Source organism: Aphis gossypii, chromosome X (assembly GCF_020184175.1).
Source record: "Aphis gossypii isolate Hap1 chromosome X, ASM2018417v2, whole genome shotgun sequence".
Taxonomy (NCBI): Eukaryota; Metazoa; Arthropoda; class Insecta; order Hemiptera; family Aphididae; genus Aphis; species Aphis gossypii.
The window spans coordinates 30,386,508-30,458,596 of record NC_065533.1 but is presented as its reverse complement, the minus strand read 5'-3'; the positions used below and the strand labels follow the sequence as shown (position 1 = coordinate 30,458,596).

The following is a 72,089-nucleotide window of genomic DNA, read 5'->3' as shown; positions in this document are numbered from 1 at the left end:
CGCTGTCGTTGTGAATGAGCAGAACACGGAAAAACCGATAAACGTATTATAAGGTGCACCCCTTCAATGTATAATATATATGTATATATAAAAATATCTAAAAAATCAAAACGGATATTATGTATTATACATGATCAACGGGATTCCTCATTCGTGTACCTACACTCAATCAAATAATATCATAAAAAAGTGAAACTCAACTCGTTTTCGACTGTATTTTTTCTTTTCAAAATGAATGCTTATTATGTTTTCAAATATATTTTCACAGTTAAATATTCATAGAAAAATTAACAAATTGTACTTTTAAAATAATCATTATTTTATCATGAAAAATTTGTAATTATCATTAAATAGCATACCCAATCTTAAATTATAAAATTAATGATAAAATCTTTGGTTAAAATATAATATTTTTATGTTATTGTATTTAAATTATATAATTGAAATAAATTATACTCAATATTAATGACATATACTATATGTTTGGTATAATAATATTTATGTATTACTACGTGTACAATTTAAACACTTTAGTGATGACGATTTCTATAAGGTTCGGGATCATTAATACAATTAACGTTATTAAGTTGTTTGGACGTCATAAATTTGAGAAATTAATAATGTGTGAACGATTGTAAGTCGAATTTAAACATGCCTATTAAGTATTAATAATAATTCACTTGATTAATATTATTTAACAAAAACAACAGGGATGACACTTTACGCAATTTGTAGACTTGTACGTATAGTATGCTTTTTGTGGTTATTTTATAACTAGAATGCTTTCCGACAGCGGATCGATAATGTAATACCACTATAAAATTAATAAAAACACTTAATTGGAAATTTCAACGCTACTGGTATACATCAAAGATCATAGACTAATAATTAATATTACTTTAAGAGGAAGTCACGGCCGTATTTCGTTGTATTCATCTTACAAGAACATAACAAAGCAAATGTAAGTTTAGCAATTCACATTTAACTTTGTTCAATAAAATCAAATTAGCTATTGGATATTATATAAATTAAACTTTAAAGATAACAAAACTGTATGTGTTTTGTCGGAAGTGTTTTTTTAATATTTTAATTTTGAAGTGAGGTATAAGTATTACTTATTTATCACTTATGTATTATGTTAGTATTATTATTACGGTTTCAACAATAAAGTCATAAGCCGGTACAAGTATTTATATTCAATATTTTACATTATGATAAATACTTACATTAACCATTATAATGGCTACATTACAAAGGTAATTTAGTGACAATATAAATATAAATAGTATAACATTTATGATTGTTTAGATTTGATTGTACATGTTAGTTTTTTGAGGAAATTAAAGTTTTTTAATTACAAGATATCCTCTAGATTTGTTTGCTGAAGGAAGATGTATTATGTCGTATATACATATATTATGAATACAACGTATATGATAATTTTTAGTTATAATATTTTACATTCGATTAACTCTTAGGTATACGAGTTTTTAATTGTAATATTGTAACACTTATAAATTACTTATTGAAATTAAAGTATTTAAAAAAACACACAATGTTGTACTTATAGTAGTTTAGCAGTAAGTAAATACTCAATATTATTATTGTAATAGTGTAATACTAACATATAACTAAATGTAAATTGCTGATTGTATACTTTTTTTCCATATTACACACTTGTAAGACGGAGACAAAAAATACGGTTATATCCGCTTAGGATAATAATATTGTATTTTTAGTATGCAAATTATGAAATTTCTAGTAATAAGTGAATGTGAATTTAATTTTGTTCAAATACTCTTCATAATAATATTCTAGTTCGATTTGAAACCGGAATAATTTAAAACCTTTATTAAACACTTCTTTATATTTGACTAAACAAGGTCTAGTATTTCAAGGGGAAAAAATGAAACTATAATACAACTAAAAATAAGAATAATTTTATAGAATTCCTATACATTTAATAACTACCCTGCTTCATTCTATAGATAATCGAAATGATGTAATATTAATGATCGACTTAACTATAACCACCAATGAGCAAGGTGAAAGGAAACATCAAACTCTGCAAAGAGTCAGCCAAAATAATATAGGTACTCCATACAGTTCGGTAAACTCTAGCGAAAAAAACGGCACGGAACAGAGATCGCGCACTGCGCAAGTCTGTCGGAGATGGCAATGATCACATTGTTCCAACTCCTCTATGAGCGACTATCACAGGAGATCAAGAACAATATACCTAACTGGCTAGTATACTAAATCGAGCTGGGAAAAAGATAGGATAACGGAAGAAGACACCAAGTTTCAAACAACCACTATATTTTTTTAATAACAATATTGTCCTGACGGTCCCTCCTAAGTGACATTTCAATTGTAAAACACTATAACTGCCCCGGTCGTTTGAAGAGGGTCAATGTATGTATGTTCGTTAGTATAATCTAATAAACGATGGCGTCGTGGAAGTATTGTAGGAAACTAGTTCCCACGGCATCATCGGTTTAGATAGGAACGATTTTTTTTTATATATATGCAATTTTTAAAATAGTCTTAATTACTTATAAAAATAAAATAATTTACTAATAAGTTTGTAAGTTTTATTGGAGTTAAGTAGTGGTAATAGGCTTGTAATAGTATATAGAATATCTTAAGGTTAGTGGTTACAATTGCAAGTATCATAATATAATAAATTCATAAAATAAAGCCAGTTTATAAAATTTATAACACGTAATAATAATGATTTTTACTTTTATCTTATTATTAGGATGCATTTTACAAAAAACTGAAATATATTTAGTAGATATATAATAGTTTAATATTTTTATATTTTAACAATTGTACAATTCAAGTGCGTATACTGAATACTGCATGCATATTATTCTTAGTTATTTCTTAGAATTTCGAAGAGTTTATTTTTAAAATATGATTTCTACAATTTCTAGTCTATATGATGCAATTGTCTATTATATAAAATATTTGGAGCGTTTCTTATTATGGTCGCAAAATAAATAAATATGGAACAGTTGTAATACGTATAACAATACTTACTTCGTATAAAAACGTTGATTATTTTTAAGTCAAAAATTATAATTGTAATTTTGATTGAAATACCTACCTATAATATTTTTAGTTATAGGTACCAACACTAATATTTTCTATACCTAATATACGTTTTTTTAGAACCATTTTGTAAGCCTATGTGTGTGTTTAGTCTTCCAAAGTTCACAATATACGAGTACATTTTAACGAAATTAGAAACATAATATTTGGTGATTTTTCGATTTCTATTTTGTAGGTGCTCAATGAACATTTTATTTTAAATTTCGTTCGAGAATGTTCACCCACGATGTTTTTTTAATCTAGAAACCGTGAATCAAAAAATATATTATTAATAATAAAAAATAGAGAAAAAGAATAGCAGTCGAGGAAAAAATATATAATACAATACATATATACCTAGCGGTGGCTTTCAGCTGGTGCATCAAATTGGTTGTTACGAATTGTTACGTGGACCGGATCCGTTCTGGTTAGGTATATATTATATTGTATCGTGTTCCTATTTTATAGGTATAAAATATATATATATATATGTATACGTTTAAACTCGTGTACTGCGATAGTTCCCTCTCACTACAGTATATTGACATCGCTGCAGCAGGAAAACCCCCTTACTTAAGATTAATGGTTCGGCTACCACGGAGGGCCAGGTACGATGTGTTATTTTTTTTTCGTTCCGTTCGTTTTTGAAGCAACCGTATACACGATTACCCAAATGTACGATACGGACAAAAAATAAATAAATAAAAAAACCATTCTCTTGGTGTGTCGGGGACCAAGTACGCCGGTCCCATTTAAGTTTTTGACGGCTATTGTCGAATCAGTCGACAAAAACTTCGATTAACCTGACATATGACGTTGGCATATACGTGTATATGCACGAGTGTGTTGAAACATATTGTGTATAGAATATAGATACCTACCGGCAATTTCAAAAAGACGTGCTACAAAAAGACGCGTTTTATAGGCCTGAAATGAGTGATTGATTCGAGACGCGTGTATGCATTTTCATGATAATTAATCACGATAAACAATGTGATATTATTAGGTAGGTATATTGCTTTTAGCCATATACTTTTGGAAAATTATACTTGCATATTAAATACCGGCTAAATGTATTATTATAATTTTTAAATATATGTAGCACCGAGTTATTGATATCGATCCTATATGACTGTGTATATACACAGTGTATTTATATCTATACCAATAGGTATAATAGTACTAAAAAATTATTTTTTATAGAAAGGCACGATTAAATTATTCAGCAGTTTAATTTCTATCATGAATAAATAGAAACTTATCAATTAGAAATAAATTAAATAAGTTATAAAATTTAAAATTTGAAACTAGAAAGACTGTACTATGTTTTAATATGTTTTTAATTATATTGTTAGTTTTTTAATTGGTTTTTTCGATTTTACGGAACTGGAAGCAAAATAATATCCAAAGAAATGTATAGAATTATTTTATCCATTCTTCGATAATTATTTGTCAATAATCTGAAAATTTAATAGAACTTTTTGAAAACGTATATTCAAATTGAATTATCTGATACATCATACATATAATAATTTGAGTTCTATGAAATCGTATATGAACCTATAAAATCTTTCAGCATTTGGTCACAGGTTTCTAACAAACATGATCACGTAATACGATTTATCACGGTTCACATTTTATCACGTAGGAAATTATGTTATTATAAGCGAAGACTAAAAATATTATTTATTAATGAATTATAACAGCTGTAGATTCTTGATATGTCAAATTTCAAAAAGAACAAAAAATAATTGATGGGCTGTACAGTTTTATTAATAAATTTTACTTTTAAGCTTAGCTTTTTTTTTTAGTGTTATCACCTTTTAAAGCAGTAAATATACTTCGATTTACTCTATACATAATTATCGATACGTGGTATAATTTTCAAAACATTTTAACTCTTTTGATCTATTTTTTATATATGAGAAAAATATTCAATGTAAGATAAAAAGCTTTTTTTTTAATTGTAAATAAAATAATATTTGTTGGTAAAAAATTTTGAAAATGTAATATAAGATCATATATTATAAGTTATTCTTATATCTATTTAAAGATATTAAAAATTCAACATTTTCTTTTGTATGTATTTGAATCAATTTTTATAGCTAAGGCTTGAAAGAGTATAAAACTATATTACACATAAATATTTTATACTGAAACTAAACAATATGAAAAAAATATAAACAAAATTATTTTTTAAAAACATTTTTAAAGTTTAAATTTGGACAAATTTACATATTATATTATTATACATTTTACTTTACATAGTGGCATTTTCACTATGAATACTTATATTAAAACATTTTTACGGTAAAATGGTATTGACTTAAAAGTTAATAACTATAATTTAATATGGTATAAATTAAACTTGTTATTATTATAATAATTAATTATTAATATAATATAATAATTAATGCAATATTTTCGCTAAAAATTAAATCAACCGTATAATAGTAAAATAAATTTTTTTAATGGCAATATCAAAAAACGTATCATGAATAGTGTATTTAGTGAAATATAGCGTATTAGCTAACAGATTGTCTCCACTAAATATTTTTTGATATATTTACCATTGAATTAATATTTAATACATCCAAGATCTATTATAGTGATCTTCTCGATATCTACTGCAGTACAGCCGAGCGGTATCCACTTGCTAACTTTTTTTTCTTTAAGCTACAGCAATTAATTTTATGTTGACCGAAAAATATCTCTTAACAACGTGAATTTGATTTAAAAAAAAAATAATTATATCTGAAATTGCTATCATTTTAATGTGTTAACATAATATACTGGTCCTTCTCAGAAAATGTATTGTTATAGTAATTTTATATATTAATGAACGAAAACATATTATTACGAATGCAACTTGCTAACGGTTAAGTATACTAAAAATAATGCAATGTTAAAATTTAATTCTCTTAAAAATAGTTAACTTGACTATTAAAACTATTATAGTCTAATTTATTAAACCAAAATGTATTAATTAAGTTATAAATAAATATTATCGTGCACCTAAAAATAATAATATTAACGATCATCAAGAATTTAAGAATCTTAATTTTGAATGAATAGAATTTGGACGGACCCAGAGGTGATTATTTCACCGATCACTTTATATTTAGACTTCTTTTAACAATAATAAAATGATGGTAAAAAATGTATTGTTATTTATCCATGGTTCTCACAGGCTTGGGATTTACATGACGTGCATGACGAACGTATAGAGTGTATTATGTATATATATATATTATATATACTCACAGAAGACGTATAAGTATAAACTGAGTCACTGAGATTTATGATTGGTGAATCATATGTAGACATGCAATATTAATATTTTAATAACAAATAAACTCTCTAGTCTCTACTTAAGTTGCGTAGTTTTATTCTTTCTTGTTGTACACTAATACTGTAATAGTATTGATATATGTAGTTAAATTTTTATATAAAAAAATAAGTCACTAAAGCGATGAATGTATTGACTTTACAATCGATGTGTATGCGTGTACAGTGTACACGATAAGTAGTTGAAATACTGCTTCAATTATCAATTTTGAGTATGGTTTTTAATAGTAAGATGGAAGATATAAGTAAATTTATACATCAATTGTGTTACAAATCATTTATATTGTAAAATAATACATTCATTATTTATAAGTTATGACTTACAACATTAAAGGTGTACCTACCTATCTTTATAAATTGTACTTAATTGGAAATATATCTATAGGGCTGACAAACAATCTTTGCTCTGAATTGTTTTTCGTATACAACAATTTATAGTATTGAAAGTGGTTACCTATACTATTCCTTCCTTTTAGATTCTGAACGAAGTGATGAATGTATTAATTTTATAATGATATGTGTTTTTATTGTCTGTGTACACTGTACAGTATAACTATTCAAAATAATGCTTCAATTTCAAACTTTGGGGCTGGTTTCCGATGGCAAAGTGAATATCTTTGGTGCATTATAAAGGTAAAAAGTAAACATTTTCCAACAGTTTTCAAAAAAATCGAGAAAAACAAAAATAAAAATGACAGAAAAACGGGAATTTTTACGCAAAACCAGTTTTCGATCGAATCGATTTTTTTATATGGTTGTAATTCAAAAACTAATCACTGTAAATACTTGAAATTTTCACCGCATGTTTATATTGTCGTTATTAATAAATTTTAAAAATATTTTGATTTCTTTTTTTAGCTGTTTATATACCACTGAAATTTTCGATTTTTCTGAAAATTTTTTTTTAAGTGTCGATAAACAAATTTTGGATGGCCAAAAAAACTTTGAAATTTAATACAAGTTTCCTCATGAGTTTTTCTTATTGTAGTTAAAAAAAAATCGAAAATCGTTAGTCACAATTTTTTTATGAGCGTTTATAGTTAAAATTTTTACGAAATATGTCGAAAACGCAAAAATTTGCAAGTAATTTTGAAGTTGAAAAATCATGAAATTTTTTGTGTTTATAACTAAGGATTAAAAATACAACACTAAGTTTTCCATAAGTTTTCCTTCAGGCTTCAAGTAACTATAAAGAAAACTCAACGCATCATTATAGGAAAAATTTAAAGTGCGTTAGAATTTTAAATTTTTACTAAATAGCGTAACGACTACGATTTATCCTCAAACGATTTTAAATATTTGTTATTATTCAAAAAGTATAAGTCGTAGATGCGTGAAAATTTCTCCAATTATATAGATTGGCATTTTCCTTACATTATTTGATTTTCAAAATATTTTGTTTTTTTTTTGAGCTATTTATAGACAACTGAAATTTTCAAGTGTCGATAAAATTTTTTTGGCGGAGTCAAAATACTTGAAAAATTAATACAAAGTTCCTCATAAGTTATTCTTATGGTGATCAAAAAAATTATAAGAATACATATACACAATTTTTTTTATTAGCATTTGAACAAGTTCAAATAATGAAAAAAATTCGTCAAAATCATGAATATTTGCAAATTATGTTGTAACCTGTAGGTATAATTCATAAAAATGTTTGTATAAGTAGCTAAGAGTTGAAAATTTAATACAAGATTTTCCATAAGCTTAGGTTACAATAATTATAAAAGAACTTAAATTTTGGTGTATTCAAGCCATTAAAACATAAATCCCCTTTTTTACCAACCACTGGAAATTGTATCCTAGGCTAACAAATCATCTTCGTTCAGAATCGTTTTTCGTATACAATGATACCTACTATTGGATTCAAATTTAACACTCCAATAATACATAATAGTGATCCACGCGGTACCTAATGTACAGCAGAGCGGTACCCACTTACCCGGTTTTTTTTAAACTTAAATGTTTATACAAAAAAAATGTTGCTCTTGCTAAATATTCGTTTTTACTGTGTCGCTTGGAATATTTCATCTTTTCACATTCATAATGATATTTATTTTCATGGTTTTTGTTTTTATCATAACAACATATATATTGTTAATTAATAATTTGGTTCATATGCTTTAAATTAACCATAATAATATTATAAATACTATATATTATTATACAATGTATAAAATAGACACGCGTGCAACACGAATTTGTAATTACACAACGTATCAATTAACTACTGAAAGCTTATCTTAAAATATATGTTATCTACAGGTTGTATTATAATTATGTATGTAGGCTGTACAATAAAAAAATTGAACTTAAAACTTTACTCCTCTATCATAAAATCTCTCTACCTATAGATAGAATTGGCCAATGTGTGTACCTACTATTGAACTATTCTAACCATTTTACTCATATATTACCTGCATCTATATAAATGATTTTTTTATCTGATTACTTTATAATTTCTATTTCTATTATAAATTATAAAAACTAATGATTAGAAATTATAATTTCATTGCTACATCAACTTTTAGATGAGTTTCTTTATGATGAAAATACTTTGAATAAATACACTGAAAATATAAGAATAGTATTCTAATAAGTATAATATATTAGTATAGTACTTATAGACGTATAGTATATAATATATCAAATATATGATTATTGAAAAAATAAAACCTTAAATCAAATATTTATTATTAATATAACTTCAATAACATATTATACTAGCTTGCATTAATTTTTTATATACATTAGGTTGAACTATACATGAAATGTTTTATTATATAAATAATCAAATTATATAAAAATTATCACCGTGTATAGCCCGTAACATTTTGTAAAAATGAGTATAGCTTCATGTAATTTATGTACTATTATTAACTATTAAGTAGTAAGGACCCTAGGGCAATGCATAAAAAAGAAAATTGTCCTGAGCCAATTAGGTATAATATCAAAAATAGTACCGAATTGAAAATTTATAATAAGTGTCAGCTTTTTTTTTTTTTTACTTGTCTATCGGCTAAATCGCTAAATCATTTTCGGTCATTTGTATTATACAGCCTATTGTCCATTAACTATTTGTATTCTGCTGAATTTCCGAATTCTACATGACTATTGGCCACTGTAATTATGTTATATTTAGCTAGCTATTATTGCTATAGATTTAAGATAAATCGATCTTAAGACATTCATCAGTAGCTATCAAAACACAGTAAAAATTATTGTTATTTATTAATTTCTACTAATCAAACCTCAATACGTTTTTCTCATTAAATAAATATAAATATATATATTTATTTATTTATAAATCCATAAATTTATGTACTGAAAACAATAATGTATATTTATTATAAATAAAATAAAGAAATACGAAAGGTATATATTATACAAATATATTATTTATGCACATTCAGTGAAATGTCGATACTTAACGTCAAAGTAAAAGTAGAATATACCTTTAAATAGAATATTAGATTCTGAACGGAGTGATGAATGTATTTTATATATTTAAAATTTGCTTTCTGATGAACAAAATAATATTGATATACGAAAGTGCTAACATTATGGGCAAACGTGGAGGTTCTGTGCCTCCCTTATTGTAGATAGTCTGAGAAGAAGTGACGGACAAGTTTACACAATATTTATATCGCCAATGGCCAATGTCATTCATACATATTAAGTATGTTATTATTTATTGTGTGTATTGCTTAAAAACTACTATAGTATTAACCTTAGCTAAACATTAATATAATATTATTTTATAATTTTATTTAGTTAACGCCATAAATTTAATTTTGAATGAGGAGAATAGGAGATCAAAAATAAAAATAAAATATAGTCAGTATGAATGTGTACTACAATGCATATGATATTTAACCATTGAAGTAACGCGAATGTGTACTACTTATTTTTTGTAACAAAACAAAAAAATCTGAAAATAACACGAATCGCCGTTTCCGTTGTTGCTGTCACTGAATGGCAAGTGTTTACGTACTATATAGGTTTATGCATAATTCAGTAGAACCTCGATTAACCGTGTCTTGATTATCTGTGCTCGCGATTAAACTTATCCCTCCTTCTTCCTAAAATTAGTATACGTACCAAAAAAAAAAAGAAATAGGCGCGTAGGCAAATTTTGACTTCCGTTATGTCATGCATTTAAAAAAGAAAATAGAGTATGGAAAATAGTTTTAAACAATATAAACAAGGGTTTATTTTAAGTCTTGATATAACTTTTTTGTATGATAATGTACACACTATAGGTACACATATAATAGTTAAATAAATAAATAAAAAATTTCGAATAACTGTGGTTTTCATTTATCCACGTGACTCCTTCCCTTCACCATTACTCGGATTAATCGAGGTTCTACTGTATTTGATTTCTAAATATACCATTTAAACAGTTACACAATTTTATCCAATGATGTTAAAATAAAAGATTTCTAACTTTAATTGTTATGATCTGTATGGAAAATACACTGTCTGATGAAACTTATTAATTTATTATGGTATGAAAGTTCAAATGTAAAATATTATTACCTAACAGTTAAAAGAAGTGCGCATAATTAATAATGTGTAGGTACTTAAAAAGTATTAATTGAATTGCATAAAAAAAATTAATATTTATAAATTAATTCGGAGCTCTTAATATAAATTAACCTTAAATTTTTTTATAAACATCAGTTAAACTACAATTTATAACAATGTCATTATCATTACTTCTTTGATATTCAAAGTTTGAATAGAACAAATATAATAAAATTAAAAAATAAAACTGTAGATTAATTTAATTAAAGCTAAGTATGTAGTGGGAGTTGTATTATTTAACACATGCTTTACTTAATGTATATTATATTTTGTATCATAATACAAATTACCTATTATAATTATTATTATAATTTATAATCCATAATAATGACTAGGAATATCTTATATTGTATTATTACTTATTCAGCTTGTTAGGTTTAGGGATAGGTACTAAAAGGATAATTTTAAATTTATAATAATTTATCACTATTTTTGTGGGCGTAGACCGTTTGGGCGAATCTGCCCAAAATATAGTCTGTTTGGGCGAATAACTATATATCGTTTGGGCGAGGGTTAAGTCAACTAAAACTACCGTTTGGGCGAATAGATACATATTGTTTGGGCGAGAATCATTCAATTAAAAATACCACGGTTTAAGCGGTATGAAAATGCTTATAATATACACTCAACAATTAATTAAACAAAATCATATAAAACATAAATAATTAATTAAAAATCATATAAAATATAAATAATTAGTCAAAAATCGTTTAAAATATAAATAATTAATAATTAAATCTAAAATAATGTAAAATATAAGTAATCTGCAGTCAAAAATCATATAAAACACAAATAATTAGTCAAAAATCATATAAAATATAAATAATTAATAATAAGTCAACAATTATAAATAAAATTACATATAATAAAATTATAGTACAGTTTAAAGTAATTTATTAGCCTGATATTTTAAACCTTAACATTTTATGTATTCTAATTGGCTAATGTTCCCTTTTTCATATTTATTCCACATTTCTTGCACAAACTCTTTTTTTTTTTATAGTTTCTTTTCGTTGAGCGTTAGGGATATTTTTTGAAATGGAATTGATTTTAATCATATTTTCAGTTTGGATTTCTAATAATACTGCAATGACTTGATGTACATGAATCGTAATCTTATTTTCGATAATAGTGATTAATAACGATTAGCAATATTGCAATAATATCATCAGAGTATCTGTCACCCGGTTTTTACCTCGCACAGGTAAAAATAATTTCACTCGCCCAAACGGTACAAATGATAGTCGCCTAAACGGACTATTATTTTTTTGGTAGAAATTATAACCTTCGCCCAAACGACCACCGCCCATTTTTGTTGATGTATTAAAAAAAAAATCATACGTATTTTTGTTATTTTAAGTTGCTGTAAGAAAATCATTTTTGAGGAATATTGTATTATATTTTAAAGCTTAATTTTTTAATTCAAAATCAAATGAATTTTCCAAATTTTCAACCATTATTACATGGCCCAAACTTTTTTTTTGACTCTTAAAAAGACAAGTTGTTTAAATTTAGTCTAAATATTTTGACGATGCGTTGTGTATGAAAATAAACAATTTATAAATAAAAATAGAACCTATGTTTTAAGTTTGAATTTTTTGAATTACGACAAAATATCATAAATTGTTTCATAAGAAATTGTTATTTTACACAATATTCGATTTCGTAAAAAATTAAGCTTCAGGCACCCATAAAAAAATGAAAGAAATTATGCTCAACTTGTTTTTTTTTTATTCCTTCTATAACAACTATTTCAAAAGGTGATAATAGATACAAAAAAATAAAATCTATTAAAATAAAACCCATCATTGTCAAACCAATAATAGATACATTCGAAGCTTCCCACTCAGAGTCTAAACAATAGGTAGTATATATATTATTCAATTATTGCTAGTATTATAATACAGTTATTTTTAGTTGTATTGTCACTATATTGGCATATTGTCATTGAATTTGTTATTTTATATTAAAAACCAAGAAAGACACCAAATAAAATAAATAAATAAACCAAATTTAATAATTGCATTGACCTAGGGGTCCAACACATTAATAAGATTGATAATTAATGTTTTGAAAAATCACACAAATATATTCATAATTATGTTTAAGAATAAACTTTTTCTTTACACCTGGATAAGTTATACGTTTTGTTGCGTATGTGTAAAACATGGCATTATTATAGTTATAGGATACATTAACGTTTAAACATATAATATGAACCTAACTATATTTTTAATTGTTATCAAATAGCGCGTTATGAGCGGAATAGGCCTTATCATAAGTGTGAATATGCTTACGATTCTAAAAGCCTCAGTCTGCAGTCTGCAGACTGTACAATATGATGATAATAGTAGATAGTATAATATGAGTACTCACAAACCAGCATGTTATTTTTGTATAAACTAATAAATAATAATTGAACACTAAACGTGATACGAGTCGATTGAACAACATCCATGCGGCAACAACGGAAATTAGATGTATAGGTACCCAATTTAAATTAGTCATGGTATCATGACGGAGTGTCATGGTTAATGTACCTATATTGTATACTATAGTACCTATATAAAGGTACCGGGTCTGCGCGTGGGTATTCCAGAACAACGTGAACGTGAACGTCGATATTTCGTTCGGCATTCCTCATCAGCTACCGCTATAGAGTTTCTCTTTTTTTCCTTATTCTTTTTAAATTTATTCTATTCTTGACGACGTTTCAATGGATGAATTATAATAGTTTTCATTTATATGTAGTACCCAAATAACAAGGCTACAACGAATAGCCATCCGACCTTAAATAACCCATCTTATTATATTATATTCCTGTGTTAAATATAATATATGATACAAAGTGATTCTTTAATCATCAAATAGTCATAATATTCTGGGAAAATTTTTGTTTTTGGAAATATTTATTTTTTTATATTATTGATAAACATTACAGCACACGCGAGATCTTAAGCAGTGCGATGGTTCAACAAATATTATTTTATTTTATCTGACGACACTTTTAATAGTAAAAAGTAAGTCAGCGCATTTCGGTGGTATAGTTGTTTGTCCATGGTCCTTTCGGTCCTCGGACAGGATAGTGTAATTTTACTGTAAGTATTCGATTTGAATGCAATATAATTGCATTCGATAAAAAAAGATTCTGAGCGGATGAGTGGATCTTTTTTATTTAATTGTATTCGTTTCTATGGTGGTAAACAAAGCCGTAATTATTTTACACCACATAATCATGAAGTTATACATTTTTTTTCTTTTAATCGCTTTTATTATGAGTATCATTTCGAAAATCAAAAAATGACCTTTCTAAAGTACCAGCTTAAGAACATTACCTTTCAGTAAAATGCAACACTTATACTTTTGAGCAAGTTTAGAGGAAGAAAATGTATTTACAGAATAAAAAAAGAAATAAACATCGTTGTAAAACCAATACATTCCTCGCTCCGCTCAAAATCTAAAATTCCTATACAATTTTAAATTTATGTCAAAAGAAAACCAATACTTTTCAAAAATATAATAAAGAAAAACAACAACAAAAAATATAGAAAAATATTTACGTAACACCAATTTTTGACTATAGATCAGTTTTCTTTTTTATTATTATTGTAATTCAATAATAAATAATCGCTATTACTTGATATGTTTACACAAAACGCTTAAAAATGTCTAAAAATATTATCTAAGGTTCATTTTAAGTTAATCTTATATTAATTTAAAAATACCAAAAAAAAAAATGTAATACCTAAATGTATGCACAATTTGTTTTTATAGAAATTTAAATTTTGGAGTAATTTAATATTTTAAGAATTTAGATTTTAGACAGTTATCTATTATTTGATGTTTTGATTGTTAAGTATTGTTACTATTAAAACATATGCAATGCATATTATGTATGGTTTAATTATTATTTATAATTCTTTTTAATTTTTATAATTAAAAGAATTAACACATATTTTTTAACAGATATAAAAGAAAAACATACTATAGTAATAGCATTGATCAAAAATTTAGTGAAAACTATATGAAAGCAGCCATAATAATTACCCGAAGTACAGCTAATGCCAAATAATACATTCAATTGTAATGAATTAAATATAAATTAAAAAATAAGTAAAAGTATAAGTCCTTATCTAATAGCTGTATAAAATTATACCTATTATCGTATTTAAATTGATATTCTCAACTCATTACTTTATGTGTATTATTAATTAATATGAAATCTTAGTACGGAGAGCGAGTAAGAAAGTTTTTCCTTATTAATGTATACATAAGATTATGAGTGAATGCATGATATATATCGAAGATCGATATAAGTTATAAGTAATAACACTATATATTATTACAGAAAATATGTATGTATAATATATTTTTTAATGACTATCTATATCATATTTTATATTTAGATATTTTAAAGTTCATAATCAGAAGCAGAAAACACTTAATTTTTTAAAACTTTTGATGTGTAAAAATATCGAGTACCGAATACAATATAAAAAAACTGTTTATTAAAAATTAAAAAAAAAGTATGTATTCTACTTATATTTTTCATTGTTACTATAATCATATTTAGGTCTATTACGAAATAATATATAATTTTTTATGTACAATAATCGCAAGGATTATCAACGTAAAATGATTTTTTCTTTATATCCACCACAGTATTTTTATTATTTGTGCTTTATATATATACTTAATTTCGATTAGTTTAACCCTATAACCGTGGTTTACACTGATAACGTAAACTGTAGTGATTTACGGTTGGGCTGTCCAACTCAAAAGTCTGACGGCTGCAGATGATTTTTGCTCGAACACAACATACTTCATGATTCTGTTAGGTAAGTATATATTGTGTACCTATCATATTCTCGAGACTGTCATTATTGTTATAATAGCTATAAGTACGGGTACAAAACAAAGTACATCGTCGTTGAAGTTGTAATTGTGTCTTATACGTACGAAAAAATGCGTTGTTCAGATAACTGAACAATAATTCCAAATTTATATATAGTAATAATAATATTAAAAATAAATCCTTGATTAAATCACGTGTATAATTCTTACATTCGCTACTGGCTATATTTCTTCGATTGTTCGTGCAGTTTCCACTTTCGATAATGTCCGTCGCTATATGATTATTGGTCTAAATATGATGCATTTTATTTAAAAACGACGTTTTGTCTGCGAATCTTTGAAATAATTTGATTTTCGATTCATATTGAGCATATTATTTCCTATATTGTTTTTACTTTGACGTCTATTTTTTTTTTAATCCCGAGAACGCGTGGTTTAACAGATGCCTCTAAAAATATGTTTGCCAAACTATAACAGAAAAGGTTATAGCAATATTGGTCATTATTATTATTTGAATAATGGCATTTATCTCGCATCAATAATTATTATTTGACTCATATCTATAGAAAAAAAATCAAGAATTTTAATCATAAAAATATATAATAATATATAATCATTATATTATATTTTATCGGAGACCAAAATTTCAATATTTGATTTAAAAACAGTATTTTTTTTTAAATTTTAAGTTATTATATCTGAAAATGATATGATTTAATTGTATAAGTTATATATAAAGTTACTTTAATAAAAAGAAAAAAATAGTTGTGTCTAATTTTAATTCAATGATAATAAATCATTGTTTACGAAAAATAGATCTGCTAAAGAGACAAATGGATAACTATTTTCTGAGGTTAATTTTCTTAATTCAGTCGCTAGGCAGAATTAATTTTTACCTATAAAAATTGCATACATATATACACTAATTTTTCACAGAATATTACTAGCTATTATAAAAATTAATATATATCATTCTAAAATCAATATGATTACCGTAATAATTCCTAATGTAGGTAATTTTATACTATACATGGATACAAAAATAGTTGTAATTATATACTGCGTCTTAAATATTCTAACGTACCTATGTATATGTTTATATATACTGTGTATTTATATTTTATACCAACTCAGTAAGTCTATAAACTACTTGTTATAGTCTTATATAGATAAATAATACAATTAAATATTTAATGAATTCATGTTAAATATTAATGTATGAATTCTAAATAGATATTTGCAACTATATCTGACAAAAAATTTAATTTTTTTAAATGTCCTTAAATCGAAAAAAGTATGAATTATATGAGTCATCTTAGTCGATAATAGATTAGTTACTCATCCCACAGCAACCATATTTGTTGAAACTATTATATTAAGTTAAAAATACAAAATATTATAATATTGAATATTAATGTAGGCGGAACAGAGCGGGGGAGGAGGGTTAATATAATATGGTCACTGCAGCATATACTCCAAATAGATATATTTTATATTATTATATATACAATAATCAGTCGACAGTCTCCCTAAATAGTGAGAGGGAAAAAAGAGGGCAGAACGACATCGTGTATGAGTGTACCGGTTACACGGCGATAGGCTGGTCAGACCGCCATTTCGCCGGCCAGTTTCAAATCAGCTTGCCCATTGTCCATATTACTTTTATACATATATATTTTTTTTTGTTATATCAACATAAATGTGTTTCCAGAAAACTGGACGACAAATATCATTTTGGCACTTTTATTTTATTATCGTTATTTTTTTCAATACAATTTCATAGTACGCCAAAAGCGCGAACTTATTTTAATATTATCAAAATATAGCTTATTAGTACTTACCTATAGTTAAAACAGTTGAGTGCGTTTAATTTTTTCAAATCGAATTTGTTATTTTCAAAAACATTTTTGCATATTTTGGATTTTTTAATGCATAAATGCATGCATATTTAACACTTTTTTAGTGCATTAAATTCATAACCCTGATTATAATATAATAAAATACTAAATATAGATAATAATTATATGAGTATATGAAATAAGCATAAAACGTTTTATTTCTAAATAATATTATTATTATTTATATATTGTTTAAGTTAATTATTATCTAAATTCTAAATGTATCAATTTTTGTAAAATATATTGATTACAAACTCATTGTATAGTGTAGTAAGTAGTACTATTAACAAATATATTTAGTTTGTTTATTGTAATCCATAGAATAGATAAACTGTTAATTTTTACCAAATAATTTCATGAGCATATAAATATGATATAAATAGTAATATTTAAAATATTTTGCTACATTTTAAGCTATTGCTATTTAATAAGACATTTGAAGTGGTCAGTATTTCTTAGATTAATGTCAGTTAACTGTTAATTCTTTATAAAATATATAGATATTTTAATACAAAATTCCTCTCGTAAATTTTTTTAAAGTAAGTTAGCAACTTAAGAATTTTGAAAATAGATATTTACAATTTTTTTTATAAAAAGTTAAACTATAAAAATATATTTTGAACACAAATATTTTTAAATTGTTTTGTAGTTAAAAATACATGCAATTTTAATTTGAAAATTTAACAAAAGATACCTCAATTTTCAAAAGTTTTTCTGACAATGCGGAATCCAGAAATTATTTTAGTGTAAAGCTACATTTATTTTTTATTAGCGTTTGAAATTCAGATTTTGATGAAATTGGATATATTTACACGTAAAATAGTGTAATAGTTTTTTTGTAATTGAAATTTTTGTCATTATGTATATTATTGTATTTTTCTATACACAAGGAAATTATAAAATATGTTATTTATGGACTTATTTATACCATGATATTATTCTTACTGTTCCAATAAGGTATAATATGTCGGTATTAATATTTATAAGTTAAAAAAATTAAATAATACAATTATATTAACCATGTTAAATTCAAATGTAATATATTTATTGCAGATGTCTATTATTTCTATAATAACTACGGCAGTATTGTAATAAACTATATCTATATAGCTACATAAATTAGTTATTGGCTAACAAGTTTAACAACTGTCTAAAAGGCATTTCCTTGGAAATGTAATTATTTCCTGTATTTCCATCAGTATAACATAATAATATATAAATAACTAGATACCGAAATTATTATTTAATATTATTGATTAACCACATTTTATTATTAAAATTACATTTTTATCATAAATAATGAATTCTTCATAATTTAACAAAATTATTAATTCAATTATTTACTAAGATGTATAAAAGAGAACAAAAAATGTAAACTAATAACAAAATATTTCTATTTTTTTTTTTTGCATAATTTTAAAGCGTTCAGACACAATTACTCTAATTATCTGGACATGATCAGGATCTAGACCAGTGGGTCATGAGCCATTTTTTTAAAAAAATTCAAGGGGACCAGGGAATGTGCTCAAATGGGGATTTTGAGATTTACGGTGAATAGTGTTGTTTATAAATGGTTATAACATGGGTTTTAAAGCTATTTATATTAATAATTATTGATTGCCATTTGAACCATTGAGCGGTTTACTATTATCGGCACGGATCCAGATTCTAACCTGTTCGTGAAGGAAATTCGTACATTCGATTCATGTTTCCAAATGACATCTTAAAAACCCTTTCACAGAAAATAATTGTCTAATTTATTAATCATTATAATTTTATTTAAAAATTATTTACAAGTATAATGGCATATTAATCAGTGCAAGTCAACAAAACTTAGTTTGTAATTTATTTAAATAATAAATCACCTTAAGGCTTAAGATGAATTGACTCATATTGAAACATTATTTGCCCACAAACTTAGGTAGGTCAGAATTAAGTCATTACACGCTATGTACCTACCCACCTACTAGCTACTACACCCTGCAGGAGTGTATTTAGAATTTTTAAGCATTTGTAAATACTTATATACTTGTATTAATGTATTACCTATGGTGTTAGGAAAAACAAACTCGATTTATGTAAAAAAAAATATATATACTAACTAAATTGTAATAAACGAATAATAATCAAAATTATACAATAACTAGAAAACGAAATCAAATAATCATCAACTAATTAATGCCCAGTTATAGAAAAAACAATTAAAAAATAGATGCTCATTATTATGATGATGGTTGGTTAAATAACAATTATAATCGAGAATATATTATGCATGTAAAAGAGTCCTGCCCGGGGCGATCACCTATTACCCCTTGGCCACTCCCCCAAAACACGTCTCTGATTGTATACATACTGTAATATATTTATTATGCATTATGATATATATTACATTGCATCGCAGAATTTCAAATTGTATTTAAATGTGTTTAAATGTGTGTTATGCGAAGAGAAATTTTCCGGTATCTTAAGCATAATACATATTTATAATATTATGTTTACACTGTATTCAATCCAAGAGAACAGCGTCTGACAAGCGTTAAGTGTTATGAAATCGACGGAATAAGGAAATAATAAAAATAAAAAATAAGCTTAAAAAAAAATCGGGAAAAAAATAGCATAGTTCGCGGATTTTGCGACACTTCCGCGTCCTGCAGCAGTATATGAAATCGTCGATCGGCATCCAGGTGCTCCAGAATACTATTATATTATTACCTACACGTGGACTCCCTTCTTTTAACAATTTACACTCTAATAATGATTCCGATCGTACATATAATGGGCTACAACCTAACGCCTTTTCCCTCTCTTGGTATATTTTTTTGTAAACAACAAAAAGCGTAATACATATATACCTATTATATACATTATTACCGAATTGTTTCCCTTCGGCTTTCTCTTTCGCCAAGGTTCTAATTTTTTTTTTCATATTTATATATATATAGTATTTTTTATACACATAATCTCCTGCCCCCTTTTTTTTATTATTATTATTCTTTTTTGTTCGTTAACGTCTCACCTGCTGCTGACCGTTATTTCGGAGGCTTTATACAAACCGTCGTACGCGAGTGAGTGTGTATGTGTGTGTGTATGCGCAGGGGTTGTTTTTCGGAACCCCTTTTAACCCTATTGTCGTCACCGGGCTCCGCATCCCATTGTGGCACAATTGAGATTCGACAGATTCGCCTAGCCGTTTCCGCGTTCCGGTTTTGCCGGTGAATTGAGATTTTTTTTTATAATTTTGGTTTATTTTTTATGGGAAAGTATTAAATTTTCAGTTTACCCCACACTATATAATACTTCTGTGTCAATGCTCTTGTCACCCGGAACACTATTTCCGCAACAATGAAATATACTACTACGGCGGTTGCCTGCTATTTATTAATGCTGTTTTCTGGCGCAGTTAGCTCATATTATATATATAGCGAAAATTCGAAGCGGATGTGTTCTAGCTACTGCAGGGGTAAAAAAATGAATCACTAGTCGTAGAAAATATTTCATTTTTTGAATTTAATTTGTACCATTGAACGACCATTTTAATTTTGAACGGTTGTATGTAATCGCATGTTTTTATGTTTAATCGATGACAGCATAAAACGATTACAGCGATTACATTGAGTTTCGAGCCGTACACCGTGGACTTCTATTATATAATATACGGTTTTTTTGTCTACACTACAATAACATGTGCCATTTATAACACGCGTAAATACACTGTGATGGATATTTCAGTAATAGATTATTTTACCATAAATGATTTCGTGTAAAGATGATTAAGTATCTATTATAAAAATCAAGAAAATTATATTCTATAGACATTACCATTTTGGAACTTGTCCAAAAATTATTTCCTGAATCGACCAATCGAAAGAGAGGTAAAATACTAGAATAAGCAACTGAGTATTAACATTAAAAAAAAACCTAATCTAATTAATATTAGGTACTATAACATTTTTAAAATACAATTTAATACAATTATTTTCATGTCATATTGTTTAGGTTTTTACGATTGTCACTATCATCATCATTATTATTTATTGCATAAAAAATTGCATCAATGTAAGTTGATGCTTTGTATCAAAAAGCATAAAAAATATCAGTAAATAAACCTTAAACCTAAAAGCGTTAATTTAATAATATTATTATTAAATTTTAATATTTTAGCAAATATTCGAGTTTGAAAAAAAATCTATAAAACTAATAAAACTCTTAAAATTAAGCAAAAAAGCATTTTAATACCTAAAAAAAGAAAAACACAAAAACTATTTTAAGACTATCTAACATCGTGCATTAATTGAATTTTATAAATGTCTATGATTTTTAATTAGTACAGATTAAAATTAGTTAAAAATTCAAAATGTATAAAAAGTGTGAAACAATAAATAGATTTTGTAGACAACTGCAGGTGTTTCATAAATTATTTCCGTTATCCCAATCTGTAAATTTGTTTACTTTGAATTAGGTATGTGTTTGAATAATTTTGACATCCCCCTCTACCCTTTTCAAAAGTGAAATGACAACTAAACTACAAAAAAGCTACATCCGTGTTGAAGACTAAAGCAAATTGTCAACGCCAAAACTTGATGACGAGGACACAAAAAAACATAATAAGCCCAATACATTTCTCGCTCCACGTAGAATTTATAATAATAATTATAATTATCTATAATAATTTTACAAATATATATTATATTCATATATTTCATATAGTTATTTTCGAACGACTTAAACAATGCTATTATAGGTATTATAATACACTCGTCACTCGATAATTCGAAATTCAAGGGATCGAGCTAAAAATTCGATTTACGAGTGTTCGAATAATCGAGGGGGGGAAATAAATACGTAATTGAAATTAAAGAGAGGTGAACAATTTTATTACATACATACATTATTGTTGTGCTTATTACTTATTATTATAGTAAGGTGTCAATGTAGTAAGATGGTCCTTTTGTTTGAGTTTACTTACTTCAAAACGTAGAAACTGGAATATAAAAACATAGGGCAACATCTTTTTTCACCAGCTTCAACTGCCGCATCACTTTTTTTATTGGCAAGCGACAAACACTTGTATTTTACTTGACTGACTACATCTTATTCGATTTCAATAACTATGTATACCTACTGCGGGGGGTTATTTCGGTAAAATGTTACGATAAAGTTAAAAAATGTAATTAAATTTACGATAATAGGTTCATTTTATATCGACGTCGTTTTTAGTTTGATTACGCGTCAATTACGTCAATTAAATAATTTATACATAATCGTTGTATAATTGCTATGGTTAATTAATTTGAACTTGAGCATAATAAAGAAATTCGAATAATAGAGGTTCTGGTAAAAAAAAAAAAAAAAAACGATTTTTTGTAAAGTATCTCACACGTGTAAATATGTTTTAGTTAACTTACTATAGCCTTGATATAAATATAATAATGTATTAACGTATTATGTAGTGTACCTATACCTATTATACTTATACTTTGATATTTTGTACAATAAAATTGTAGTGTTTTGGAATTTACGAATAAGAAATGTCTTTTGTGCAGTACTATTATACGACGTAAGTATATAAATAATTGTGTATCCATATAAATAATAAATTATAGTGTATATATAATAATGTAACAAGTATACCTACGTAGGCTATAACCAAAAGTTATGCTGTAGTATATAAAACAGCCGGACACCAGCTATGTATAAGTTTTACGCACAGAACTGATATAACAAAATTTCACGCTGCATGTCAACCATTTCTTTATTTTTTAGTACGATTTTTCACTTTGTGTCTCCCTATTGTATTTTTATATTTTTTATTTTTATTATTGTTATGTCATTATTATCATATAGCTCCGGAGGAACATACGCCGTAGTGTGATGGTTCTATATGTATATATTTTATTATATCAATTCTCAGCACACTTACATTATATGTAATACAAGGTAATAATACTCGTATAGCTAGCAGAGATAAACACCACATATTATATTATATTAAATAGATATATTGTACAGCAGTTCCTAAGTAAATAATAAAATGGTGCCTTAACGGGGACGGTGTAATGTATATTTACTGTGTTTTAGATTTAAATATGAATATATATTATATGATACATACTGTATAATATTAGTTACTATATAATATATACTATATACATAATATAAACCTGTAAATACGTCCTCGTATGAAATTATATACGCATATAATCCGCATTCAGCTATAGTATTAAAGTAAATTTAAAAAAGAATGATTAAATCAAAACCATTGTTAACATAATAACGCCTACAGATTGGTTTATTAATTTTAAAATGTACATAAAATTAATTTTTAGATTAGCAAACAATAATACCTATTATTAATTTACTGAAATTACCGTTTAGTACAACAACGTGATATATCAATTTTTAAAATTCAAATCTATTGCATTTTGACTTCATCAAATTAACAATAAGTTTTGTTAAGTTTGTTTAGTTCACGTTTAGTTTTGATTTTGACAACTCTTCATATATACAATTTTGTATTATTAACAATAGTTTTGTTAAATTTTTGAAAATCTTTATTTAAAACAATAGGAATAGGTACCTACATTGTTGGTACAACTAGGTCACATTGTTAAATTTTGATTCTGAGCGGAGCGAATTATTTAGTTGTTTTACTATTTTTTTGGTGCATAGAAAGAGTATTGTAAGAGTGGCTCTAATTGATACGTACTAGTTATGATTCAGATAAATAATTTTGTTAGGATGGTCAATGAACTCCAAAATAAAAAGTTATACGAAAAAAATAGAATAAATATTTTGCAATATTAAAAACTGAAATATCTGTCGTTTTTTATACTATAATTTGAATAGTACCTATAGCAGTAGATATATAATAAATGTGTAAAGTATATTATTATGTACATTGTACAATGGTTCTTAAAATATTTTATTTTACGTGTACCACTCATGCGTAAAACTACCAATAATTCATCTAAAGTATTTACATATTTTGAACATTTCATTGCGTGTATCAAAAATTATAATATACTTAAAAGTTATAAGTCTCCATGAATAATGATTTTAAATTATAATAATATAATTAACATCGCTATTCGTCGTTTAAATATATAATTAAATTTAAATTTAAACTTCAAATAGTTCAAATGTTTATCAAAAATAATTATGTTTGTATAGTTCTTTAGAATTGTTTGTTCCAGTGTATGAACTACTCATGAGAAATCTTTTACTAAATTTTCAAATAGTAGTTATAAAAATAAAAATTATACTAAATTTCCAATTACAAAAATAGACTGTATATTACTGCGATTTTGAATTTTTTTTTTTTTGAAATTCTTATTTATCACAAATCACCCTTAAGTTGAAAATCGAAAGTATAGTACAAATCATTATTGTTTATGTACCCACTACCCATAACAAATAATGAAATTTTTAATAATATTATACCAATGATGTATTAATTACTTATGATTAATCGAGTTATTTTTATAACTATTATGTCTGAGCATTTAAAAATAAAAATAGTGTTACTGCAAAATAACTGAAATGTGTGAAGATAAGTTGAGTTTTGAGGTTTTTTTTTTTTTGAGTTCGGTCCTACTTATTTATTTATCTGTTTATTTTTAGCAAAAATTTGGATAGATATTACAAGTTTATTCCGAAATGTATAACTTGCATTATCTCTATATTAAATTAATAAGACGGAAAAATTTAGGTGCATATAGGTGATAAGTAAATGAGATTATAAATGATGATCATCAATACGTTTCTATAGAACAACGAAATATTACACTGTCTCGGCTGAGGTAACCTTTTTTCTCACGGGTACATCACTTCCGAGGAAACTAATGGAATGAAAGAGAGTTCGGAGCAAGCTTAATGATTCGAATAGGACCGATTCAAAAGCCAAAGGTCCAGAAAGTAGAGAGCTGCAGATATTCTGTTCGCTGCTTGGTCTAACAAATGGAGTCGCGACAACAAAACGGTTAGGATCCTTCCGGACCTACAGAGATGGACGAGAAGACGTCTTAAAGACCTCCCGTTTGATGTAACTTAAGTTCTTACAGAAAACATTCGTTTCAGATACTACTGAATCCTCCACAGACAAACAGGATCCAATAGAACGAGGACATAGAACATCGATCGCTTGAGAGCCTGAAATAAACTGGCGGACTGTTCTTGTATTATTCATTGTTTTATAACGTGATGCAGCGCAACCTATAATCTACCTATGTGTTAAGTATTAGTTTTTTGTATACTGACATACTGTATCTATTGCACTATTTTTGTAGACTTTGTAAACATCAATAAACTATGGTATAACAGAGGAGTGGTAAGTATTGTTCGCACAAAACTTCCTCTGCTGTCGGTTAAACGGGGGGGGGGGGGGAAGGACAACGATGATGTTCGTTCACTTTTATAATTTTATCCGAAATTCACCCGATAAAAATTTGGTGAGTTCAATTTTTAAACTACCATAATCTACACTATACTGTAATTATTATACAATATAAATGAAATTATGGTGCACCTGTATATTCGTCTAAATTGTATAATAATGTCGATCGTCATAACATACAATATGTATATATTATGCTTAAGTATCACTTCAAGAAGCTCTACGCCCTAGGTATACGCATATACCACCCCGGTGATGGTACACGATTACCACAGTTTGAGAACTACTAGTATATACTTATTACATACATATATATATATATATATATATATGTTTGTGGCTTGTATATAATGTATACCTATATATAAATATCTACACACTACGGGCGTGAGACAATCGACTGCGTTCGGTGTGTATCGAATTGCCGAAATCAACGTGGCTACGGTCGGCTCTTATAATATATATATATGTGTATATTGCATAGTATATAGTGCATATATATATATACACACACACATACACATACACACCTTTCCTATATATAATTTTAGACACTTATAATGCATAGGTTCAACGATCTACGACGCGTTTTTTTATTCTTTTGTCGAACGGCGTTACTACCGTACAACAACAACAACAACAACAATAATACAACATAATATATATATATGTGGTAATACCTGTCCGCTACTGTAGTAGCTACCGTATGCTTCGGATAGACAGTTTCAGTTTTCATGGATACCCACGGGTTTCTAATGAGATTCTTTTTTTTTTTATTATTCTTTTATTCTTTTTTATATATATATAATATTCTTACGTTATTATATTATCGTCGTCTCGCTGTCATCGTTTATATTGCTCCCGTCTCTCACTCTTTCTCTCTCCGTTTTATTTTTTTTTTAATTTTTTTTTTTCTGTGAATTATATTTCGTTATTATAGGCTATCGTATCAAATGAGATTGGCGTAGGTACCTATGTATACGCGCGTCCAGGAATTTATAGTCATTCACGCCTGCGTGGCCGCGGTCCAGCTAGCGACGGCATAATACCAACAGGCTATAACAATGACCACTACACTGTGATACGCGGGTAGTGGGTTTCGTTTCCACTGCATATTATTAAACCTATGAGTGTATATTTCATAACATATTGTAACTCGAGAGTCGATGAATTTATTGAAATATTAAAAACAGAATTAAGCTCGTAGTAAGAACAAGACTTCAGGAGATGCAAATCCAGTTTTAGAAAGGAGAAAATATTAAAAAAAAATACAAGTTTTTAACATTTGAACTACTATTTTAGTAGGTTCATATATTTTTTCGAATACATTGCATTCATTAATTCATTATACCTATTATAAGTATTTAATTATTATAATAATAAGTATATGTACCATATTATATATTGTTATTTTATACATTATACTTAATATTATATCATATCATATAAGCTTTTAGCTTATATAACTCAAAATATAATAACGTCTTTCTACATAAATATTTTAAGAGAGTAAAAATAGGTGTATAGTTCGTATAGGTAGATACTATAGATAGATAATATCTTAAAATAAATCAAAAAAGTAAGTGAGTAAATTATAAACATAAATAAATATAAATCATAAATTCAAAATAATAATATAATATATGTAAAAGTTTTAAATTCCCGCGAATAATGTTTTTGATTTCTAACAAAATAATTAATATAGTTATTCATTATTGAAGTACATACGAGTAATATTATTCAAAATTCAACTTTCTTCAAATGTCTATAAAAATAAGAAATCAATTTAACATTATTTTTTTTCGCCGATAGTAAAAAAAGAATAGGCATTGTGATTACAGACTGAAAAACACACACATCATTATAGTAGTAAGACCAATATATTCATCGCTCCGCTCAGAATCTAAAATAAAAAGTAGTGCAAATAGATTTTTATCATTTATGGGTAATACCTGATTGCTGTACTTTTGTATGAAGACACGAGTCCTTTAAAACACTACAACACAATAGATAAAATAATAAACAAAGTTCTTATTATTTTATTCTTATTTATATTGAACTCGTCATCAAAAAAAAAATATTAAGAAAATCAAAAACTTTGACAGCAAGACGTATTCATTTTATATACAATTATTATTTATTACAGTTTCAGAGATATGGATAATTTTCTAATTTTAAATGTATACAAATAATATATTTATCACTTATACTTATATGCTATACTCCAATAGTATAACTTAAGCAAAATTTTTAGGGAATAAAAAATGTCGATTTTAATTGTTGTTGGACGTTGTTATAGATCAAAAAACACGAAGCGTGTCTGTGATGCATGTTTGAAACGATATTGGGTTATAAATTTATAATATTACATTTATAGATCATAAAAATAGGGATTGTGCTTTCGAATAAGATTTTCAATAATAAAGTAAAATTAATATATAAATTATTAATTTTGATTTCCAGCGACGGATGTTAATAAATTGGCCACGGCCGACGCCAAGATAAAAAAAAATTAAACACATTCCCATACATAAAACATAATTATATCCATAATATATATTATTATACCTGACATGGTAAGTATTTCGGTAAAGCCTTATAACTATGCACAACCGGCACTACGGATTCACTTGATTAAACACAGCGCATGTGTCTGTAGGATGTTTTATTATTTTCTAGCAGCTATATTGAACCGTCCTTGGGAAGTCATTGGTGCAGGTACAACGTTGTAAGTATACAAATGTACCTACATAGTACATGCGTATACCTATCTCTATTATCTTGTTACCAACGCCTTTAGGTTATAGGTACAAACCATACAACAAAATATCAAATCGTTATAAATTTAGTTCAGTTTTTAATTTCTAGGAGGTGTTATAGAAATTGATAGGCTGCAGACAGTGCGGCTTAGGCACGGTATAAAACTCGATCATACATTTTTCTCGTTTTAATTAATATCAAACAATTGATTCATTTAAAAAAAGATTAATTTTATACTTACATGACTATTCCAGGTGTAATCAATATATATACTCGTATATATATTTTTTTTTTTTGCTGCCCAGCACTACTTTGTGCTCCATACCGACCGTACTTAGGTACCAATAGTGAGTTATTTTTCAATAGTACTTAATTCGTTGATCAGTGATCGTGGCAAAAAAAATTATTACCATTCTTATTTAATCATTTTATATTAAACCATAATATATAGGTAAGTATAGTCCACTTCACAAGTCACAGCCGAATAACCAAAACGTTTGGTCCGTTCAAACCTAGGATATTATTCAAAGTGATTATCACTTACCGTAAAAATGTGTAAAAAAAATACATATACCTAATAATATCGGCGTTTGTGTTATATAATCCGATAACTAATTACCTATTAATCTATGTGAACCGATTAGTGGATGGACTTTTGACCGATAATAATGATTAAAAATATTATATGGATACATTTTTGTCTATTATAATCAATGATCACAATTAAAATACGATTAAGTTCATACATGATATTATTAACGTAAGTAGGTCAATTAGTGTAATAATATATTTGGTAGCGTATATACACTATACATCGTGATACAAAAAAAAAATGATTTTTTTATTATCTAATACTGTAGGTAACTAAATTGAACTAAGTAATTACCGTGGTTATTTATGAATAATCGAAGATTCGTATCCATGATATTCAAAACAGGATAAATATAAGGTACATGTAGACGGACTTGCATAGGATAATGGACCGTCCAATAAAACTTCATTGACAAAGTTTTGAATGATGTAGGTAATAGGTATCATATATATTATAATTCCAATTTTTCAAGAGGAGTTCAAGATACCAATTTCAATAAGTATAAAGCAACTCAGAAAACCTGAAAAAGATATAATCGGGTGGTATTGTAAACGCACTCGATAACATTCGTGAAAAATTCAAAGTTGTATTTTAATATTATGGTCGTGGTGGATGAACACGCATATATCTGCAAAGCATTTTCAAGGAAACAATGCATATTATGAGACTTTTATTGGATTTAATAGCGCTCAAAAAAATACAACTAACCTTTCTAGTATCTTTAGAAAAATTGCCCATACGAATTGCCCTAAATAATATATCTATGGGTTTGTTGAATCTAATTAATAACTTAATACTTGGTGACGACAAATACGTTTAGTAGGTATTGAAAATACTGAATAGGTACCTAACAGTTATTCAAATCGTCGTATATAATTGTCTTAATTAACTCTGGGAGATGAAAAAGGCGGTATTCAACGATTAAAAGCGTATTAAGTAATTTTTGAACCACATATCAGTCAGCTGGTGCATAAAAAACTTACATCATGGGCCTATCCTGACCCGATATTACTGCATTAGTTTCAACAAACGTACGTTACACGATTTTGAACACGGTTGACTCCAGTGGGTATCCAAGTGTTCCAGAATTCGTAACTTTCTTAACTTAATTCTTTAATGCAGCGTCAACAGAAAGTCAAGGTGATGTAAGACAAAAACATTCTAAGAATATGTATAAAACTATGCCAGCGGATATTTTGCTTGGCGCCAATGTCGTTCCCTATAATATGTAACTCAAAGTGGTCGCAGAGAAGGTACAATGACCGAACCTGTTCTTCTTTGGAGAATATTAATTCAACACTGCATCGCTTTTGGAACCTAGAAGAACTACTACATACTTAAAATCCGACCCTAGAGACTACGAAATGCGAAGAACTATACACCGTCACAACTACAAGGGACGAGATGGACGATATGTAATGCATCTGCCATTCACACAAAATCAATCACAGCTGGGACAGTTCCGAACGATTGTCATACAACAGTTACACAAGCTCGTAATTCGACTGGAGAAGTCTAAAGAACTCCGTTAACAGTATACAATATAGCTATGCGAGACTACCTCATTGCTGGTTATTTGAAATGCGTTGACTAAACCAAGACTATGACATCATACTCTTACTAAATTCCACACCATGTGGACTCTCAATTCTGGAAGATTAACCATAAAATTGCGAGTAGTGTATTGTATGATGCTTCCGCAGCTACTTTCAGTGGAAAATCATTGAATGATTGTGAATTATCTGGATATATACTTCTGTAAGATTTGTCGAAGATTTTGATATTTTATTATTGTATTTATTGGATAAATCAAACCTGGTTATTCGACATTCGTACATTACAGCTTAGTACTATTGATTCTGATTGTACGTTACTTACATATCATGATTCATAATGGTGAGTCGAAGATTCATAGTTAATATGAAACAACATTTTTCTTAATAGTTCTTAGAATTAGTAGTTATTATGTAGCCCATTATACTATTAAGGATATCAAGGACCATTTATTAATTATCCATGATAATAAGTTTATAATGACTATAAAATTATTGTAAATAATATTAATTTTCTGAAATGTTTTAATTTGTAAAAATTATGCAAATTTAATAAGTAATAGGATAACTTTTATAATTATTTTATATTTCAGTACTATTATAATTAGCACTAATAGTTAAAATTTGATTTAGACGAAAGAAATTATTTTAAAAAAAAACTCATAATATAGCATGAAAAAGCATATCATTTCAACAATTTTTAAATAATAAAAAAAAAACAAATATTTTAAAGTTAAGTGTTTTACTTTTGGATATTTTTTAGAAAAATTTCAAACATTAGAATTTAATTATTAAAGAAAAACAGGGTATGAATGTATTATTCTATGCATAATTTTTTTTAAATTCTACCCACCTCTTCTATTAAAGCAAGCCAAATGCTTGAATCTAGTTAAAGCAAGCTAAATTTGCTACTATACTTTATAATTATAAACAAAATTTTACATTAGCCAAAGTAAATAGCTATTATTAACACAATCTGGCTTATATTAATGTTATCCTGTGGTTGCTTAATATTGCAGACATTCAACATACCATACAAATACATAATAAAATATATATCAATCAGTAATACTACTATAGTCTTTAAGTTAATGCAGACTCCAATTTCAGGGGCAGCAAGAGATTAATTCAGCCCATTCTTCAAATTCACCTTTAAAACTGGCTCATAGTTTTACTTTTTTTAATATTGGATATCAAAATTAAAATTGTATTGGTTATTTATATTTTTGATAAAAAGTTATACTAAACTGTACTTTTTCACAAGTTTATGGTTAGCATTTACTATGTATAATATAACAAAATAAACTAGCATTAATAACAATATAAAATATATATTAAAAAATAATTATACTCTGAATTAACTGAATTTGTAGATATAAAACTAAATATATTTATTTAAAAAAAAAAATCAAAAATCAAATGGGTACATAATTAAAGTTGTAAATAAAACATTATTCAATAATTGCCAGTAGCGGTAACCCTAAAGAAAATCCAGGGGCAGAATATGCTGCCTTTGCTGCTCCAAGTACACACTTATGAATACTATAGTATATATCAATCAATAATATATTTTAAATTGCATTATTTTTACATGAATAATAAGTTATATAGTTCAAATTTTTTATCATCACCTAGATTAAGTATATTATACTTATGATGCCAATGTAAAAAATTTTGAATTAAAAGTAATGTTGAAAAATATATAAAATATTATACTAAAATAAGTAAAAAACTTTAAAAGAATATGTTTTATTTATTTTACTGTAAAAACATTTGTTTAACTATGTTAAAAATAAATGTATTTAAAAAATAATTTGAATATAATTTGTGTTTTAAATTATAATAACAATTTAGACACCATATTGAAAGAAGTATAATAATATATTTTATTGATTTAACATCATAATTAACCAAATAGCAGCTCACGTTCCAATTGTTTGGGATCTACAGATCCTTGAATAGGTGTACATTGAGGATTAAACACAGAGTATGCACTTAAAGCATTAGGTTTTTTTTTTGAGTTTGAAGTATTATAATAAATAGCAACAAGAGCAGAGACAGCAAAAAATACTGCTCCAAAACCTACTACAGCAATCATCCAGTACTGAACAGCAGCCCAACATAAAAATATAATGATATACCAGTACAGTTTTGTATTGCTTGTTGGTGATTTCTTGACAGACACATTGTTTACTGTAGAATCTTCAAAATCCGAATCATCAGAATCTGATAAATCTTTGTTGATTGTGCATGTTAATAAGACTTTATTGCGTTGTACTGTAGGTACTATATCAGGAAGAATAGTGTCTTTAAACAAAATTTTTTTTTTGTCATTTTTTGGAGAAATGAGTGTAGCAGGTGGTTGACTCTAAATAAACAGATAAAAAAAAAACAAAAATATAATATTATCATATATAACTATAAAACAATATTTAACAATACATTTATGTGTGAGCTAGGACAAACTATACTTAGAGAAATCTCTAAAAAGGAAGTCAAACCTACACTGATCTCAGTATTATAAGTATGTAACATGGCAAATTTATACTAGGGAGTTCATGTTTATCTTTGTTGGCTTTAGTATTAAAGTGAACAGTGGCGGATACGAGGTGGGGGCGATCGCCCCCTCCTTGGACTGTATTTTTTAATATTTATATAACAAATTATAATATTAGGCTGAAACTCACTGAAAGCCGATATTTCATTTGTGAAAATCCCCCCCCCCCCTTGGGTGACTTCTGGATCCGCTACTGAAAGTGATTTTGTTAGCACAATATTTGTTATTTAAAACTTCAAAAAAATATTATTAATTTAAAACCTTTTGTTTTAAAATGATTATTGAGTATTTTAAGAGTTAAATCATTTATTACAAAAATGATAAAGAATAATACTTTGAGGGTGTGCTATATTTTACGGTTTTATAGGTTATTTTTATTCTACATAACAATTTGTAAATATAAATTTTTTGAGACAATATTTAGACAAATAAATATATCATAACATCATAAATATTAATCTCAATAATTTTTGTAATGACTGTTATTAATCTATCATTACTAAAAACATAAAAAACAATTTTCATGAACATGTTTTGTTAGTTTTAACAAACATTGTACCTATATCTTTTAAAGTAATTTTAAATAGCTTATATATATATGTTTAATAGTTTCTAAAAATAATTCATATTCTTGATTTAATATTGCTAATCTCTTTAAAAACGAGGGTCAAGCACATAATCTGATAAAATATTATTTTATAGTACATAATTTAATTCACTTTTAAAGTATTAAATATTTAAAAATTACTTATAAGCCATAATTAAATAATATAATAGTATCCGAGATATTATCAGTATAATACGTATAATAATAAATGTTCACTTTTGGCTTATTAAATAATATTATTTACTAGCTTGATAATTCTAATTAGTAAGTTTTATTTATAAACAAAACATTATTATGGTAATAACTAATAAGTAAAGTGTTGTCTATCACGAGTAAGTCACAGATCAATACAGTATGAAGAAATATAAGATTTTTTATGTTAATAAATAATAATATTAGACAAGACACTTAACATATAGAGTACAATTTAACGTACATTGTACTAAAATGATAGTATAGGTAATATTTATTACACTCAATCAATAATTTGTAACAATACATGTAACAAGTAATAAAACGAGACCAATTCAGTACATGAATAATGAACAAGCAGCGAGGCCAAAGGATTATTATAATAAATTATGATAAGTAATCAAAAATAGTTTTGCCAATAATATGGTTGTACTCCATGATAATACAGAATGAAAGTAAGATGATACAAACGTTCATGACTTATGCATTTATGAATACATATGAATATGTTTTATAATAATAATAATAATAATAAAATATAAATACATACTATAAAACATATTATACATTTTTATTACAATGACTACTTAGTATTTTATTCTACTGGATATCTTATGTTTTATTTACTATTTATATAGTAAACAATAAAGAAAAACATGTAATTAAATTAATAAAAATTACCTAATTAAAAATGTTATTTTTCTTTCAAACAACATAAAATAAAAAAATTAATTTTAGTTTAATATTTTGTATTATACCTTTCAATATCAAGTCTAGTAATTCAAATTCAAATATTTTATGTATACAATAAACTTACTGGAACATGTTCATTTGTATCATTGGATGATAATTTCTGTTCTTTACATTGTAAAGTTGCTCCTGGAGAAAGTGGTTTGAGCACCATTCGTCTTCTACTATTCATAACTATTGTTTCAGTTTCCATCACATCAACATACTATTTAGGTATTGATTGTTTTTGTGTGATAGTTGTATAATGTTTTTATTATCAACCCTCCTCATCTATAATAAACAATTTTAAAAAATAATTCTCTCAAATAGGTAAGTAATTTAATATGCTAAAATTAAAGCGATTAAACAACTATACTCTGTCCAGCCAAAGAACACCATACTGGTTCTATACAAGTAGATGCAGAGTGCTTTACGAGGTCTTATTTCCCCTATTAAAATAACCGGGTTGCTGAACTAACCAGGGTTTAGTAAATCCCAACTTATTACTACCTTTGTTAATAGAACAATTTCAGGTGAATGGTATGGTTAAGTGACAAGTGAAAATGATCTGAGTGAATCGATATTTGTGAGCAGCAGCTTTTTCTATAGCTTGACAAAGTATAGTACTATAAAGTAATGGCTTGCTAAACATCACAATCAAAACTGTGGTACATTTTAAAACAGTAAGTAAAATCTCTTGGGCACTTCTTTAGAGTTCAAATTAAAAATCATGTAAATTATACGCTATGTATAATATAATAAAACAATTTTTAAATATGTTTTAGTTAAAAAACATATTTTGTTTTATCATAAGCTTTAATGGAATATGGAATAGTGGTCTAGAGAAGAGCTACAAAAAAAATATATTATTATATTAACTGTTTACAGATAGTTTAGAATTCAAATTTAAAAATTATAAATCATAAACCTAGCCTTTGCCTTTTTCCAAATAAAAAACTGTATTCATAAACAAAATTATTAACTGTAAAACTACATTATGAAAAAATATACATTACATATCACAAAATAACTTAATACAGGCAGTTATCTATAATCAGAACACGAGACCTTAAAATTAAATATTTCTCAAAATAAACACCACACAATTGTCGACAATTTGAAATTTTTAAGTTGTTAATAAACAGATGGTTAATGATTAATGAACTACACTTGTAAACTAATTTTATCTAAATTATTTAATAAATTGTGTATATTTTTATTTATTATTATTATCAGTTTTATTATTATTATTATTACCAAAAGCCTTAAGACAACAACTCAACATTTTATTCAGATTGATTATTACCTATGCATACCTATCTAAATACTAACTACAAAGATATATTTTTTTTTTAAAGAAACACAGTTCAACTAAAATCAACCATGTGGCTATTTACTGATCTGTCACTATGAGAATATTTAAAATCTATTTAGTACAAAGTAGAGTAATTAAAATGTTATCAGGTATAATAAATGATACTCAAATTTCTCTTATATGACCTAAAAAATTAGAACAATTTGACAAAAAACTAAAAAAAAATTGTCAAACTCAACATAACAAGCTAAATCAAAACATTCAAATGTCGCTCCGATTTAATACAGGCAATAATGGTTGAAATACACTATTGGATCAAAACTAAGCACTAGTATGTTGAATAATTACAGTTGGCAAAAAATTCCAAGTGAATCAGAATGATTAAGCTTTGAACGTTACAAGCCCTCTATTTTGACTATAATATTTAATATTGTAGTCGATAGGTAGTAGTATTCATTTAGTTAAACACTAAGCTTACCAGTGTGTGCGGTACAACGCCTGACAAGCCATCAACGAGTAAAAACACCAAGAAAAAAAAACAATAGGTAGCAGAGCACCGAGTTATGATTACGAAATGTTCACGGTCTTGAGCGTCGAAAACGCGATGTTCAGGAACTGTACGGAAACAATTTTTGTTAATTACGGCCGTCGATGGCTATAAAAAATGTACGGGCAAAAGTTTATAATTATTATTCTGTTATTATTGAGCACTAAGTATTAACTAAATAGTAACAGCTAACAAAACGATAATTTATTTAATTAACTCATGAGAACAGGTGTTTGCCGGTTACAAATCATTAACACGATTACGAGTAACAGAGTACAGATTACAACGCACGAATACTTTTTTATCAATAACTTCGATTATTGTGATAACTAGTAGGTAATTAGTAGGTGTTTGTGATTTTAATTATTTGAATCGGATTGTCATTTTGAATGTTTTGATATTATGTCGTTACAATATGAACATTTTTAGATGTTCTTATTACTTATTAGTTATTACTAATTTTTATCATTGAGTATTTATATTTATAAATTTAATACAATACCTATATTAATATAGTCAATACTATTACTTACGTCATGACGAAATACCCAACTTCCAATAATATTATGTTTTTCAAACACAAATATTGTTTTCGAATATTTTTATTACTTTTGTCTTTTAGATACGTTTAGGACACTATAGAGTCTACAACTGTTGTTTCCTTTTATGTCCGTTGACTTCTTCTCGGCCTGTCTAAACGACTAACATGGAGGAGAAGCTGCGTTCGCAGTTTCCCTCCAATTGGCTTAAAATAATATTATGTTAATGTTCCATGGTTTGTACGTAAATCATGAACTAAGATCTTAGTTCGTGATGTAAATGTAACAGTACTGCAGTACTATATTCTGATCAATTTTTTTTTTTTTGATATTGGTAGTTGGTTAGGTTACCTAAATTTATGTCATACAATTTTCCGGCTATGACTATTTGATACGTATGTGTATTTATAAATGTATTGACTGATTGTTAATAATTAATGAAGGAAATAAGTACCTACCTATCCAAATAAAAAAAAAAAAACTATTAATCATGAATGATTATTATCTGCATTAATCCCATGACATTATAAGTCACTCAAAATCCAATGTTATGAGTACCTACTGAACTCTTTATCAAATTGTTTTTGTTCAATATGTACAGAAATTTTTATAAAAATGTATCCTTAAGTTAGAATTGTCTGAAATCGTTCTAAATGTTACAATTTTCTAAGTAGGTATACGTCTGCTATATAGGTAGATACTAAAGATAACTAACTATTAGTAGATATTTAATATTTAAAAAATATTTTTTACAATAAATCCCGTAAAAAATTACCAAAGTAAATAAGAAGAATTTTTAAAAATTTTTAATATAATGATAATAAAAATGTAAAAACTATCACTTACTACCTACGCACACATATACATATTTTATACAACCGCATAAGCTATGTAGAAATTGCCTACATTAAACTCCTTAAAAGCCGTCGGTACAATAATATTAAATATACATATAGTATTAATAAATATAGTATTTTTTAATACTTCTTTTGAAAAATGTTGTGTTTTTATTGCATAATATTGTGTGAGAAAATTTAAAAAAATATATCTTTCATTCTTCATCTTTATATAGATACCTAGTATATTTTTATACATTAATTACAATACAACTCAGTATAATATTGAGTAAGATGCATTTTTATTACAGTAAATTCCCTATTTATAGATCATAGTGCCCTTATAGGTGCGAATATAATACAAATTGTCCTGGAATACTAAGGAAACTAATATCTAGGAAAGTATCTTGAAAACTGACCCTTCGTATAAATGTATACAAATAATTATTTTTTATTTTCATAATCAATTAATATATTAATTCGTTTTTATATATTAAAATTTTTAAAATTTATTCTATTTTTCCAAGTTCTTTTTTTACCAGTTACCATAAAATACAATAATTCAAATTCTTCAAAATCCACCAAAAAAAAAAATCATATCTTTCTATTATTATATTTTAATTTGTACTTAAATTATTATACTGACTATTGACTATTTTATTTAGGAATCTACAATAATAAATGAAAAATAAGCATTATATTATGATATATACATATTAATTTAAAATTAAATTTATACATTTTATTTAAAATGTTTTTTTTTTAGATACATTTTTTACTATTTATTGCATTAAGCGATTAAGTATAAACAAATATTTCATGAATTTTAATGTATACAAATTTGATCCGAGAGAGATGTCTCAAACATAATAAGCAGAGGAGAGATTAATAAATTATCTTTAAACACATCATAATCATTTCTTAATTTAGATTAAAGAATTTCATATTAAAATTGTCCATACTGCTCAAAATCCAAATTCTATACAAATAATGTATTCATTTTTCTACTACCTGTCATTCATTTAAAGTTTATTCAACATGGTTTGATGTAAGTATATGATTAATTAAAACCACTAATGAGTAATAATTAATACAAATAATTGTTTAAACAAACTTAACTTATAAATGCACATTGTCAGTCTTTAAAAGTTAACATGTGCAGGAAAGGATTTCATAAAAAATAAATTATCATTTTGATATATTTTTTTTTTCAAAAAAAGTTAATATTTAATAATACAATGAAAACAATTTTTAAAACAAGTAAAGTAAAAATTTTAATCAATTATTATTTTATTAATGTAGAAATAAAAAATATTAAGCTACACATTTAAAAAAAATATTTTCTTCACAAATATGATTTTAAAAAATATACTTGATAACAAAACAAACATAAATCTTATTAAAACGAGTCTATACCCATTTTAAGTTAAGAAACATACTCAGAAGAGAACTTGTACAAATCATTGTGTATTCACTACCTACAATGTTTTTAACACATAAATGATTGACTCGGTGGGGTGACATGAAAACGGGTTGGCCACCAAGTATGTTTCTTAGCTCGAATATTATAAATACTCTAAACAAATAGTTTAACAGTTATTTGCATCAAAAAAAAAATCTGATCAAGTTTAATAAAAAAAACCTATAATAATATACATATAATTTAAATAGGTATAGTAGAATATAAGCTTTAAAACTTATAAATTAAATATCACGCCAGGAGTAATTAATTTATATATTCTTATACAAATAATAATAAAAACCATTTTTTTCTTTTTTTCAAAAAATTTTAGAATCTTTAGATTGAAAGAAACATGTGTTATACCTTACTTTTCAATAATATAAGTATATTATATTATTATAGATACCAACACACTTTAAAATAATACTATTAATACATATAATTTAGCTTTTTTTTAAGAAAATTGATATTATGAATGGTTTTTTTATCAATTAATTTTTTTGAACTTATTTCTTCAGACTTTTTCGTTTCAATTAATTATTCCTTTACTATGCGTTTACTACTATAATATAATAATATTAATTTTTTCGTGAAGATTTCTTAAGTTAAATACACCAATAAGAAAAATTTAGTTCATCTCAAATAAAATAAATGTATTAATCTTGCGTTATATTTGATACAAAAATTATTAACATTTAATATCTATATTAATTTAAGTGACATTATAACACTACCATTAAAATATTCTAATATTTGTTATTCTTAATAAAGCCAGACTTCAATTTAAGATAACAAGATATCTAATATTTCAATAATTATAAAAATATTCGGTACAATTGCTTATTAAAATCATAAGTCTGTATCTATCATAAATAATTGGAAAGGAAATAATAATAAAAAAAAAAAAATGGTTCCTATACCTCACAAGGATCAAATGGTACAACAAATTGAACATGTACTTATATGGATACCAAAATCATTAGAAGTTGCATACTCGATTAGTTAAACAAAGTATATTTCTAATAAACACATAAATGATATTTTTCTATAAATTAGATCAATGAGAGCAATTTTTTCTATTGATACTTTGAAACAAATTCACACATACAAAACAACTATATTTATGAGTGTAATGAAAAATTTGGTCTAATATTTTATATTATTAATTATTCTCTATTATTGTTTTATAGTGAAATAAAAAATATAGATAATATTATTGATTTATTTATACTAAATGTATAAAATATATATATATATCATTTGAGTAAAATTAAATATTTTTCTGACTAATAGGATAATGAAATTTTAAAGTTTTTATTACTTCCAAACTAATCTCAGGATACCTTGTTAAAATGCAAGTGAATAAAACTATTAATAATATATTATCCATAAAGGAGAATGAGAAATTATATTTGTTCTAAACCAGCGTTGTTGAAGTATAGATCAATATCGATAGTGATTTGGTTTAAACGGACCATTTTTTGGTAATCCCATGTATTTTGCTTGTTCATCACTAAGTTCTGTAAGATGAGCATCAAATGTAGCCAGATGAAGACTTGCTACATACTCATCTAAAACCAAATGATAATTTAAAATTTTTTTAATAAAATAATAATAGTAATAATTAAATGATAATATACCCATTTTTTTTGGCAATAAATAAACATCACTCTTGTAACGACCAATTGGAGCATTAAATAATTCCATTAAGGCTAGTATCTTAAAATAAAAACATGAAACTTAAAATACATTATGAGCAATAAAAATAATTTAAATTTAATATTTACCTGGGTTGTACCAGTAATGGAAGTGACAAATGATGGAATGCTTGAACATGTATAATTTACATGATGACCACCAGCAAGTAAGATCATGGTTTTACCATCAGGCCAGCGAATGTGATCTACTTGTGAACGAACTTTTTCCCATTTAAGCTCTGGTGTACGTAATGCGGCCTTTATTGGAAATAAAATAAGTTAATACAATTATTATTCAAATTTAGAATTCAGAAACTAATATTAAATAGATTATATTAATTGGTAAATATTTAATAATAATATAGGTTATATTACAATCACTACAGTTATTTATTATGAAGTACAATTAATTAATTTTAAAACTATAAATTCCTGATAAAGTGATAAACAAAAACATTTTTTGAGAACATTAAAATAGCAAAAAAACAAATATTAAATTATAAATAAATAATAAATATAATACTTTTATTTTTTAATTTAAAATTTGTACAATCTGTTAGTATATATTCTTTTAATAAACATAAATGATGTTTAAAAGATTTATAAAATAAGATAAAATCAATTAGCTAGATTTTAAAAAGATAGAGGGCTTAAGAGAAAGAGCCATCTGATGACTGAAGATGAAGATTGGAGTGAGTATAGAAATTTGTAAATAATCTTGGCAAAATTTTTTACAGTTGAGATCTTAATAGAGAATATGATTTGTAATGTCGGATCTAGGACATTTTACACCTAGGGTTAATAAAAATGTAGCGCCTTTACATAGTATTAGTGTATGGGTTGTCAACACTTAAGAGCGCCCTTATACCAATAACGCTTAGGGCAAGGATATCTACAAATTTATCTTAATTTTTGGACTGCACCAAAAAATGTTTGATGATTTCAGATTTGAGATTAAATGTTAATGAATCAATTACTAGTATAACACATTTTTATGTATAAATAAAATTTTCTCTAAATTTGTTGAGTGTAACCATGTACCCATGTAAGTATATAATGTAATAAATAAACTTACCTACAATTTAATCCCACATTATATTTTTTTTATAACTATCTATATATTTATATAGCAACATATCGAAATTACATCAAAATATTTCTACATGTATATATCATCCAATATTATTAAACGTTTAATGGAATTTATTTCGACCCCCGTTAACACCAGACAAACCACGAAGGACATCTATCACTAACGCCAAAGCCAAAAATTATGGTCCAAATTTAATGCATTTATCAAAATGTATTTCAGACAGTAGTAATAAAGAATAAAAAAGAAAAAAAAAAATACTCAATTAAATGATTAGGTTTTTGTTAACCAGTGATCTGAAATGTAGATCTCCCAGGAATGTTTACTGAACATCACTACATCACTCGATTTACCCATATCACAATATTGTAAGCCAGATGATATTATAGTAATGTCGTTTTTTAATAATATGGCATGCACAGAATAAAAAATGTGCGTTTTTTTATTATTGAAACATAAGTAGTAGAACTTATTAATAATTACTTATAATTACATAGTTCAAAGATCAGATTTTCCTCTATCGAATGGGTATATTTCCAATTATTGGCTTAAAAGATAAGAGGTATTATTTTTTTTAAATACTTTTTAATTTTATATAATATAGTTTCTTCTAATAACATAAAATCAATGCATTCGTATTTTCACACGTTACTGGTTACTAGGTTAAATATTAACAATAATCACGATTTAAAAAAATTAATTGTTGATTTAGGAAGTCGGAAGTTCAAGTACCTATGTATAAAACGTTATAATAACTCAAATACTCAATTTAAATTTTAAGACAAACAGCTGTAGAATAACCACAGATTCTTTTTTGTCAGTCTTCATGTCACCTTATCAGAAATTGTTTGGTAACCAGTTTATCTTTATTCGTGTTAATTACCAACACTGTTACACAATATGTGTGTCATGATAACACGTAAGAATTGATATTATTAAATAGGTATAACAATAATTTGAATAATTAAAAAGTAGTTAAAATAAAAATATGTTTCTTATTCCATAAGTTTTATATTATTGGAAATACATTAATTCGATGGAAAAAAATCTGATCTTAAAATTATTTTCTATAGTAGTTATTTAAAAGTTTCACCATTTAAATTAAAATAATAAAAAACTAATAAATATTTTATGCTGCAAATATGAAAACGACATCACTTCTGCCTGAGGTGTATTTTGGCGCATCCGCTAACTTTGTACTGCTTTTATAGTTTCATCTGCACAGTTTGATGACGTAATTTCTCTATATAATATTATGTTCATAATCATGCCATTTAAAATATTTATTTCTTTTCTATTACAAAAAAATTTATTTTTAAAAAAAAAACAAAATCTGTAAATATTGACAATACTAATTAGAGGTTACATATATTTCTTGCTTAATCGTATAATATATTTATAGCAAATCATATATCTATAAAGTAGACAATGTCATTTTGACACTTTCGCAGTACGCATAAATAAAATTTTTATTTAATTATAGTAGATATGTTCTTTTTTTCAGGACACTGTGAATTAGAACAATCAGATAAACTCTGGATAAACATGTTCTCTAATATCTTACGTCAAGTATCAAGAGAGTTGAAAACTTTTTGCTTCAAGTATAGGTAATATCATAACAAAAAAAATATAATTAAGCATTTGAATACTAGTTAAATAAATATTATTTATATGGATTCTTCAAAAAAGTGATTTTAAGAAGTTTTTTTTAATATTGAAGTATATTATGATTCATAACCTAAAACCACAGATTAAATAATTAATTTTTATTTAATCTGTGCTAAAACAAAAGTGATTGTTTTTTAATAGATATCTTATCAAGACTTTTGAAATAAAATTATGAAGTTATAAACATATATTTTTCAGGGATATTTTAATACTTAAAATGTTAGACTAATGATGATATTATATTTATTTTTTGTACATGTTAGTTCTTAAAAATAACAAAATCTTTTAAAATATTTTTATTTGCTATTAATAAAGGAGTATTTACAAAATAGATTAGAATATAGATTTTTTTTAGTGTTCAGTTTAAGCAATATTACTTACCACATCAATTTCATTATGACAATAACTCATGCAACATACAATACAACCAGACTTCATTTTATCCATGTGTTCTCGAATAACTACATTTTTATTACCAGTAGCTGTAATTACAATATCCACTTGTCGAATAACTTCATTAAGTTTTACAACTTTAAATCCATCCATACTGAAACAATGAAAATAAATTATACATTTTTTTATACAGCAGAATCTCAGTCTCTAATTTTTTATTAGCATTTTTATTTTTTATTATTTTACATTATAAAATTATAACATTATTGTTTAAAATCTATACAAGATTCATTTTTCTCAATAACTATTATCTATAGATAATATACCAAATATGTATATTTGGTTGTTAGTTTTTTAAAATATGAACTTTAATAGTAAATAGCACTATACTAAGTCTTTATATATTTTAATTACATTGAATTAATTTGATTCTTTAGTAATTTGGTTTGTATATGATACCTTTTAAATTATAAGTATGTATTTATTTAGTAATAATTAATATTCAAACATAAAAAACCATCAATACATACCATGCTTGCAAAGCACATATTGGATCAATTTCTGTGACATAAACTATACAACCAAGTCCCTTTAAAGATTGACAGCATCCTTTACCCACTTCTCCATAACCACATAATACAATTTGTTTTGCACCAAACATCAAATCGGTACATTTTTTTAAGCTATTATAAAATATAAACTTATAATAATATTATAAGATACATTAATTAATTAATAACAAAAACCAATTAATCATACCTTACAATTACAGATTCCCTACAACTATAACGATTATCAAATTTAGTTTTTGTTACACAATTATTGATATTAATAGCTGGCATTAAAAGTTTTTCCGCTTTCAGCAATTTGTATAAGCGATGAATACCGGTTGTACTCTCTTCAACTATCCCTAATAAAAATTAAATGCAATTTAAAATTTGTTATTAAATTTCTTTATACCGATTTATTTTTTCATTACTAGTTATATAAGTTAGTTTGTAAAAGTTTGAATCTAAAATTATATTTATTTAAATATAATGGGACATCTTAAGTCATCAGACATAGATTTGTTATACACTATTAATAATCAGAAGAATATACTTAAACAATTTGAAATGCTTTAAGTCTTGAAAACGTTGTGAAAAAATTTTAAGTTATCCATAAAAATTAATTTTTTTTCATTGATGATAATATAAATATTATATACACATTTCCTAGTTATCACTTAGGATGAAATATATTATTTTGAATGTTGATAAATGTTAACCTAGGTACTATTCGAGTACTATTATAGTTTTATAACTTCATTTTATTGGCAGCAAACTAACAAAATGTTTTTAAGAAATCTAAGTAATTTTACTATTTTATCATTTTTTTGTCAGCTTACATATTTAAAAAAATATTTTATCAGCATTATTATAATCTAGCACTAGTAGCACTTCTTTATTCCTTTCTAAATACAATAATATATTGTTGCTTTTAAATAAACATCATATTTGCTTAGCATGGACTGAATGAATCAAAATTGACGAACATTCTTAGTTATCTTATAACTTTTTTCAGAATGAATAAGGATACATTTATCATTTAATTTGGTATTTGTATTTATGTATATTAAATAAATGTTAGACATTTATAATAACTAACACATAGCATGTATATTTTTTTCTACATTTTCCACAACACTGGTTTTTAAACTACAACTATATAAATTAATTTAAATTAAGTACACTTAATCAATGACTGACCATATCCTTTGGTATTTCAATTTTAATTCAAGGTATGCAAATTAAAATATACAAAAATTATGATATTATTATACTTAAATCTATTAAAATAATAAAAATATTCTACTTTTTGTTTGATTTAAAAAAACATTTTCAAATTTAATTCTAAAATCTACTACAAACAAGAAGTAAGGAGTTTTTTTTATATTGATTGTTGTGAGACAGAGAAACCAGTTGGTGAAATATCTTGCATACTATTGACTAAATGTGATAAGAAATAATATTCTAATAACTAAAACAAACTAAACTAAATATTAGTTCTAGTCAAAAGTTCAAAACACACAACTTCTAATTTTTTTTAAATGAATTATTAACTATGATCTGCGAATAGATATTTACCAATTAAATTTTTAAAAACACTAGGATATTTTGCTTGACAAAAATTAGTTGCATCTCCACCATCATCTAAAATCATGTTAGGTTTCCAATTCTTGCCTTCAAAACATTTTTCAATACACCACCAAAAATCATCAACAGATTCACCTCGCCATGCAAATATTGGAAATCCTAGAATTTAGTAACTGCATTAATAAAAAAAATCATGGTTCTTCGTGGCAATTTTGTAGGTGTTGAGTCCACTATGCATAAAAGAAAAAGTATAACATTTTTTGTTTTATTTGTTTGATTGTTGTTATTTCCTATTTCAGTTGTAAAAAACACATGGTGATGTTGTACAATGTTGAGTGTTTAGTAGTTTTATGATTATATTCATAATAATATATTAGATAAGCTATGTCACAGGTCTACATATCATTATCATAATATATTTGTACCTTATATATTTCATAATGATAACATAATTGTTATTACCAAACAAAAATGTTTAATTCGGTTAATGTTATCACCCAATATCTAGTTCCTAATGTGTATTATACAGTTTGTGTGATGTAAAAGTAACAAGTATCAAAGTAAAATTGTATATTGTAATGAATCTTTTTGAAATTTGTTTAACATTTCAAAATTCAATTTCTTTATTAATTAAAAAAGCATGCAGACAACATTTATTATTTTGAAACTGTTAAAATATAATTGAAAAGAAATGAAGATTTTAAGGGAAGCAGTTACCTTCAACAGTATTTTTGGTTCATAAGGTTTTACTAGATACCACTTTAAAATCAATAGATTATACTTGCTATGCATATATAAGAGTATGTAGTATAAAATGTCACACAAATCTATTAAGGAATCATAAAGATGGTGTAAAAATTTAAAAAAGTATTTAAATTATTATTTGACTCGTATAAAATAAGCATAATTATTGCATTCTGCTATTAAGAGAATTTACACTGATTACAAGTATTGTTGTAGTTGTTTATGTTAATCTCTGACTATCAAACAATTGAAAAGTTATTGTTACTTTTAACATTAGCTAAGTATCATCTTCTTGGATAATATAAATATATATGTATTAGTTGAAAATATTGATGTGAGTTTAACAACCCCACCACCAAATATATTGGAAAACATAAGCTATAAAATTATGATAAAGGATTATGTAATTTTTTACTGCATTAGCCGGTTACAAAAGATATCAAATACACAAAAGCTATTTTGGATTAAAAATTAATAATAACAATAATAAAAATGTGTAAGAAATAAAACAGTTCAATAACATTACAGAATTAAAGATATTTGAAAAATACATAAAAAAAATAATGGAACATTTTGTAATAAGAAAATAACAATAAAGTAAATTAATTTTAAAATTATTATGATAAATAACTTTTTAAGCTTTGAATAATAGTACTATGTATATAGCAATTCAATAATAAATCAATATGAATGAAATCAACAAAATATAATTAATAATAAATTTAACAATTTATCTTTTTAATTTCTAACAAATAAATGTGTTACAAAATAATAGTTGTAAACGTTTGTATTAAATACTGAAACTTACAAAACAATATATGTTTTTATACTCAATTATAAATGAGAAGGAACCACAAATATCCATTACTAGAAGTGTAGCAATATTTATAAATATAATTTTTAATGAACATATATAACATGTTTTTTAATCATAAAAAAATTATAGTTATCGAACAGATAAGTTTATTGAGACAACAGTAATTTTTTAATTAACACACTATTCAATTATACCTAAATCACTAAATAATACAATTTAAAAACAATGATAGTTGGTTATTTTTAGTAATTATAAGTTATACTTAGTAGTGGTCTATTCACTTAAACCTTAAAAGCATACTGCACACACAAATTTCTCTTCTCCATCAACCTGCTATTTTAAATGATATTAGGTGGTGTTCTTGGTAACTGCCACGATTCCTTCTCATTTGTTTAAGAGTATAGATACATAGAACAATTAGTACATACATATTAAATTGATTGAAAAATAAGCTATTCAATACATAATTTGTAATTGAAGCTGTTAAATAAAGGATGCTTCTATTTTGCATAAGTCAACAGTCCAAATGAATACAAAGCCAAATTTTCTTAATACATACCCATGGCAAAACTGGTGCCAAAAGGTTGTAAAGAGTGAAATAATTGTAGAACATGGACTGTTAGAAATTTGCGAATGCAGAACAATTTAGGAGATCGTTTTAGGAATAAAGTTATGTTGAGAAAATTATACTGGTGATTGAAAGTCGTTTTAATGCTTTGATTCACAGAAATACCAAATCTTTAGGTAATAGAGCTTTTGAAAAATATGCAACACTATTCCATCCAAAAATCCATACATTCACCAAACAGATACAAGATTGTACAGAGTTCACACTTCAGCATAGTATCTCATTTTTCTCATATCAGTTATATAACTTGTGATGCCCATTATTACCTGCTTCTGCTAAAGCAGCACCAACTTCATTCTAAAAATAAATAAATGTTTAAAATATTCTTCAAATATGATCACTTATAATATAATAAACACTTAATTAAAACAACATTTTTATTAGTACCTGGGTTGAATAAATATTGCAAGCACACCATCTTAATTCAGCGCCTAGAGCACTTAACGTTTCTATTAATACCTATACAAAATAACAAAAATAATGTTCAATAATTGATAATTGTACAAAAAATGTTTTATTTAACTAACAGCAGTTGGTGCAGTGATAGGTGTACATCCAATAATTTTGGCTCCTCGTAATGGCTTATTTTCCATCACCTGTTTCCTTAGAGACATTAAACCAGGCATTTCTAAACGAATGTTTTAAGTATTAGTATATGACTAACAAAGAGTATATTTCAGTAATATGTTTTAATTATCAATTAAATAATCTGCTGAATTGCATACTATATTGTTTGTACAATTTAACAATAAATAAGTAAAAATTACTTTAAAATAAAGTATGATAAAATTTGTAAAGATGGATATTATTTTAAGTTAATATTATGCAAAATAAGATTTTTAATAAAAATAATGTATGATATTCTGACAGATTAGGTATTTTAAAATATAACATAATGAATTATATTGTCATCAGGATTCAGAATTATGATTATATGTTTAATGTTACTTCATTAGGTGTTTTGAATTCAAGACTAATATACCTATATTTCAGCCTATCAATTAAGAATAACAGACTTTAATGTTCATGATACTAATAAAACTAAAAATGAGATATGAAATCTGAAATCATACTTAAATTTGATAAATTGAGATTAAGTTTACATTCCATAACAAATTTAAACATGTTTTTAGGTTTCTAATATCATTACTAATTTTGTTTGTATGGCATTATGCACATATTCATACAACACACATGATCTGAAAAATACATACGATGAAATCCTATAAATATAAAAATGAAATGTTGCTTGATTGTAAAATAATAAATAATAAAAGTGTTCTGTTATTTTCAATAATATATTATTAGTTATTAATATGAGTAAAGGTATTCTCAATTAATATTCTTGTAATATAATATATATTATATAAATTCTATATACTTTAAAATATTAATTTATTTTGATATACAAGAGATATTCTTTAATTATCCAAACTATGAAATATTAATAACTTTATAAAGGAAAATGAAACGATTGATAAACCCTAAAGTTCAGGTTTGTGCATTATTAAAAAAAAAATAATAAAAATTTAACAATACAATTACTAATGTCAGGTCATAAAAATAACAAAATTTATGTTTTGAAAGTAATCAGGACTATCACAGTTAATACAGAAATTTGTGATATGGATAGGTTTATTCTATGGTAAAATTAGTTGCTGTTGTCATACGTTGTATATTACATATATATATAAAACTGCCTTACATATTGTAAGTCATGAATACATAGTATTCGAAATTGCTCGAACAGATATGAAAATAAAAAAATATAAGTACATATTTATAAATACTATTGTGTATTCAATATAAATGAGATTTATGACTTATGAAAAATACGAAATAAAGTATGATATTGTTTATATAAAAAAAAAAAATAGCAAAATAAAGTTTCATATTTAGATTTCTTAGTGCATAAAACAAATTTATTCACTCTGGTATTTTTACCTGTATCCTATAATAATTAGCAAATGCTTTAAAATCCAAACCCAAGTTAATACTAACTACTTTGATGAAACTAATCAATAATGATTTTTAATATGCCGTTTGTTGTTTACCATAATTGAAAAATTAATAAAAATTTGTTATTATAATAAAATATAGGTGTAATGAGTATTATATTTTATTTATATTCATATAAAATATGATATGTTTAATTATGTTAGTAAAAATACAAGAAGTATAGGTGTCATTAGTTATTATTTAAAATATTTGAAACTAAACATTTTTAATCTATTAGTTTTTGAGTTAAAAAGTGATTTTTATTAAAATTTTAACTAATAATACAAAATGTTATTGATTTAATTTGGTAGGTATTCATTTAGTAAACAAGGCAATTGGTAATTTTATCTACTCATAATTTGTATGGTAATATACTATATAGGTAAAAATAATTAACCTACCATGCTATATAATTATTATTAACCTTTTTTATTTTATATACATTTTTGTATTATCACAACACTAAAAACATAATTTATTATTAAATACAATTTTTTTTCATTAATAACACTCTTTGGTTATAATGATTTAAATATGCCACCATTTAATTGGGTTTATGTTAGGGTATTCTAGCAGAAAAAAATGTTGAGAATCACTGCAATACACAGTCAATAATAGTACAAAAACATTTATTTGTCCAATGTCCATGTTTAGCGACATTTGTGCATAATCTGTACAGTGAAATAATAGAGGGACTATAGCATTTAAGATAGTGAAAAAAGATCTAGTTCTTTTATTAAAATAAATGCAAAATATAAATGGTTTATTAATATTACACAACATAAAAAAATATGTTATTAAAAAAATATAAGACAGATACTAAACTATATTGTTCACCAGTAGTAACAATGATAAATTCACAAGTATAAGAAGATAAAGAACAACTAAAAAAAAAAATGAGAATTTGTTCCAATGCGTGATCTACTGATAAATGGCTATCTACATTAAGTGTTTTAGGTAGAATGTGTGATTTATCAATAACAGATAACTATATTTTACGCTACATAAGTATAGTGATACACCCATATAATAATCAATATGATATGGATTTTACGATTGCATTGTATTTTTAAAATAACATTTTTTTTAGAAATTTAATTACCATTTAGCGTTTATTCATGTTATTTTATTTTTGGTGAGTTTTTTCTTTTTCATAAAGTATGTTTAGAATTAATTTTATACATGTTTTGTACTGATTTACAATGAAATTTTTTACAATAATAAGATATTTATACAGAAATATAGTAATTGATGAAGTAAAATGCGTTAAAAAAATAAAAATGAGATTTTTAAATAATTGTGATAATGAGGTATACTAAGGGTAGATCCAAGGGAAGTTGAAGGTAGCCCTCCTCCCAAAATGAAATAAAAAATAAGACATTATTACATAATACAAATTTACTATATATCTAGGTATATTATTTTTATTATATGCCCCCTCTTGAAAAATTTCTAGAGCCAACCCTGGGTGTACTAAAGGATACTAAACATAACAATCAATTAGCACAGGAAATCCGTTTTTTACTTACACAGTCCTCGATGGTAAATGTCATAGTAATTTACCTCTAACATAAATAATATAACTAGTGTGGTATTGAAATGATATGATACCAGTATATAATGCAGTTCTATGGACAAATTAGAAGTAAATTTTAAGTACATGCTATTTTAAATAGCATACATAAAAGTTTAATCTGTAAATCACACATTGAACCAACCATTTATCGATAGACCACACATTAGACCGGTCACAAGAATTGAAATTATTAACTAAGCTAATATAATTATTATAAGTATAATATTACCTTGTTCAGCAAATTCAATTTCACGCCTTCCAAAGTCTTTGAGTCTAATATCTTTAATGCAAAAATCACTAAATCCAGAACTATTTTCTTGCTTTTTAGACCTAACTGGAGTATCATCTTCGGATAAGCTTGCTGTGAAAATATATCATGTACTTAATTAAATAATAAAAGAAATATGGTTTAATAACAATATATTTTTTAATAGTTATGCTTCATAAAAATAGATTTGATAGCTATGCAAAAATATTAGAAATAGCACTGGAGAATATAAGCATTAACAAACAGAATAGAAAATACAAAATAAAAGTTTAGGAACAAAATGTTATTTTATTTAAAAGAAAAGATCAGTGCATCACTTATTTTTCTCTGATCCATAAACATAGTATTACACAGAAAATTAGGGTTAAGCAGGTTTAATCTTGTTTAGTTAGCTTTAATGATATAGTAAATCGATTTATCATTAAGCTTGAAGTTAAAAACATTACCAGAATTTGTATATTACTAATTTTGTAATATTTTAATTTTTCTGAGTTTTTAGGACATTTAATAGCAATGTTATCCATATTCAAATATTGCAAAAAAACACTAAATATCTTAAAAAACAACCACTGTCTAAAGTATCTTATCAACATCAACGTTTTGTGCGTTTTTTTTTTTTGTGTATACTGTACTACTTTTATTAATAATAGAATAATTTTTTAATATACAGCTAAGATTGTTTATTATTTTGATATTAGGGCCATGCAGTGTTTGATTATAGTGGTTAAAGGTGACATGAATAAAAAAGGTTGAGAACTAATGGTCTAAACATATATAATATTTTCAATTTGAGTTTGATAATAGGTTCATGTACTCTAATCACTTAAATACTCAAAACACAAAAATTAGCATAAAATTAATTCTTCAGATTTAAAAATTTATTTTACTAGTTATTGTAAATAAATTATAATTAATTTTTAATTTAAGTATTTTAACACAATTTTCATAAAGATAATTTTAAATAAGTAAGTAGTAAATAGGTAATATAATCATAAACATTATATTTTTACAACACACATAAAATAATAAATTTGAATTAAAGTAGATACACATCCAATAGTTTTTTTTTTTAATCAATAAGTTCTTACTTAGGTACCTATTTAGAACATTTATGTTAACTGCTACCTAATTAACTACTATCACATATATTCAACAAGGAATTAAGTTGTATTTTATATTAATAATCGTGATAAATATTTTAAAGAATTGCAAACTAATAAAAGTTAGAGTTTTATGTTTTTTATTTGAATGTATAAAATCTATTTAATTTCTATTAATAAATGGAAAACAAAATATTAAGTAATAAAATTCTTACCAGAACTACATGAATCTGTTGAACATGTAGACACAGACCTAGGTCTGTAACTCTTATAGGGCATTTTTGCAGCAGTGATTTTCTAAAAATAAAATAAGATTTAAATACTGTACCTTAAACTATAGAATAATCCCAAAAAAAAGTTTAATTCTTACCTCATTACTAGCATCCGATGATGTGAATGAAACTTCTTTGCCGTTTATAGACATATCCATGAATTTGACTAAGTTGTTTAAGGAAAATTTTAATATTAAAATCCTAATCACCAGTAAACTGCTGTCATTAATATTGGTGAAAATAGGATATTATTTTCTTACAAAACATTTAAAAAACCTAATTAGAATAATAGGGTAAAAAAACCTTGACAGAGCGTAGAAAATTGACAAATAATTATTTAAATTTATGTATTGTGCTAATTGATCGGGCGGAAGATAATAATTGCTCTATTGTTAAGATTTTTTTGTTTTCCTTCGACTATACGAGGCAACACGATAATAAAACAATATTTTTATAACTAAACCATCGACAACGCGTATTTCCCCCTCTGTACACCAAACCGTTTGCCTAAATAAACCGAATTGTAGTTGAAATATTTTGCAAAGTAGGTAGATAGTAAGCACTCGTTTTGTGTATCGTGTAAATTACTATATTAATATTAAATTACTCTACTCAATCACTGACAATTTCCCCCACTACAACCGCAAAACATAACACATTAACAATTATACATTTTTTATAATCGCATAAAACACATACACACACATACAATTGTACAACGAACAGACACGATTCCAATTCGTACGTAATTGACGATCGAGAGGTGTTAAAAAAATAATAAAATAATTAAGAAGACACGCACGATTCGGTGGCTCTACTAAGGTAAAACCATATCAGATTTGAATGATACGATAAACTATGAATGTTGTGTTAAAATGTGTTGACGAATACAAAAAAATGTAAGCTCTTCAAATCGGTGTTTGGTCACCACTGAAAGTCGGGACATAGTCGAGTGATAATGAACGTGTTTACAAATTATCGTCATGGACTTTATCATGACAAAACAGATTTTTTGTTTTTGATTTTATATTGTTCTAACATTCCTAACCACGGGAAACTACCTATTATCTATCGAATACTGAAAATACTCAATAGGTGCTGTGGTTTTATGAAAAATCGTGACAAATTAATGCGAAAAATTAAACTTATTAAACAATTACCTATCGATAACATAAGTAAAATGAAAGTCGAATGGGTTTGATGTTGTTGGAATGCTATTAACGAACAGTCCAAAGTTTAATCTATCTAAATATAATAAATTGATATTAAATATAATTGTAATTAATTAGTGGTAACGGAATAGCGAAATGAGTAAAACCACAATTATAGGAATACCTAGTTTTGGTTTAATCAATCGATATTTAAAAATTATCACTTATCAATCACACAAATCGATAGTATAATATGATAGTACCCCACTCCCAACCAATCAATATTTATGCGGTTTATTATTTACGATTACTCTATGCCCTATGGTTTTACATATTTCTCTCCTCGTTTGCTTACGCTTTTCACCTGCGTCCTGCACGTTATCAGTACCGGTCTGGTTGGGCCACGTAAATATTCGTGTGCCGTCGAGTCGGAATAATAGATGGGGTTTTGTGCGGAAACAAAAATCGCTATCGCTATGCAACTTACATGTTCCGATCGAGTGTTTTAAATAATATTATTATTCTATAGGCATCACACGCCCAACTACTTACTTTTTTATCCATTCTGTCCCGGAACTTTCAGGATTTCTACTGTCAATAGTTGGTAAGTTTTACACACTCCTTACATATTTTTTTTTTTTTTTTGTACAAGTTTATTGTACATGAGTGATGAGTATTGACACTTACTGATGCATCATGCTAAGCAGCTAAGCTGTAATTTATAAATTCACTTACTGAAGACTTGTAGAATTTTTTTAAAATATAATTATGTAGTTTTTTTTTAATTTAATATTATATACTATAACCAGTGGTGCAACCATAGGGAACATTTCAGAAATTACAACCCTCCTTTTGTTTGATTTTTTTTTAAACATCAGTTCAGAAAATAGTTTACCTTGATAGTTTAGAATAAAAAAAAAAAGTCTCAACAGTTTATGGAAGTTAATAATGCAAAATATAGGCTACAATAGTGTGATGTTAACATGTGTTCTAGTTTGCTCACCTAGAAACAATTTGCCATTACGCAAATACAAATAATATATCAACAACCAACTTAGAGGCTAATTACAAAATTCTATTTTTATTCTATACTCTTCAGTTTCTAGAACAATTAAAATCTTAATAAGTATTTTCTTGAATATAAGGGAAAACAAAAATGTTTTAATTGTTAAAAAGATTATCAAAACAGAAATAATAACCCTAGTAACAATATCTGAAGAAACTTTGAAGACTTAAAGTTATTTACAGTTTTATTATAACTTATTTATTAATTATTATCAAATAACAGTACTTAAAATTTTTATTCCTAGTTTATAAAATTAACTTATGCTATTAAATAAATATTTATTAGTTAGTGTATTCAAATCGCCTGTAACAACTAAAACCAATTTTTTTTTACTGTAAACCAGACTTTTATTTAGTGGTTTTCTAATTTGTTACAAATAGGTTCTCAATACCACAAATCAGGACTTGTAGTAAACTTCATGAAAATATGTATGCAAAAGTTCATTACATTTTCTGAAAATATATGCATAACATTAAAAATAGGTTAAATGCATGTAATTATGCAACTAAAATTATATAATTTATATGCACAAAAAGTTATGTTAAACTGTATTAATATGCAAATATTCAATTAAAATTCCTACATAAAAAATATAAAATAATAAATCAAGTACCTAAATAAATGTTCACATTTTAAACAAACAATTAAATGAGCTCATTAATTCATAAAAGAAATAGAGTTCTTTTTCCAGTATCTTATTTTTGTAAAATGAATAATGATTATCAATTATAATTGAACTCGTGTTTGTACACATAAATTAAATTGATTATTGGCCATACAATTATTCTATATTATATAAATCAAATGTTTCTTAAAAAAAAAATGTTTTCCTTAAAATATATGTTATAAAACTATTAGTAAAAAACCTAAGTAAAAATATTTAATTTTTTTTTGTTTTGTATCTTTAAATTTGTAACTACTAAAACATATTATTTTTATCTTATTTGGCAATTATATGGTCTATTAAATTAAAATATACTGATTTATTAAGTCCAGAGCCTACTTATTACACTATCAGTGATTGCTAATAGTTACAACTAAAGAGATATTATTTTCATATTATGTCAATTTAAATTGAAGGTACTTTTTAATATTATGACAAAATAATTTAAAAATTTAATACAAAGTTCTTTATAATTTAGTCTTTTGGTGATTCAAAAATTATAAGGCATTCGTGTAGCAGGTGATCTACCGCAGAGGGGTGATCTGCGAATTCAGGACGAGTGATCTACGTTTTAATAGTATAAAAACACATTATATTTTTTTATTACGAGTACGTCATATTATACAAATATTCGTTAAATATAAAAATAAAAAATAATTAGCTAAATATAATAATAATTTCAATTACAGTAAACGTTTTTAATATCATTTAAAAATTTTAAAAAAGTATTTTCAACATTAATTGATCTCCACCATGCTTCAATCAGATGTCGAGGTAAAAGTTCCGGTGTAGTGCCATGCATTTTTCGAAGTATTTTCATTTTCAGATGTGACCAAACGCATTCTATTGTCTGGGTGTTGGCTGCTGTTAGTGGGTCGACAAAGTTTTTAGAATGGTTTACAGTCAAGTGATTATAACCTGTATTTTGTAAAATTGTATATGGTTTCCATTCATCTGACATTATTGTTGTTCCTGGGAGTATTTCTTTTTCAATAATTGGAATAAGTGTAGCTCTATCTCGATGTTCAACAACAAAAAGTTTTTCAAGAAAACCATCATGCCGCCAACACATTCCAAAAACCCAAGGTCCTTCTACTCGTTTGCCATAATTTCTATTCCTGTTATTAGGAGGAATATTTTCAGAATCAGAATCAGAACTATCGTTGTCCGTCAAATTTGCACCTCTATGATCACCCAGTAGAATCCTGCCTCTATTATATTTTCTTTTCCCTTGTAGTTATGACTCGTCAATTTGAACACATTCATTAGGTCCACCCATAGGTTTCCGATTTTCATAAATAGTACAACACACATCGCGGCATAAATTGTACCAGTCTACCACTGTTTTATTAGAACGTCCTGTAAGCCGACAAACGTTTACAATACTCATGTCTTCTGACCAGTAAAAAACTAACTCTAAAATTTGTCCCAGCGACAATTTAGAATTACATTTATTATTCAAATCCGTATAAGTAAAAAATTTATTGTCTTGACGCAGAGACTGGAATGTTTGGCATCCTTTTTTAACGCATCTTAAACTTTGGTACTCACGTTGTTCACCAGAAGCCAGTCGTTTTTTTCTGATCACAATTTTTGTTTTGGAATCACATTTTTTACAATTTGGCGTTTCACTGTCATTCGGAAGTAAATTGTGAAGTTGTAAAAAATTTACAGTTGATTTTTCATCAGCAATTATTTTATAAAATTCAAACGCACGCATTATAGACAATCTCCGACCAACGAACAATTTGAAACTAACCTATCCAGCAACATTGCTAATGACTCGTAGTCATATTGTAAATGTCATTAATCGTTATCGCAATACTGTCCCACTGCGGTCTGCGATAATGTGCGAATAATAATAGTATAATATAATATAATATAATATAATATAATAATTGTAGATCACCAATTACACCTTGTATACTACGGTAGATCACCTGATACACCTAAAAAGAGGTAGTAGATCACCTGCTACACGAATGCCAATTATAAGAATACTTGGCACAATTTTTTTTTATTAGCATTTGAAGTACAAATATTGACGAAAATTTGTCAAAATCATAAATATTTGCAAATTATTTTGTAGTTAATCGTAAAATTTATAAAAAAAAATTGTATAAATAGCTAAGAGTTCAAAATTTAAAAAACTTAAATAACTAATTTAATAATTAAAATAAAAGGTAACAATGTTATTGAAAAAAACATAAAACTAAAAATATTTGAAATGAAGACTACTAACATTTAACAAATTGAACAATTTTCTTATTTAAATTAATTCTCAATCAAGATAAATAAATTTCAAGATTTAATAATACTTTTTGGTAAACTAGAACTCTCTAATATAAAACAAAATATTTAAAAAGATTATGAAAACATATTGCAACTGTTGAAATTTATTTTTATTATAATTTACTTTTAATTTAATAATTTTTCACAAAGATTTTAATTAATAAAAATAATGCATGCATATATTTTATCTATTAGTGCATACAAAGTCAATCTTTAATTACCACATTCATCCAGGGTAAAAATCAATAAATAAATAAGTAATTTATTGTTTATGAAATAACATTTATTAATTATAAGAATTAGTTTGTACCTAACCTAGGTATACTTATAAAAGATACATACATTATTATTATTATACATTCATTTATATAAACTATAGGTACATTTTTTTTTTTAATTGTTTATTATTACTCTGAAAAAATATAATTGGTGATTGGATTTATAACCATTATTACATCTACCTATTAGTTATATTTTAGTATCAAACATAATGGGTAAGCCATAATAAATATAAATGCATTTTTATAGTTGCATCCATTGAAAATCCCAGCCCTATTTATAATTCAATATTATTTGTTAAGGAATTCATATAAGCTTTGCTACATTTTGGTGACATACACATTTAAAAACAACAGTGATATGAGTACTGCAGTCTGTATATAGTGTACAATTTTAGCTTTATGATTGTGGAATTATTTATAATATATAGAACATGCATAAAAAAGAGTACAATACTACGTGTCTACATTATATGTACCATTTTCATAAATCATAATATAATAATCTTTTAGTATCAATGTATAGTGTAGACTGTTTGATAGGTAAAACTTATGCTCTAGCAGTCTACCTTATTAAACACTTATTTAATAAAAACATCCATTTATTTTGGTATCTAATTTTTACATTTATCAGTAGGTATAAACTTTGAATTGTACAATTCTAACTTATTTCAAATGTGTACTAGAAAGTAATAGTTGTTAATTGTTAATTACTAGAGCAAAGGTATCTTTTTTTTTGTTTTGGGTGTTTTAAAGCGATGACCCGTGAGTATAAAATGTGTTTTGGGTAATACTGATTATTTTAAAGTATTTTTTTTTTTAACAACATTAATCTAAAATGCATTTTTAGGACATTCTTGACGATTTTAGTGCATTTTCTTAGTTTTTAGAGAATTTATCATAAAATGAACGAAAATTGTTGTGATTAACAAGAGATTTTTGGCAAACTGCCGACAGTTTGAATAATAAATAATATAGCATGACAAGTTATCGTCAATAATATTTTTATCATATAACTAGACCTTGATAAGTATTACTGATTTAATAACCAATTAGTACGTCCAGAACTAAACAAGTAACAAATACTATAGCAACAATACCCTAAAAATATAAAAAAAATGTTCCAATTTTTAAACTATAATAAATATATTTTAAATGTATTTTTATTGTGCATTTTGAGTTTTTTAAGTCATTTTTTTATTTTTTAAGGGCATTTTTGAGATTTTTAAGGTATTTAAATCCCAGCCCTATTAATTACTAATTACACAAATATTATGTGATTCATTTCCAATTACAAATTACTTAAGAAATTGAATTTGTATACCTAAATAAAAAGTGCCCAACCCAGACAATACTTCATATTAATCTGGTAAAATAACATTTTTGCATTGATTTTATAATACTTGGATTTATATAGATACATATATCCTAGTATACTTTAATTTTTGCTCTTTGAGATAAATCATATTTTAATTATTAATCATATTCTTTTATCAAACAACTATTCATGATTTTAAAATCTGACAAAAATGCAACGTAGTTGAAAATATCTTTTTCACATAATTTCTTGTCAAATTAAAATAACATTTTTTAAAAATTATATTTTCTATACATCAAAACACTCCAAAATATTTTGCTATAGAATATGAAATAAAAAATATATGTCATCACTCATCATTCTAAAGGTAAAAACTTGAATATTTTTAAAAATAAAAATAATTTTTAAAAATGTTAATAGATTTTAAAGTAATGAATGTTGTTTGATAAAATAATCAAAAGTATATATCAAAACAATAAATAAATATGTATTTACTTTTTGTTTATGTAAACTAACTTACTAAGTTTTAAATTGTATTAAATGTAATTGCAGAGTTATTGTTGTTGATAGAATAATATAATGACAATATATAATTAAAACAGTCTAAAAATTCATGAAAATGATTTACTTCATAGTTCAACAGTTCATACTTTAATATCAAATTTAATTTTAGGTACCTATCATTAACTATTTTCAACATTTATTATTTTTTATAAATTATTTCAGATATTATTGATAATGCTCTTGTTGTTAATGCTTCCAATTGTTCAATTAATACATGGTTTAGATGTTTCTAAATTTGTTCCAAAAGTTTCTGCTGATAATTCACCTTGCAAAAGTTGTAAAATATTAATTCAATCTTTTGAAAAGGTAAAATAAAAATATAAACTGTAATTTTGTGAATATATGTTTAAGATAAAAATGTATTTTAGGGCCTTGAGAGAACTAAAAATGGTCACTTTGGTGGTGGAAATACAGCATGGGAAGAGAAAAATCTATTGACTTATTCAAAAAGTGAAATAAGATTTGTGGAAATCCACGATTCACTGTGCACTGAACTATCTCAAGACCAAGATATGGTAAAATAAAATAATTGCCTATATTTTTTATAAATATCTTGGTAAAACTTATTTTTCTATAGTGTTTTCATTTATCAAGTGAACATGAACATCATTTAAAAGAATGGTGGACAGATGGCCGTCAAGAAGATTTATACCAATGGTTTTGTGTTGACAAATTAAAAGTATGTTGCCCCCCAAAACATTATGGTCCTGAATGTTTACCATGTACAGGTTATCCAAATGTTTGTAATTCTCATGGAACTTGTAAGGTAATACAGTTTTTAATAGCCTTTATTATTTAATAAATATTAGTATTTTTAATGACATTTATTCTATGCCAGGGCGACGGAACTCGAAAAGGCAATGGGTCATGCAAATGTAAAAATGGTTATGAAGGTACCAACTGTGATCATTGTGCAGATAATTATTTTGTCATACTGAAAAATAATACCTTTACTTGTGAAAAATGCCATAAATCTTGTAAAGATAGCTGTAAAACTTCCGGGCCAAAAGGTTAGCTTATACATTGGTTAAGTATTATAATATTATCAATAATCATATTACATAAATTATACAAATTATATTATTGATTAACTTTATCTTTTTTTAATTTGAATTTATAAATTAGGGGTTTATAACAATTAAATTATGGTATATAATATATAATTGTATGTACAGGTTGTAATGAATGTAAAGATGGATGGGTGTACATGGGTGAAGGTGAAGGTTGTGTGGATGTTGATGAATGTTTAGAACAAGATGTTTGTACTTCACAACAATTTTGTGTTAATAATGATGGCTCATATTCATGTTTGAGTAAGTATTAAAATGTTGACTTATTAATTTAATATGTTTTATTTAAATGTACTCATTTGCAGGCTGTGATCCATCATGTACAGATTGTTATGGTGACGGAAATGATATGTGCTATAATTGTGCTTCAGGATACATCATGAAAGACAGAAAATGCATAGGTAGATTTGTTTTTTTAGTTAAATTTTTTATTTTCTGAAAAAGTATTTTAAAATTAATTAATGATTATGAGTATGCATGTTTAAGAATCACAATATACAATTATTAAAGCATGTGTAATACTCTTATGCTTTAGTAATGATTTTTTTTGCACGATTTTTACATTGTAGATGCTAGTGAAAGCTATGAAGTCGAAGAGAAAACTGAGTAAGTTGTGTTTTAGTTCTTTAGGTCAATGGTTAATAGTTTAATTTTTTCTATTAGTGGTCAGTGTTTCCTAAATGTTTATAAAATGATACCAACACCCATTAGAATATTTAGTATAAGTAATTTATGTAAAAGTCATTATAATTCACATATAACAATATGTAATTAGGAGCTGAATTTGATTCTACTTAAACTGCATTTACACATTAGCTACTTTCATTTTATTATCCATACTAATTTAAAAATTGTGAATAACTTAGGAATATAATATTTTGAAAAATATTTTTAATTGTGTATTTTAATAAAAAATTAAGTAATTATAATACAACACTTATGCCAAAATACTTATTGATTTTCCTGTGTACAGTTTTTCATGACTAGTTATGTTATATAAATTTTGTACAAATTAATTATTATTTTTTTTTATCTTCTTTTATTTTGCCATTTACTCCTAATTATAGGGGTACTTATTTTTTACTCAGACCAACTATTTTAACACCATTCTTTATTCTGTATTCTCAATATCCATTTCTTCTTCCTTTCTTATGTTAAGTTTCATAGCCAATCTCACTGTCTATTAGTCATCTCTCCTCATAAAATAACAGAACCATCTCAATCTATTCTTTAATTTTGTTTACAATTGGTGACACTCCTACACTCTCCTTAATGAATTCATTTTTAATTCTTTTCTATCTAATCATTTTACTTATCGATTTTCCATTGCTCAACATTCCCATCCTTACAACATTGTTGATCTCACAACTGCTTTATAATTTCTACCCTTTAATCCTTACATCATCTTTTTGTCATACAAAATACTTGAACTTCTCTCTGTCTTAATACGTCCACTCATAATCTTATTTCTAACATCATATTTTGAAACATCCATTCTTTTAAATCACCTATCTTAAGTAAGTTCTTAAATCTAAGAATCACGCTACTTCATCTATTACATTAATAATTAATTACATGCCTTACCCATCAACTTCTTTATTATATCCTCCAATATCATATAATTAATATATTTAATTATTTCATATTATATTATTCTATAGACTCATGACATTCTTAATTAAAATTATGTTCTCAATTCTAATTTATATTATTTTGAGGTTTAATAAAAAATTTTAATTGAAGTTAAATTATTCTACTTCAATTTATTATAAAATATTTCTTCTCTAATAAATAAAAACTTTCTTTTGTGAAAAAAAAATTTCAGGTTTGATATTTAAAGATTTATAATAATTGTTCTGGCATTTGTTTTATCGAATAAACTAACCCACTAATATTTTATTAATAACTTTTCACCCAACAATCTATAATAATTAGTACCCATTTTTTTGAATATTTAATTACCAATAGCATTCATTTTTATTAAGTTATTATAAATTCATATTAAATTTTTAGTTATTAATTTATTATTATACATTATATTAATCTCATAATAGTTTCTATTTGTATAATTTTTTTCAAAAAAAATATCTTTAAATATAATTATTCTGTTTTAGTGGACACCAAATGGAGGAGCTCTGATCAATCTCGTTATCTAACATATGGTGGCCTAGGAGTAGCAACAATAATTATTTTCAGAATGAATACAACTCTTGCAAGTATTGTTGGAGCATTTATAGCAGTTTACATTATGGTTGCTGAGTATATAATGAATGAATTATATAAATAACGAAATAGAGTTTAATATACTAAGCAATGTTTTCTTCCATTATCTGTATTTAAAATTATATATTTAGTAGTTTTCTATGTTTGTCCAACTCGTTTACCCAACTAAGAAATAATAATTTTAGCATTGTAAAATTACAGTTTATTGATTAAAATAGTTTTTATTTTGTTATGGTTAATTATTAAACAGTACAAAACAAAAAATATGGACATAATTTATTAAAATCCGATTAATTTATACAAACATAAATTTATTTTTCATTATGTATTTATTAGATTAATTAATTTAAAAATTATAACCTTAAAGACAAAACACTCAATTATAAATTATAATACTTGAATAAATTAAATTTAAAAAAAAAAACATTTTTTTAAGATAAAGTACATTATTAAATAACCATGGAATTATTATATTTAATTTTTTTGAATATTATAGATTTAATTTTATTAAATATTATAGATTTAATTTTATTAAAAATTATAGATTTAATTATATTAAATTAAAAAACTCAAAAGTTGTTACCATTATCTATTAAATACACAATTCAACAATAATTGCTTTCCATATTTTATAAATTTAAACTCAATAGTTAAACTAGAATAATAAATTATAGATAAATTTAAATTACATAGTTAAGAATTATAGATTTTTTGTGTTTTAATTGAAACAGAAATAGCATTAGGTATTTGTTTACATTTTTAACAAAATTAACATATTCAATTTGGCTAAAAAAAAATCTTATTATTTTTAAATTATACAATTAATTTAGAATGTAGTCCAATTATTAATACTTTCTTAGCTAATACTCTTTAAAAATATATTATATTTTCTATTATAAATTATACTATAGATGCTTAAATAACAAAATTAAATGTTTGTATCAATACTAATCATTAGTATTTCTAACGCATTATTGTTGTTTGAGTATAAAATTGTTTTTAAATATATATATTTTAGATTATTTATAAAGTATTAGACGATTCAGTTACAATATTCAAAATAGCACAGAAAGCAGTTTAATGTGGTTAAAGTGTGTATTTAATGTTAAATGGCAACACTAATTTTTATCTAAACCTATCAATACTGAACTATTATTTTACTAATTGAATGATCCATTAATTAAGTTAAATTTTAAATTTATATATCTAAAATATTTTTTGCAAATACTATGTTTTATATTCTCAAATTACCTAAAGTAAATATTTTATTATGTTATTCTTTTTTTTTTTTTTTATCATTTCATTTGGTTTATTAATTTTTACTGTACAATCTATATATTTAAATTAATTAAATAAATCTATTTATTTTGTGATATTTTTTGCCTTCAAGGTTATAGTATTAAAAAAAATTATTTTTTAAGCAAACGAGGCTGATTAGTATTACTTTATATAATTTCTTTGAAAAAAAAAAAATGCTTTAGAATTTGTGATGATCACCTAATCTAGTACAGTTTGAAGTACACCAATTTTATGAATTGTTGTTTTACCCTAATGTAATTAAATTAAATAAAACAAAATTCTACAAATTGTGTGTTTTCTTAATTCATCGTATTCATTTTTCCTGTATTAAAATGTATTGTAGAGTATTGTTTATCTACACGTCAATAATCTACAATGAACTTTTTAACATTAAATCTGCAATAAATCATTATTTTCTTAAAATTGTTGTTTATGTTATTAACTAATACATTAAAGACAGGTTGTATTTAGAAATAATATTTTATTTTAAAAACATAATTTCTGAATTTAGTTTTCAATTTATGATGAAATACATAGGTACAAAAGTACATATAATTTTTAATTATTTATACACTAGTAATTTTTACCATTTATATACATCTTACAGCTTAATCAAATATAATAATAAAAAAGTAAATTAAAAGTATTTTTATTCAATATCCCACTTTCCCCAATTTTGTATCTGTTTTTGGATCAGAAGTAACTTCCTGCATACCAACTATACATTCATTAATACATGTTTGAAGATCGCGTAACCTATGTAACTGTGCTAATCTCAATACCTTCATTGCATGTAGAACAGTTGGATCTTTGGATTCAATCTTATGACCTTTTACTTTCTCCAAAGGAAAAGCTTCTCCCTGCGTAAATGAATATTATAATATAATAAAAAGTATCTATTATACATGCATAATGATTTAATATACCTTAGGTAATATTGTTGATGGATTTTTTATTGCTTCTTCGTTAAGCCTTTTAGTGATGAATTTATGAATAGCTTCTAATGTAATTTTATGATCTGGATGCTTAGAAATATTTAATAAATCTGCAAGTTTCTCAATACCTTCCTTGAAATCACTGCTGTTAACTAAAAATTACTTAAATTCAATATTTTGTAAACTAAAACATGATATATTTTAAAAACTAACTGGATTAATGGCTTACCAGAAACTACAGAAAAGTAGCAAAAACTATTTGTCTGATCATTACAACTTATCAATAAACAACTTATAATGAGCCAAAAATGAAATCACCTATAACTTTGTTGCTTTGTTTAAGACTCAAAATATCTTTTATTGATTACATAATACGAGGGACGTCCAGAAGGTAGAAAGTAAGGTCATAAGGGCTGTATAGGATGAAGGGAATTTTGTTTTTCAATGGTATCACACTGGTAGGTAGAGGGATTCTAATGTAGATTAAAATATTCTAAAATTTGAAATTAAATTTTAAAATTTATTTGGGCATTGGGCTTTAACTTTTACATCAAAAAGTGTATACATAATATAGATTTTTCATTTTTATTCATTAATTGATTTGAATGTAACAGAAAGTAATATTTATCAATCAAATTTGTTAATTTTTAAATTGTTTAATCTATTGCTATCTATTAAATTAAATATTAAATTAATAATTTACACAATTAACTATTTAATTAAATCACTATAATAAATTATTTAGTTAGTTATTTGATTAAACGAAAATTAAAATGTATGTGAGGATATTTAGTTATTTCTTAGTGAAATACAGACTTAAAAAAAAATGAATTAGTGAATTATTTTGTAGTATTTTATGTAATCCATCATTTTTATCAATATTTTTTCTAGGCTCTTTTTTTTATTTGTACATAGAACCATACTTTAATGATAAAATGGCCTTTATTATAGTAAATTAATTTGTTATTATTTTTATAAATTATTAGAAACATCAGTATCTTTATAAATAATAACAATATTATTATTTTATTATCAATAACAATTATGAAATTTAAACAATTAACTTGTCAAAAATGTATTTTATAAGCTATTTAGTTAAAACCTGATGAACCATAATTAATTATGATTATATATATTTTTGCTAAATTATATTCCTAATTATAAGGTAGAGCAAGTGTAGTTATTGGTATCTTTGGAAAAAATCTGTTTTTATATTATTTTATTTTGTATTCAACCTGGTAAAAATGTATTAAATAAAAATATACGAAAAAAAATTGTGACTCATCCACCCTACTACCCGGACTTGGCACTATTAGTTTATCATCTTCTCAATAAATTGAAGAAGTTTTGGGTGGATAACAATTTTAAAATGACCAAGAGGTCCAGGATGCTGTCAAAAAATGGTTTCAGGAGGTAAAACAGAAGGGATATACAAAAACTGGTTCCTAGGCTTCAAAAATGCATTGATCTAAAAGGCGATTATATAGAGAAATAATGACACTTATCACGTAAATTTCACTTAAATATATTCATTTTTCAATTTTTAACTGTCATAACTTTACTTTCTGGATGTCCCTTGTAATTTTGTTTAAAAAAGTACTTTTCATAATAATATAATACAAATATTAAGTATATTATTAATTATTGCCCAAAAAAAATGTTCATATATTTTATAAAACTGGTAATTATAAATAAGAACTACTTTAATTTTACATACTGGGTAAAAATGATTAAAGTCAGAATGTCGATGCACTATTTATTTTCTTTCTTAGACCAATCTAGGACCAACTTGACATTAATTTTAGTATTATAGTTAATTGATCTATTATCAATCTTAAATTTAAAAATATTATCTTTGTTCTAACAATAGCATTTTTATGATATTTCAGTTTGTATGCAAATTATAAGTATAGATAATATAAAAAAATTTCACTTTAAAATTTAAATATTTAAAAAAAAATAGTTTAAGAATACAGACAATGTTTTTAACTTCAATTTTTTTAATAGCTTAATTCACTCTTATACTAAAGCAAACAACACAAAATTGGTTTTCCTGAACACAAATCTCTTATGTTAATATGTGTCGGTCAAGAATTTTTCGATGCGACTACTTGTTATTTAATAAAAATTATTAAAACTATATTACGATAAATTTAAGATCATTATTATTTTATAAATTAATAATGTTAGATAAAATAGTATTTAAGTAAAATGATTACCGTCAAGATTGTCGATTGGATTATCAGATGGTATAATCATTGGAACATCAGTAGAAACTTCAAGAGTTTTTTTTGTTTCAGAATCAAATTTATTTTCTAAAAAATGTATTAACAAAAATACTTAATTTTTAAAATATAAATATTAAGTTTATATTTACTTTGTTTATTGTATATAAGTCGAATTGCCACGCCTAATAACCATTCCAACTGATCTATAGGTTCAGTAGTTTTAATTGGACTAGAACATGATTCACAATAGTTTTTGAATGCTATGTCCCAAGAAGAAGAATCAATATTCTGTAACTCTGTTCGTTTCTCTGGTACATAAGTATGTAATATATTCTCCTCCAACCATAAAATTAACATCCGGAAACTTTTTTGATCTAAATTAAGAAATAAATAAAATTAAAATTTATTAATTATTTATAATATTTTACAAATTCAACATTTTTTTACTGGCCTAAAATTATTAGCTTAATTTAAATTATTTTCTTTGGGGTTTTCCAGTTATAAAAGTCATAGTTAAGTCACTTAATTATAATGTAGTCTAATTTTTCGTTTTTTTACTCATATTCTAAAGTAATATTTTTCTGGATATTTATAAATATAAATATTGGAAAAATAATGAATATTTTAAAAGCATTATATTTAATTGCACATTGTCCTAAGCCATCATGTAAAATTACTTAAGTCTAGATTTTTTAAAAAGAAATAATAAATATGTTAACAAATTCAAAAAAAAATATATTATACTTATAGAAATTTGCTTAAATAAAAAATAGGCATTCTATTAAAATTGTAAAATAAGTTTTATTATGCATGATAATTGATTTTTAAAATGTGCCTACACTTATTTATAAGTTGAAATATAATAAAAATTTAACTTAACCCTATCTTGAAATAACCTACAAAAAATCTTAAATTTTTGTTTTAAGTTAAAGAACATTAATTTATTATTTGACTTAATTAAAAAAAAATACTTGACAATATACCTAAACATTAACAATAATTGTACATGCATTAACCACACAGCATACATTTAGTATTTGACAAATCTAATGAAAATAATAACTTCATTATTATCAGAACATAAATAATTAAAACAAGTATAGTATTAAAATACAATAGTTTACCGTTCACATCAAACACTGCAGCCAATGGGTAACCTACGGCTTTCACCTTGTTGATAGACATTTCAAATAAGAGTTCAGTAGATTTAACAGTATACGATTATAACCACAATAGAAACTTCAATGTTTTAATAATTTATTAGTAGTCAATATTGAAAAAATAAACATCAGCTGTAATAGCTATTAGCTTAAACTAAAATTTTGGTCATGTTAAGTGATAATATTATATTATCGTGATTACAAAATACAAATTTCCACTCCAATGTGGTATACCTTTATATATATGTATATATATATATTGTTATATTAGTAAAAAGTTTGAACAATTTTTATCAAAAACATGATAAACGCCTCCATCGTGGAGGCCAATAGTATTGATGATAATAAATAATAATCGTAGACTGATGGGCAGTAGATTTAATATAAAAACCATATAAAAAGCAATAAGAGAATTACTCTGAGGAATAACAATTTTAATAACTGCCATTTACGAGTCAATCGCAATTTTAATTTACCTATACAAAAAGTTGTTTTATGACATTAAATTGAGACTTTCATAACTTCATAATTATAATTATTAACATAATAATTAGTATGATTTACAATTCATGTGACTAATCGAGTACAATCAGGACCACATTTAAATATAAGGCAAACTAGAATTTTAACTTATACTAAGCAGTGAGCACATAAATTGTTTATAGAGTAAATAAATATTAAACATTTAAAAAATATAACTGTTTTATACCTACAATTGAAGTGTCAACTAAGTTTTCTCCTTTACTTGATAGGTGGTTGTAAGAAGACTAGTTAAGAAGCTTATAAAATATTAATATTGAATTATTGATGCATTTCTAAATAATTTGGAAGCAACCTTTTGTTATTAATTATTATAGTTATAAATTATAGTAGTATAATATTTTTATACAATTAAAATTTCTTTTTTAATTTTGAGCAGAACAATGAATTTATTGATTTTACAATGATGTTTTTATTGTGTTTAGGTAAACTAAAAATAACCAATTTTCATTATTGAAGTACCTAGTTTTGAATAATAAATTGGATCTAGTTTGTATTTTAGTAATGTCAAAATTAAATAGTATTTTTCAAAGTAATCAATAAAAATAAAAAATAAAGTTAAGGATAAAAGGGAATTTTTACACAATCTAGTTGTTGACAAATCAATTTGAAATATTTTTGGTAAAACTAATTTATGTTTAAAATTGTATGTGTTTATGTATGATCTTTTTTTAATGCATAAAGTTTTATTTCTATAAATGTCGATACATTTTTTTCGCAAAAACGCTTAGTCAAAATGCTGAAAAAATAAATACAATATTTTGTACAAGTTACTTTTATAGATTTGTTAAAATATTTAAAACTCATAAGCACAATTTCTCTCTTTTTTTAATCATTTGAGGACTTGAGATTTATAGTTTACCAAATTTGTCAAAATCACGAAAATCTGAAAAAAAATTCCAGTTAATAATTTAACATGAAGTTTCTTGTAAATAGATACCTAGTTTATATAAGTACCTACTTAAACAAATCTAAAAAAAGTAAAAATAAATAAGTAGGTAAAAGCATATTTCAAAAATTTTTTAGACATTTATTAATTCTTAATTTA

General features: G+C 25.1%; 4 protein-coding genes across 6 annotated transcripts; 1 reads left to right on the top strand and 3 right to left on the bottom strand.

Annotated features, from left to right (window-relative positions):
- Positions 1-32,816: 32,816 nt before the first annotated feature.
- LOC114123258 (uncharacterized) lies at positions 32,817-37,726 on the bottom strand. Of its 2 annotated transcripts, none has more exons than XM_027986162.2 (3): positions 37,564-37,726; positions 35,257-35,459; positions 32,817-33,451 (listed from the first exon to the last, which is right to left on the bottom strand). In XM_027986162.2, the coding sequence occupies exons 2-3, from the start codon at positions 35,380-35,382 to the stop codon at positions 32,990-32,992; spliced, it is 588 nt and encodes a 195-aa protein (XP_027841963.2). In that variant the 5' UTR covers positions 35,383-35,459; positions 37,564-37,726; the 3' UTR covers positions 32,817-32,989. The 2 variants fall into 2 exon arrangements, with proteins under 2 accessions (XP_027841963.2, XP_027841962.2); XM_027986161.2 differs by lacking the exon at positions 37,564-37,726 and adding an exon at positions 36,962-37,314.
- Positions 37,727-39,653: 1,927 nt separating this feature from the next.
- LOC114123245 (S-adenosylhomocysteine hydrolase-like protein 1) lies at positions 39,654-55,275 on the bottom strand. Its single transcript, XM_027986147.2, has 13 exons — positions 54,352-55,275; positions 54,197-54,278; positions 52,843-52,974; positions 49,567-49,667; positions 49,427-49,498; positions 49,306-49,336; positions 46,842-47,009; positions 45,475-45,625; positions 45,246-45,398; positions 44,704-44,869; positions 41,655-41,822; positions 41,508-41,586; positions 39,654-41,438 (listed from the first exon to the last, which is right to left on the bottom strand). The coding sequence occupies exons 1-13, from the start codon at positions 54,409-54,411 to the stop codon at positions 41,311-41,313; spliced, it is 1,491 nt and encodes a 496-aa protein (XP_027841948.1). The 5' UTR covers positions 54,412-55,275; the 3' UTR covers positions 39,654-41,310.
- A 414-nt stretch (positions 55,276-55,689) lies between these two features.
- On the top strand, positions 55,690-66,465 carry LOC114123254 (cysteine-rich with EGF-like domain protein 2). 2 transcript variants are annotated; one of them, XM_027986158.2, is made up of 9 exons: positions 55,692-56,008; positions 61,749-61,892; positions 61,955-62,101; positions 62,164-62,352; positions 62,425-62,596; positions 62,762-62,899; positions 62,962-63,057; positions 63,226-63,262; positions 64,771-64,982. In XM_027986158.2, the coding sequence occupies exons 2-9, from the start codon at positions 61,761-61,763 to the stop codon at positions 64,793-64,795; spliced, it is 936 nt and encodes a 311-aa protein (XP_027841959.2). In that variant the 5' UTR covers positions 55,692-56,008; positions 61,749-61,760; the 3' UTR covers positions 64,796-64,982. The 2 variants fall into 2 exon arrangements, with proteins under 2 accessions (XP_027841958.2, XP_027841959.2); XM_027986157.2 differs by lacking the exon at positions 63,226-63,262 and having other exon boundaries at positions 55,690-56,008; positions 64,771-66,465.
- Positions 66,466-66,639: 174 nt separating this feature from the next.
- On the bottom strand, positions 66,640-70,681 carry LOC114123260 (RNA transcription, translation and transport factor protein). Its single transcript, XM_027986165.2, has 5 exons — positions 70,466-70,681; positions 69,491-69,715; positions 69,333-69,428; positions 67,105-67,265; positions 66,640-67,038 (listed from the first exon to the last, which is right to left on the bottom strand). The coding sequence occupies exons 1-5, from the start codon at positions 70,524-70,526 to the stop codon at positions 66,832-66,834; spliced, it is 750 nt and encodes a 249-aa protein (XP_027841966.2). The 5' UTR covers positions 70,527-70,681; the 3' UTR covers positions 66,640-66,831.
- Positions 70,682-72,089: the final 1,408 nt, after the last annotated feature.

Bases quoted from the DNA above. Each gene is read 5' to 3' on its own strand.
- LOC114123245 (XM_027986147.2), bottom strand. From the start codon at position 54,411: ATGGATATGTCTATAAACGGCAAAGAAGTTTCATTCACATCATCGGAT. The intron at 52,975-54,196 runs GTAAGAATTTTA...ATATTTTCACAG, and splicing joins AACAGATTCATGTAGTTCTG to CAAGCTTATCCGAAGATGAT. The intron at 47,010-49,305 runs GTAATAATGGGC...ACTAAATTCTAG, and splicing joins TGCTGCTTTAGCAGAAGCAG to GATTTCCAATATTTGCATGG.
- LOC114123260 (XM_027986165.2), bottom strand. From the start codon at position 70,526: ATGTCTATCAACAAGGTGAAAGCCGTAGGTTACCCATTGGCTGCAGTG. The intron at 67,266-69,332 runs GTAATCATTTTA...AGTAATTTTTAG, and splicing joins TCCAATCGACAATCTTGACG to TTAACAGCAGTGATTTCAAG. The intron at 67,039-67,104 runs GTATATTAAATC...TCATTTACGCAG, and splicing joins CATCAACAATATTACCTAAG to GGAGAAGCTTTTCCTTTGGA.
- LOC114123258 (XM_027986162.2), bottom strand. From the start codon at position 35,382: ATGGAAACTGAAACAATAGTTATGAATAGTAGAAGACGAATGGTGCTC. The intron at 33,452-35,256 runs GTAAGTTTATTG...CTGTTTATTTAG, and splicing joins ATACAAATGAACATGTTCCA to AGTCAACCACCTGCTACACT.
- LOC114123254 (XM_027986157.2), top strand. From the start codon at position 61,761: ATGCTCTTGTTGTTAATGCTTCCAATTGTTCAATTAATACATGGTTTA. The intron at 62,102-62,163 runs GTAAAATAAAAT...ATTTTTCTATAG, and splicing joins TATCTCAAGACCAAGATATG to TGTTTTCATTTATCAAGTGA. The intron at 63,058-64,770 runs GTAGATTTGTTT...ATTCTGTTTTAG, and splicing joins GAAAGACAGAAAATGCATAG to TGGACACCAAATGGAGGAGC.